Source organism: Trachypithecus francoisi, unplaced genomic scaffold (genome assembly GCF_009764315.1).
Source record: "Trachypithecus francoisi isolate TF-2019V2 unplaced genomic scaffold, Tfra_2.0 Lachesis_group7, whole genome shotgun sequence".
Lineage (NCBI taxonomy): Eukaryota > Metazoa > Chordata > Mammalia > Primates > Cercopithecidae > Trachypithecus > Trachypithecus francoisi.
The window spans coordinates 21707755-21779843 of record NW_022681472.1 but is presented as its reverse complement, the minus strand read 5'-3'; positions in this window follow the sequence as shown (position 1 = coordinate 21779843).

Genomic DNA, 72089 nt, shown 5'->3' with positions numbered 1-72089 from the left:
AAGGGTAATAGCCTCCAGCTCCATCTACTTTATAATGTTTTAAAAGATGAGATCATATAGTGAGTATTCTTTCTTTCAACACTACATTATGTATATCATATTTTATTCAACACTGTTAGTGAAATTCATATTGCTCCATGCAGTGGGAGTTTTAAAATCTCTTGTTGCTGTATAGTATTCCAATTATGTAAATATTCTACAATATATTTACCTATTCTCATGGATGTCTATTTAGTTTGTTTCCAGATTAGGACTATTACTATCATGAATAATCTATAAATAAACTTGTACATGACTTCAACCACTATGTGAAAAAATTTCTGTAGAGTTTACACCTAGGAAGGAAATATGCTGGGTCACAGAATATGCTCTCTTTCAAATTTACTACAATAATTATTCTAAATGCCAGTTTTTCAAAGTACAGTCTATCCTCATTATTTGTGAATTATGTATCTACAAATTCTCCTACTTGATAGAATAAATTTGCAACCCCCAAATTAACACTCACTGTGCTTTTGTGGTCATCTGGAGATTATGCATGCAGAGTGAAAAAAAAATTGAGTTGCATGATGTACACATTCCTGGCTGAGATAGAATGAGGCAAAACTTTGCCTTCTTGTTTTAATTTTCTTACTGTAAACAAGTGTTGTTACATGTCTATTAGTGCCCCTTTTTCTGCTTTGTGGTGCTTTTGTTGGCTGTTACACTGTTTACAATGGCCTTCGGAAACAACAGATGCTGAAGAGGATGTGGAGAAATAGGAACGCTTTTACACTGTTGGTGGGAGTGTAAATTAATTCAACCATTGTGGAAGACAGTGTGGCAATTCCTCAAGGATCTAGAATAAGAAATACCATTTGACTCAGCAATCCCATTACTGGGTATATGCCCAGGGGATTATACATCTTTATGCTATAAAGACACATGAACATGTATGTTTATTGCGGCACTATTCACAATAGCAAAGACTTGGAACCAACCCAAATGCCCGTCAGTGATAGACAATGTGGCACATAGACACCATGGAATACTATGCAGCCATAAAGAAGGATGAGTTCATGTCCTTTGCAGGGACATGGATGAAGCTGGAAACCATCATTCTCAGCAAACTAACACAAGAACAGAAAAAAAAATCACATATTCTCACTCATAAGTGGGAGCTGAACAATGAGAACACATGGACGTAGGGAGGGAAACATCACACACTGGGACCTGTCGTGGGGTGGGGAACAAGAGGAGGGATAGCATTAGGAGAAATAACTAATGTAGATGATGGGTTGATGAGTGCAGCAAACAACCACGGCACGTGTATACCTATGTAATGAAACTGCACATTCTGCACATGTACCCCAGAACTTAAAGTATAATAATAATTTAAAAAATGGCCCTCAAGTATAGTGCTGAAGTGCAGTCTAGAGTTTCTAAGTGCAAGAAACTGTGAGGTGTCTTAGAAGAAAATGTCTTATTAGTTAAGCTTCATTCATGAATGAGTTTTACTGCTCTTGGACATGAGTTCAAGGTTTAGAATCAAGAATATATATTAAATAAGGTGTCTTTAAACAGAAAATCACATAAAACAAAGGTATAAGTTGATTGATTGATGAAAATGTGATTAGAGCCTCTGAGAAATCTAACCCTGTGTTTCCCCTAACGGCAGTAGTTTAATATTGGTTAATTCAGTGTTTGTGGCAACTTCACAGAATATAACAATTGTAAATAAAAAGAATGAACTGTAGTTGGAGATTTATATGCCTAAGAACAATGTAGGAAATTTCCTAATGAAACATATTCCTGAAAAACCCATATAATGTCAGATTTTGATGGTGGATGTGCAGTAATATTCCATAATTGCTTTAATTTGCATTTTCTTATTACTAATCAAATTGAGTCATAAGAAAATAGAATATATTCATAGGTTTATTGACTATTTGAATATTCTTTTGAATTGCCCACTCGAAGTCTCTGGGACATTTTCAATGGATTGCCTTTTTAAGTGATTTTCAGAAGTTAAAAAAATTGCAATTTAGATAGTAGTCCTTTGTCAATTATATGTGTTCTAGATACCTTCTCTTTGTGATTTTTTTTTCCACTTTCTTTACGGTGGCTTTTGGTAAGTATAGACTTTCAACTTGTCATTTAATGTAATAGAATTTATTCATCATTCTCTTTATGTTCATGCTTATTGTATCTTGTTTAAGAAATTCTTTCCCATCAAAATACTATGAAGATATTTTTCTACACTTTACCTTTCCTATTTAGATCGACAATTCATCAGGGACTGATTTTTGTTTAAGATCAAGATTCTCCCCTCCTCTTGCCCCCATATGAGTAATCAGTTGACACAGAACCGTTTATTGAAAAGACTATTTCCCTTACTGTTGTACAGTGTTACCTTTGTCATAAATCAAATGCCCATATGTGTTTTGGCTTGTTTTGGGGCTCTATTGTACCCCACTGGTCTATTTGTCTATCCTTGCCCTGATATCACATCATCTTAATTACTGTAGCTTTATAATAAGTATTGTATGTAAGACTTCCAACTTTGTTCTTTTTCTGAAAAATTATTTTGGCTATTTTGGGTCCTTTGCACCTTTGCATTTCTACAAAAATTTTAGATCTCTTTATAGATTTTCACAAAAATAACCTCTTGGGATTGTGATTGTGATTTCACTTGTGGATTTCAGATTAAAACCGAGAGTAGTTGAAATCTTTATTTAGTTTTCAAATCCATGGTATATGCCTTATTTATATGGGTCTTCTTTAGTGTTCTTCAGTAAAATGTGTAATTTCCTTTATAAAGGTCTTGTATAACTTGTGACAGACTTAATTACCTCATACATTTGATGCTATTGTACATGATGTTTCTATGCTTACTTTTTGTAATTTTTTTGGTTGGAATGTAGAAATGTAATTGCTTATTTATTTTATATCCAGCAACCCTGCTATTAATTCTCTGATTATTATAAATCTAATTTAGGTTATTATGGATTTTCCACAAAACCAATTATATCATCCAATAATGACAGTTTTGTTCTTCTGGGACTCAAATGTTTGCTGGACTTTCCCACTATAGCTTCTATGTCTTTTAGTCTTTCTTATTTTTCTTGTCTCTCTCCTTATTCTGCATTCTGGGTAATTTCTTCTGCTCTGTCTTCCAGTTTACTAATCATTCTTCAGCTCTCTGTACTCTAATTTTAAACCCATCCCTTTTGTTTTGAAGTTCAATTGCTACAATTTTCTAGAAGTTTCATTCTGTTCTTTTTCACATTTGCTTGGTATCTTTTAACATATTTTCCTATTTCTTGTAAATATTTTCAAGTTTGACTTCCATTTCTTTAAACAAAACAAGTAAAGTTTTTTTTTTAATTCTTCAGATAATTCCTTTATCTGAAGTGTTTATAGATCTGTTTTTTAATGTCTACATTTTCTTATAAGTACCGCGCGCTAACCATTACGCCACTGGAGCCACTAATGTCTACATTTTCTGCTGAATTTCGATTATTTTTTCCCTCTGTGCTTTGTGTTTTTTGATTGTAATCTGTATATGTATGTATGTATGTATGTAAGTATGAATATATTTATTTTTTTAAATAATTTGAGGTATAAGATAAAGTTATATGTATGTTTGTATGTATGAATATATTTATTTTTTAAAATAATTCTTTGAGGTATAAGATAAAGCTATATTTCTCTGGAGAAGATTTATTTTTGCTTTTGCTAGGTGCCTGATTCATAAATCTAATAGAATAAAATTTCCTGACTTGTAGAATGTTAAGTACAGGAACTTGATTTAAATAAAGCCAATCTTACGTTTGAGCTGACTGCTTATTAAGTATACTATTCTGTAATTTGAGAGAATACGGTTCAGGACTTTCAAAAAGGTTGATAAATTATTTCTAGGCCTAAGTGCCAATTATCTGGCTAAAATGTATGGCTCTTAGTATGGGAATTCATTCTTATCCTGGGCCTTGTCCAATAATTATTACTGTGTCTCATTTTTGGAAAAATTTTAGTCAAAAATCATTATTTCCTGGTGGAATTAAGAATAATCACTGCCTCACTGTCTTCTGGCTATTGCCTGAACATTCCTGAAGCATTCTATTATAAATAAAAGCAATATAGACAAGTCATTGTTTTAAGGTGCTTGTCAGTGTCAGAAAAGTTTCCAGTAGATGAAAATAACTTTTTTGGTGGGGAGCTGGAAAAAATTAATTAATTACCACCAGATGTCTCTGATACCATGTCATTTTTATTATCCAATTTAACTAATGTTTATTGAGTATCAGCTAACCTCCCCCATACAAAATTGCATATAGCTGCATAAAGATGGAAGGAATTTTATAGCAAATACTAATATACCCACTACCTAGATTCCATATTTAATATTTTAAAATTTGCTTTACCACCTAACCATTTACCTGTCTGTATATTCATTGTAGTTTTTTATGCATTTCAGAGTAAATTGCAGACAGTAGTGCACTTCTTCCCTAAGTACTTCATTCAGTATGCCTATCATTAGAGTTCAATATTTATTCAGTTATTTCTCACTGTAGATTCCATATTTCTTAGTCATTCTTGAGGTAAATTTTATATTCTTTGACATTCACAAAATTTCAATGTAACATGCAATGACTTTTGATTAATGTATGCACCCCATCTGTATCAACAGAAGAGCATTAACCATCACCTTAGACATTTCCCTTGGGCTCCTTCTCAGCCATTTCCTGTGACCCCCTCAGAGACAGCCACTATTCTGTGTTTTTCCCATAGATTAGTTTTGCCCTTTCAAGAATCTTATACAAGTGAACTCATACTGTATGTATGCTTTTTGCAGACACTTTTTATTTTGGAATAATTGTAGATTCATAGTTGTAAGAAATAATAGAGAGATTCAGTACACCTTTCAGCCAGTTTTCCCCAATGTTTTCATCCCACATAACTATTGTACACTATCACAACCAGGAAATTGACGCTGATAGAATCCACCCACTTTATTCAGATTGTACTAGTTTTACATGCACTAATTTGCGTGTGTTTGTGTGTGTCTCTGTTTAGTTCTAGGCAATTTAATCACATATGTAGATTCATGTGATCAGCACCAGTCAAGATACAGTGTACTTCCACCACAAGGACTCTTTTTTAAGAATTATTATTATTTTTTGAGACGAAGTTTCTCTCTTGTCGCCCAGGCTGGAGTGCAATGGCGCAGTCTTGGCTCAATGCAGCCTCTGCCTCCTAGGTTCAAGTGATTCTCCCGCCTCAGCCTCCCAAATAGCTGGAATTATAGGCGCCTGCCACCACCATGCCTGGCTAACTTTAGAATTTTTAGTAGAGACGGGGTTTCACCATATTGGCCAGGCTGGTCGTAAACTCCTGACCTCAGGTGATCTGCCTGCCTCGGCCTCCCAAAGTGCTGGGATTACAGGCCTGAGTCACCGCACCCGGCCTGTACTACCCTTTTATAGACACAGCCACTTCCCTCCTTCCCCCACAACCCTTGGCAACCATGAATCTTTTCTCTATCTCTATCATTCTGCTGTTTGAGAATGTTATGTAAATGAGATCATACAGAATGTAACCTTCTGGTACTGGCTTTTCTCACTCAGCATAATTCTCTAGAGGTTATTCCAGGAAGTTGTGTGTATCAGTAGTTCTTTATTGCTGAGTAGTATTCCATGGTGTGTTTGTTCTACTTTGTTTAAACAACTCACCCTTTGAAGGACACTTTGGTTGTTTCCAGTTTGGGGCTATTGAGTAGAGCTGCAATGAATAGTCATATACACTTTTTTGTGTGAATGTAAGTCTTCATTTCTCTGGGATAAATACCCAAGTGTTAAATTGATAGGTCATATGGTAGGGAGATATTTAGTTTTGTGTGTTTGTTTGCTTTGTTTTACATTTTTGTATTATGATGAAATATTACATTTGCCATTTAAACCTTTTTTTTTTTTTTTTTTTTTTTGAGATGGAGTCTGGCGTTGTCTCCCAGGCTGGAGTGCAGTGGCTCTATCTCGGCTCACTGCAACCTCAGCCTCCCAGGTTCAGGCAATTCTGCTCGTATCAGCCTCCCAAGTAGCTGGGATTACAGGCACCTGTTACCATGCCCAGCTAAATTTTTTTGTATTTTTAGTAGGGATGGGGGTTTCACCATGTTGGCCAGGCTGGTCTTGAACTCCTGACCTTGTGATCTGCCTGCCTCAACCTCCCAAATTGCTAGGATTACAGGCGTGGGCCACCACGGCTAGCCCATTTAAACCATTTTAAATTGTACAATTTAATGGCGCTAATTATAATCTATGCAACCACCGCCACTATCTATTTCAAAACTTTTTCATCACCCCAATACAAACTCTGTAATTATGAAGCAATAACTCTCTACTTTTCCCTCCCCACTGTACCTGGTAACTTCTAATCTTGCTGTCTTTTTGAATTTGCCTATTCTAGATATGTCATATAAGTGAAATCATACAATGTTTGTTCTTTTGTGTCTAGCTTATTTCACTTAGCATATTTTCAAGATTCACCCATGTTGTAGCATTTATCAGAACTTTATTCCTTTTGATGACTAAAATTCCATTTATGTACATTCCACATTTTGTTTAGCTATTCATCTGTTGATGGAAATGTAGGTTTTCACCTTTTGGTTATTATGAATAATGTTCCAATGAACATTGTTGTACAAGTATCTGTTTAAATCCCTGTTTTCAATTATTTTGGGTGTATACCTCGAAGTGGAATTTCTAGGTCATACGGTAATTCCATATTTAGCTTTTTGAAGATGTGTACAGATTTTTATGTGAACGTTAGCTTTCATCTCTCTGGAATAACTGTCCAAGAGTGAAACTGCTGAGTCATATGGTAGGCACTTGTTTGGTTATGTAAGCAGCTACCAAACTGTTTTTCAGAGCAGCTGTACCATTTTACCTTCCTATCAGCAGTGTATCAGTGATCCCGCTTCTCTGCATTCTTGCTATCACTTAGGATTATCACTGTTAAAAATGAATTCTCGTAGATGTGTAGTGACATCTCATTGTAGTTTAACGTATTTGCCTAGGGCCTAATGATGTTGAACATTTTTCCTGTGCTTATTTGCCATCTGAATATTCTCTTCGGTGTAATATGTCCCTTAATGTCTTTTCAAACTGGCTTTTTAAAACGCTGTTGATTTTTGAGAGCTCTTATATACTCTAGGTACAAGTCCTTTGTTGGTTACGTGGTTTGCAAATATTTTCTCCCAGTCTGTGCGTTTACAGTCCTCTTTACAGGGTCTTTTACAGAGCAAACTTAAAAACAAATAGCTTTATTAAGATTCAGTTCACATACCACATGGTTCACTTATTTAAAATGTACAATTCAATGGTTTTTCTTTTTTTTAAATTTTTTTATTTTTTATTTTTATTTTTATTTATTTTATTATTATTATTATACTTTAAGTTCTAGGGTACAGGTGCATAACGTGCAGGTTTGTTACATATGTATACTTGTGCCATGTTGGTGTGCTGCACCCATCAACTCATCAGCACCCATCAACTAGTCATTTATATCAGGTATAACTCCCAATGCAATCCCTCCCCCCTCCCTCCTCCCCATGATAGGTCCCAGTGTGTGATGTTCCCCTTCCCGAGTCCAAGTGATCTCATTGTTCAGTTCCCACCTATGAGTGAGAACATGCGGTGTTTGATTTTCTGTTCTTGTGATAGTTTGCTAAGAATGATGGTTTCCAGCTGCATCCATGTCCCTACAAAGGACACAAACTCATCCTTTTTTATGGCTGCATAGTATTCCATGGTGTATATGTGCCACATTTTCTTAATCTAGTCTGTCACTGATGGACATTTGGGTTGATTCCAAGTCTTTGCTATTGTGAATAGTGCCGCAATAAACATACGTGTGCATGTGTCTTTATAGCAGCATGATTTATGATCCTTTGGGTATATACCCAGTAATGGGATGGCTGGGTCATATGGTACATCTAGTTCTAGATCCTTGAGGAATCGCCATACTGTTTTCCATAATGGTTGAACTAGTTTACAATCCCACCAACAGTGTAAAAGTGTTCCTATTTCTTCACATCCTCTCCAGCACCTGTTGTTTCCTGACTTTTGAATGATTGCCGTTCTAACTGGTGTGAGATGGTATCTCATTGTGGTTTTGATTTGCATTTCTCTGATGGCCAGTGATGATGAGCATTTTTTCATGTGTCTGTTGGCTGTATGCACGTCTTCTGTTGAGAAATGTCTGTTGATATCCTTTGCCCACTTTTTGATGGGGTTGTTTATTTTCTTGTAAATTTGTTTGAGTTCTTTGTAGGTTCTGGATATTAGCCCTTTGTCAGATGAGTAGACTGCAAAAATTTTCTCCCATTCTGTAGGTTGCCTGTTCACTCTGATGGTAGTTTCTTTTGCTGTGCAGAAGCTCTTTAGTTTAATTAGATCCCATTTGTCAATTTTGACTTTTGCTGCGGTTGCTTTTGGTGTTTTAGATATGAAGTTCTTGCCCATGCCTATGTCCTGAATGGTACTACCTAGGTTTTCTTCTAGGGTTTTTATGGTATTAGGTCTAACATTTAAGTCTCTAATCCATCTTGAATTAATTTCGTATAAGGAGTAAGGAAAGGATCCAGTTTCAGCTTTCTACTTATGGCTAGCCAATTTTCCCAGCACCGTTTATTAAATAGGGAATCCTTTCCCCATTTCTTGTTTCTCTCAGGTTTGTCAAAGATCAGATGGCTATAGATGTGTGGTATTATTTCTGAGGACTCTGTTCTGTTCCATTGGTCTATATCTCTGTTTTGGTACCAGTATCATGCTGTTTTGGTTACTGTAGCCTTGTAGTATAGTTTGAAGTCAGGTAGCGTGACGCCTCCAGCTTTGCCCTTTTGACTTAGGATTGTCTTGGCAATGCGGGGTCTTTTTTGGTTCCATATGAACTTTAAAGCAGTTTTTTCCAATTCTGTGAAGAAACTCATTGGTAGCTCGATGGGGATGGCATTGAATCTATAAATAACCTTGGGCAGTATGGCCATTTTCATGATATTGATTCTTCCTATCCATGAGCATGGTATGTTCTTCCATTTGTTTGTGTCCTCTTTTATTTCACTGAGCAGTGGTTTGTAGCTCTCCTTGAAGAGGTCCTTGACATCCCTTGTAAGTTGGATTCCTAGGTATTTTATTCTCTTTGAAGCAATTGTGAATGGAAGTTCATTCCTGATTTGGCTCTCTGTTTGTCTGTTACTGGTGTATAAGAATGCTTGTGATTTTTGCACATTAATTTTGTATCCTGAGACTTTGCTGAAGTTGCTTATCAGCTTGAGATTTTGGGCTGAGACAATGGGGTTTTCTAAATACACAATCATGTCATCTGCAAACAGGGACAATTTGACTTCTTCTTTTCCTAACTGGATACCCTTGATTTCTTTCTCTTGCCTGATTGCCCTAGCCAGAACTTCCAACACTATGTTGAATAGGAGTGGTGAGAGAGGGCATCCCTGTCTTGTGCCAGTTTTCAAAGGGAATTTTTCCAGTTTTTGCCCATTCAGTATGATATTGGCTGTGGGTTTGTCATAAATAGCTCTTATTATTTTGAGGTACATTCCATCAATACCGAATTTCTTGGGTGTTTTTAGCATGAAGGGCTGTTGAATTTTGTCAAAAGCCTTTTGTGCATCTATTGAGATAATCATGTGGTTCTTGTCTTTGGTTCTGTTTATATGCTGGATTACGTTTATTGATTTGCGAATGTTGAACCAGCCTTGCATCCCAGGGATGAAGCCCACTTGATCATGGTGGATAAGCTTTTTGATGTGCTGCTGAATCCGGTTTGCCAGTATTTTATTGAGGATTTTTGCATCAATGTTCATCAGGGATATTGGTCTAAAATTCTGTTTTTTTGTTGTGTCTCTGCCAGGCTTTGGTATCAGGATGATGTTGGCTTCATAAAAAGAGTTAGGGAGGATTCCCTCTTTTTCTATTGATTGGAATAGTTTCAGAAGGAATGGTACCAGCTCCTCCTTGTACCTCTGGTAGAATTCAGCTGTGAATCCATCTGGTCCTGGACTTTTTTTTGGTTGGTAGGCTATTAATTATTGCCTCAATTTCAGAGCCTGCTATTGGTCTATTCAGGGATTCAACTTCTTCCTGGTTTAGTCTTGGAAGAGTGTAAGTGTCCAGGAAATTATCCATTTCTTCTAGATTTTCTAGTTGATTTGCGTAGAGGTGTTTATAGTATTCTCTGATGGTAGTTTGTATTTCTGTGGGGTTGCTGGTGATATCCCCTTTATCATTTTTTATTGCATCTATTTGATTCTTCTCTCTTTTCTTCTTTATTGGTCTTGCTAGTGGTCTGTCAATTTTGTTGATCTTTTCAAAAAACCAACTCCTGGATTCATGGATTTTTTGGAGGGTTTTTTGTGTCTCTATCTCCTTCAGTTCTGCTCTGATCTTAGTTATTTCTTGCCTTCTGCTAGCTTTTGAATGTGTTTGCTCTTGCTTCTCTAGTTCTTTTAATTGTGATGTTAGAGTGTCAATTTTAGATCTTTCCAGCTTTCTCTTGTGGGCATTTAGTGCTATAAATTTCCCTCTACACACTGCTTTAAATGTGTCCCAGAGATTCTGGTATGTTGTATCTTTGTTCTCATTGGTTTCAAAGAACATCTTTATTTCTGCCTTCATTTCATTATGTACCCAGTAGTCATTCAGGAGCAGGTTGTTCAGTTTCCATGTAGTCGAGCGGTTTTGTTTGAGTTTCTTAGTCCTGAGTTCTAGTTTGATTGCACTGTGGTCTGAGAGACAGTTTGTTATAATTTCTGTTCTTTTACATTTGCTGAGGAGTGCTTTACTTCCAATTATGTGGTCAATTTTGGAATAAGTGCGATGTGGTTCTGAGAAGAATGTATATTCTGTTGATTTGGGGTGGAGAGTTCTATAGATGTCTATTAGGTCCGCTTGGTGCAGAGATGAGTTCAATTCCTGGATATCCTTGTTAACTTTCTGTCTCATTGATCTGTCTAATGTTGACAGTGGGGTTTTGAAGTCTCCCATTATTATTGTATGGGAGTCTAAGTCTCTTTGTAAGTGTCTAAGGACTTGCTTTATGAATCTGGGTGCTCCTGTATTGGGTGCATATATATTTAGGATAGTTAGCTCTTCCTGTTGAATTGATCCCTTTACCATTATGTAATGACCTTCTTTGTCTCTTTTGATCTTTGATGGTTTAAAGTCTGTTTTATCAGAGACTAGGATTGCAACCCCTGCTTTTTTTTTGTTATCCATTTGCTTGGTAGATCTTCCTTCATCCCTTTATTTTGAGCCTATGTGTGTCTCTGCACGTGAGATGGGTCTCCTGAATACAGCAGACTGATGGGTCTTGACTCTCTATCCAGTTTGCCAGTCTGTGTCTTTTAATTGGAGCATTTAGTCCATTTACATTTAAGGTTAATATTGTTATGTGTGAACTCGATCCTGCCATTATGATATTAACTGGTTATTTTGCTTGTTAGTTGATGTAGTTTCTTCCTAGCCTCGATGGTCTTTACATTTTGGCATGTTTTTGCAATGGCTGGTACCGGTTGTTCCTTTACATGTGTAGGGCTTCCTTCAGAGTCTCTTGTAAGGCAGGCCTGGTGGTGACCAAATCTCTAAGCATTTGCTTATCTGTAAAGGATTTTATTTCTCCTTCACTTATGAAAGTTAGTTTGGCTGGATATGAAATTCTGGGTTGAAAATTCTTTTCTTTTAGAATGTTGAATATTGGCCCCCACTCTCTTCTGGCTTGTTGAATTTCTGCCGAGAGATCTGCTGTTAGTCTGATGGGCTTTCCTTTGTGTGTAACCTGACCTTTCTCTCTGGCTGCCCTTAAGATTTTTTCCTTCATTTCAACTTTGGTGAATCTGGCAATTATGTGTCTTGGAGTTGCTCTTCTCGAGGAGTATCTTTATGGCATTCTCTGTATTTCCTGAATTTGAATGTTGGCCTGCCCTACTAGGTTGGGGAAGTTCTCCTGGATGATATCCTGAAGAGTGTTTTCCAACTTGGTTCCATTTTCCCCCTCACTTTCAGGGATCCCAATCAGACGTAGATTTGGTATTTTTACATAATCCCATACTTCTTGCAGGCTTTGTTCATTTCTTTTTCTTCTTTTTTCTTTTGGTTTCTCTTCTCGCTTCATTTCATTCATTTGATCCTCAATTGCTGATACTCTTTCTTCCAGTTGATCGAGTCGGTTACTGAAGCTTGTGCATTTGTCACGTATTTCTCATGTCATGGTTTTCATCTCTGTCATTTCATTTATGACCTTCTCTGCATTAATTATTCTAGCTATCACTTCTTCCACTCTTTTTTCAAGATTTTTAGTTTCTTTGTGCTGGGTACGTAATTCCTCCTTTAGCTCTGAGAAGTTTGATGGACTGAAGCCTTCTTCTCTCATCTCGTCAAAGTCATTCTCTGACCAGCTTTGATCCGTTGCTGGCGATGAGCTGCGCTCCTTTGCAGGGGGAGATGCGCTCTTATTTTTTGAATTTCCAGTTTTCTGCCCTGCTTTTTCCGCATCTTTGTGGTCTTATCTGCCTCTGGTCTTTTATGATGGTGACGTACTGATGGGGTTTTGGTGTAGGTATCCTTCCTGTTTGATAGCTTTCCTTCTGACAGTCAGGACCCTCAGCTGTAGGTCTGTTGGAGATTGCTTGAGGTCCACTCCAGACCCTGTTTTCCTGGGTATCAGCAGCAGAGGTTGTGGAAGATAGAATATTGCTGAACAGCGAGTGTACCTGTCTGATTCTTACTTTGGAAGCTTTCTCTCAGCGGTGTACTCCACCCTGTGAGGTGTGGGGTGTCAGTCTGCCCCTAGTGGGGGATGTCTCCCAGTTAGGCTACTCAGGGGTCAGGGACCCGCTTGAGCAGGCAGTCTGTCGCTTCTCAGATCTCAACCTCCATGTTGGGAGATCCACTGCTCTCTTCAAAACTGTCAGACAGAGTCGTTTGCATCTGTAGAGGTTTCTGCTGCTTTTGTTGTTGTTGTTGTTGTTGTTGTTTAGCTGTGCCCTGTCCCCAGAGGTGGAGTCTACAGAGACAGGCAGGCTTCCTTGAGCTGCTGTGAGCTCCTCCCAGTGGCTTTGTTTAACTACTTAAGCCTCAGCAATGGTGGGCGCCCCTCCCCCAGTCTCGCTGCTGCCTTGCAGTTAGATGGCAGACTGCTGTGCTAGCAATGAGGGAGGCTCCGTGGGCGTGGGACCCTCCCAGCCAGGTGTAGGATATAATCTCCTGGTGTGCCCGTTTGCTTAAAGCGCAGTATTGGGGTGGGAGTTACCTGATTTTCCAGGTGTTGTGTGTCTCAGTTCCTCTGGCTAGGAAAAGGGATTCCCTTCCCCCTTGCGCTTCCCAGGTGAGGCGATGCCTCGCCCTGCTTCAGCTCTCGCTGGTTGGGCTGCAGCAGCTGACCAGCACCAATTGTCCGGCACTTCCTAGTGAGATGACCCCAGTACCTCAGTTGAAAATGCAGAAATCACTGGTCTTCTGTGTCGCTCGCGCTGGGAGTTGGAGACTGGAGCTGTTCCTATTCGGCCATCTTGCTCCGCCCCTCCCAATGGTTTTTCTTACATCCACACATATGTGCAGCCATCACCACGGTCAACTATAGAACATCTTCATCAACCCAGAAAAACTTTGTACCCTTAGCTATTCCCTCTCTATATGTAGACTTTTGTGACTGGCTTCTTCCGGTATGCTAGTTGTGAATAATGCAGGAAATTGATGTTACTAAATGAGTAAGATTTGGGCTATCTTGTGCACTAACAAATCTCTTTTTAAAATTATTATTTTATTTTATTTTACCTTGTGTAGGGACAAAGTCTCACTATGTTGCCCTGGCTGATCTCAAACTCCTGGCCTCAAGTGATCCTCTCACCTTTGGCCTTCCCCGGTGTTGGGATTACATGATTGGACCACCATGCATGGCTAACAAAGTCTCTTAAAAAAGAAAAATTATTGTCCTAATCTTAACCTGTAATATTAATACAAAACATGTAGTAACATAATCTGTCTATTGTTATTTTAATAACTTGTATTTCTATATACCATATGACTATGTAAAACTGAAAGTTCTTATAAAATGCCATTTATAATTATTCCAGAGAAAACGAAATACTTACATATAAATCTAACAAAACATGGCCACATCTGTATACTGAAAATTATAAAATGCTGATGAAAAAAGAAAAATCAAAGATAACCTAAATAAATATTTTAAAAATACGTTTTCTAGTATTGTAAGGGATTTTATTAACACTTTGTTTTTAAAAATATACTTTTTCTAATGATAGCAATTATTATCTCCCTTATATTAGGCCATAATGAAACAGAAAGTGGAAGTTATAAAATCAGAGATTGTACATAATTCACTTTCTAGAGGTTTCCATAGTCTTTGAAAATTAAGATTCTTATTAAGTCACATGTGTACTTTAAAGACAATACATTCAAATTACATATAAGAATGATACTGCTGTATAGCCTCATAGGTTTTTATCTGAACCACTCAAGGGCCAGGCACAGATCTCTGTTAAATTTGATAGTCAGCATTTTCATTTTTGGATTCATCACTCTCTATGTGTGATCTTTTTATTCACAGATGATGCTTCTGACTGGTTGTCAGTAGCGCATGTACTCTAAGTTATTTTTATGACCCGTCAACCACATAGTAATTGAAATCCTGCTGTGTGACCTGTTCTGGGTGACATGGGAGCAGATCAAAGATGTGGAGGATATGCATTCTGCCCTCTGAAATCTCACAGTGTACTTCGGCAGACAGGTTATTGCAAGATACTACAGAATATCAAAGTGCATTGTGCAGACACTTAGAGGAGAGTTCAGATTTTAAAAGACAGCAACCATGATCCACCCACAGTAAACACACAATAAGTTAGGAAAGAGAGATTCTTATTCCTTCCTTAGAGATGGCATTACCCTCTTTTTTTTTCCCTCATAGCTCTAAGTGTGCATTTAAATATTTATTTGCTCTTACTTACTTACATTCTCGTCTGTCTCCCCACAACAATGTAAGTTCCATGAGATTTCAGGTTCAATATGAAAAGTGGACCTTCTAAACAAATGAAATACTTACTTTATAAATGACACCCAAAATCGAGGCTCTGTGTGCTTCAGAGAGCAGAGAGAACTTCCCTGGGGCGGTAACATTTGCTCTGTGCCAGGAGAAAATGCAAAGGATACATTTATAGAAGTGGAGCTGCTACTGGGTCTAAGGGAATGCATGTTTCACATTTTGTTAGATCCTTTCAAGTTGCTACATTGAAGAGCAATGTCTAACTTGTCTTCCTGCCTTTCCACATTTATTGAGCGCCTATTCTGTGCCAGAGACACTATTCTAGAATTTGAAGAATGAGCTGGGGTTTATTTGGCAGGGACAGGTGTGAAGAGGGATGATATTCCAGGCACAGGGAGCACCAGGAGCACAGGCATGGAGAGCTGGAATGACATGCAAGCAATTGTGTATTTTGGTGAGGAATGGCCAGACATAAAGAGGTAAAGGAATTTAGGGCCAGGTCCAGAATTAGGTGAGCTGAAGAGAGGGCAGATCTCTCAGTGGAAGTAATACACATCAGATTTTGGAATGGCAAGACAAGAGAATCTAAGTTAAAGATGAGTAGGGACATGAATCAATTTCCGTGGATTATCTCCTGCCTACCCTCTCTTACTTCTTTCCTGTGTGTCTAACTTGTCTTTCTTCCTTTCCACATTTATTGAGCACCTATTTTGTGCCAGACACTGTTCTAGGTGCTGAGGAGAACAAGGCAAAGTCCTGCTGTCATAGAGCTTGCATTCTAGTGGAGGAGACATACAACAAACAAAGAAAGTAGGAGAGGAATGAAGGAGGGAAGAAAGGAAAAAAGGAAGTCTAGAGGGTAATACAGGCATACCTTGAAGAGATGATGGGGTTCTGTTCCAGATCACCACAAAAAAATGAATATCACAATAAAGTGAGTCACATGAATTTTTTGGTTTGCCAGTGCATATAAAAGTTATGTGCATATAAAAGTTATACTGTATTGTAGTCTATTAAGTGTGCAATAGTGTTATGACTAAAAAAAATCCTTAATTTAAAAAATATATTCTTGCTAAAAAATACTAACAGATGAGCACACGTTGTTGGAGAAATGGTGCCTGTAGACTTGCTCAATACAGGGTTGGTACAAACCTTCAATTTGCAAAAAACACAGTAAACTGCAAAATGCATGAAAGCAAAGCACAATAAAATGAGGTGTGCCTGTAAGTGCTATAATAGAAATAACTAAGTCGAGGAGAGTTTGGTGTGAGAGTTATATAATTGATGGCTGTGGTGGAGGGAACAGGCAACCTGGAGAGCAGATGCTGTACCCTCACCTCCTGCTGAAGTCCTGCCCTGCCCCATTTGCAGCAGCTGTCACTGATCACACAGGCTGATGGGATTTGTCTCCTCTCTGAACTCAACTCACTCTGATTTTGTGGCACCTCTCTCCTTCTGGCTTCTGTTTTTGTTTTTAATCTTCCATGTTCAACTGCAAGTTCCTTGATATGGTTAGGCTTTGTGTCCCCACCCAAATCTCATCTTGATTTATAATCCCCATAATCCCCGTGTGTCAAGGGAGAGACCAGGTGGAGGTAATTGGATCATGGGGGTAGTTTCCCCCATGCTGTTCTCATGATAGTGAGTGAGATCTCACAAGATCCGGTGGTTGTATAAGTGTTTGGTAGTTCGTCCTGCATTCATTCTCCTTCCTGCTGCCTTGTGAAGAAAGTGCCTTGCTTCCCCTTCGCCTTCCACCATGATTGTAAGTTTTCTAAGGCCTCCCCAGTCATGCTGAACTGTGAGTCAATGAAACCTCTTTCCTTTATATATTATCCAATCTTGGGCAGTTCTTTATAGCACTGTGAAAATGGACTAATACCCTCCTTGAGGACAAGGGCTGAGTTTTTTCATGTTTAGATCCCACCCTGGAGCACAGTCCCTTGAAGCACATAACCCTTATTTTTAAAATGAATACTAGTGTTGGAAACTTAGCTAGTTACATTTTCTGTTTTTCTTTTCCCTTGTGTCTCAAAACATTTGCATGAAACATAGTCTCTGCTGCTGAGGAATCCTTTTGCTCCTGCTGAGTAGTTCCTGCCTGCATCTTTAATCCTATGGAGGTGACAGCCTTTGTTCCATTCAGGGTAAGATGAAGGGCCTCTAGTATTGTGCTCCTGACCTCATAATGAGAATTACCAGCAGGACTGGATGGATTCCTAAGGAATGTGAGCCTGCTCTCTTGTAAATGTTTTTAATAATAAATGATAAGAAAGGCAAAAGCACAATGTCTTTATTTCTTTATTATGGAAAGTCCTTGTAGATGTTCAGTGCCCAAATTTAAACTAAAAAAGAAAAGCATCATTTTGGGCCTTTGGTTTCATATCATGAAGTAATTTGTTTGGAGTGAGCTAATGCTTCCTTTGGGATCAGAGGAGTTTCTGGAAATTATGAATGCACCTTGTTTTTTGGCTTAATTGCAGAAAGTTTTGGTAAGGGTGATTGTATTAGCAAGAGCTTTCCAGAGACATAGAAATAACAGGCAGTATAACTCTGTCTCTATCTCTAATCTTGTCTCTATTATCTTCATCTCCATCTCTTGATCTGTCCCTCTATTATGAGGAATTGGCTCATGTGGTTATGGAGGTGGAGAAGTTCAAAGATCTACAGCTTGCAAGCTGGAAACCCAGGATAACCTGGGTTCCAGTTTGAGTCTGAAGGCCTGAGAACCAGTAGAGTCAATGGTGTAAGTTTTAGTCTGAGTCTGTGTCTGAAGTCAGGAGAAGACAAATATCCCTGCTGGGAGACAGGAATAGAGACAAAAATTCTCTCTTCCTTCAACTTTGTTCCATTCAGGCCTCCAACAAACTGGGTAAGGCCCATCCACACTGGGGAAGGCAATCTGCTTTACTCAGTCTACCAGTTTAAATGTCAATCTCATCTAGAAACAGCCTCACAGACACATCCAGAATAATGACAAACCAAATATCTGGGCACCCTCTGGCCTAGTCAAGTCGACACATTAAAATTAGCCATCACAATGATGTTAGGTTGTGACCGGTGGGTTTAAGTGGGAAATGGATTATGATTAGAAATGTGAGTTAGCTTTGTCCTGAAACCCTTCAGAAAATCATAACTTTAGGTCCTTGTAGGAGAAGTCACCTTTTGATAGGTGGCAGGAACGTGGCAGGAAAAGCTCTTTAGTATCAGATTCTAAAAATATGGACTGTTAGCACCAGAAGGAGAATTAGTGAGCCAGCCTCTTCGTCATATACTGACAGAAGTGAGAGCCAGAGCCGTGAAGGACTTACAGTCAGGCAGTGATTCCGACATGTTTACAACCTAGGTCTTTTGATTTGTTTACATTCCTCTATATTGTTGAAATGTGATAAGTGAAGGAGCTTGGTGACTGTAAAATATTACACATATATGAACTACTATCATCCCATCATCTCATTGTGCTGTCTCTTATCCTAACTTATTATTAGTGTGACATTGACCTAGTCATTTGATCTCCCTGAGCTTTAGCTTACTTACTCTTCCATAGCTCATTTTCAAGATAATAGAGATAGTGGTTGAAAGAACCTTAGAATTCACCAAAATCCTCTTGTCCTTTGCTTCCATTGACTCTCCTTTTGTCTCACCTCTTGCCTCTTTCTGCCCATCCTATTTCCTGACTTACTGGCTGAACTGAAAGCACAATTCCCCAAATACCCCAGGTTCTTTTTTTTTTTTTTTGGTCTCAGATCATCTGCACATGATGTGCCCTCTGCTGTCTTTACCCTGATAAATCCTATTATTTTTAAGGCTCAATTTGAGCATCAACTTCTGAAGATTTTCTTGGATGCCGTCTTATAAGCTTCCCCAGCACCCAATGCCTCCTGCTATCACAGTGTTTATTGCACTGTATTGTAACTGTCTTCTTAGATCTCTCTTTTTCCAGGCTGTGAGCTCCTCAACTCTGAATACCAGTGCCTGCACTGTACCTGAAACATAGAAGAGGCTCAGTAGATGTTTGTTTAATGATATGTAGATAGATTGCTGATTAGTTATTTCCAAGAGATGACACTGTCTTTTCTTTCACAACTCCTGGGAAGCCCCTCAGTGCTACTTTCCTAATGGAAAGAGCTCGAAGGGAATGGCTTCTGAGCCTTCAACACTGAGGACAGCATGAAACTAGCCACTTGCCACCTGGCTATACCTAATATGCTAAACCACGTATAAAGAAGGGAGCTCCAGAAAGATATATTGCAAGCCCCCAAGAAGGTATGACTGCTTGTGAGTTTGCAAGATCTAGCATACACAGGCAGGCTCTTTATTCTGGGGAGGTAGCTGTGAGGTTTTTCTCTGCTACTGGAGGATGGGAAGAGGTAAGCCATTCTCTAAATCTCAGACGTTTTTCTCTCTGAGTTTGTGGAGTGGTTTCTAATGTAAGTGCTAACTTACGCTGCTGCTAATTGCTGCTGATTGCTGGTAAATTTGCTGGCAATAGCAACTGGCTGTCCTGGCAGCAGCAATGGCATATCCCAAGATAGCAGAAGTAGGGATAGAAAGCTGTAAGTGGTGCTGGGATGCCTGGATGAGAAGCCCAGATTGCCAAGACAGCCTAACAAGCCACTTGGCAAGGGGATCCCAGAAGGAAAACCTCACTTGGAAACCCAAGGCCACTAAGAGGTAGGGAAACAGAGAGCATGATTCCAGCAGACACTGGGACTCTGCTGCATTAATCTTCTTGTTAAAAGTTGAACGGATGCCACCAAGCTTGAGGAAAGTTGCTTCTTAGTAGCTCAGTGTGTCAGAATTCTGAAGAAATATAAGATAAAATAAGGGGAGTAATATCAAATGGAAATAAGGAAATTCAAGATTTTGGTAAACTGATAAAAATTAGTGAAGGGCATGCACGCTGACATGTAACAGAATATTATTCTAGAATATTAGGACTACCTAATAATTATTGGCCCATCCTTCTTCTCTGCAGCACACTTTTAAGGGAGAACTTTCTTCTTCACTTCTGATTTTCCTCTTCTCCTGGGCTGGTGTGAAAATATGTACAGAAGTCCTTTCCATGTATGATTGATTGATTTATTGAACAAACGTTTATTGAGCCCAGTGACTGCACTGTCCTAGGCTTTAGGCCTATAACATGACATTAGATGGAATTTAACTTGTTTCAGGCTTTTTCTGCTTTTTTCTTACTCCTTTGACAGTTTAATGCAGCTATCAACCCTGCCTGGATGCTCCTTCCTTTTCTTTTTTAGGTTGGGATGGATGGGGGTGGGACAGGTGGTACTGCCTGTCCCTGAGGCAGACAGATGATGTTCCAGAGGGAGACTAGGGCACTTTCTTGGTAATTTATAGGTCATCAACAGACATAAAGGGAAAGGAAGTGCCACTTGAAGTTACTGTGTCAGCTGAGGACTCAAGCATATGAACATGTGATGTACCATTCCCTACTCATTGGAACACCTATAGGTATTTTTAAACCCATTTGACACATGAGGCATGTTAGGGAATTTGCCCAATATCATATATCCAGTAACTGGGGGAACTGAGATTTGAACTCAGATTCGTTTGAATCTGTATGTCATATTCTTTTGGCTGCAGCCTTTACATCCCTCATTCAAGGCAGTAAAAGATGGGAGTAGCACCATACTTATCTGTCCCTTTTATGAGAAAAGAAAAAACTACCTTGGACAACCCCAGAAGACTTACGCTTGTTTCCCACTGACCAGAATTGTATTACGAGGACCCCTTAGGCGACCCTCTTACATGGCTCCTTATATCCCCTCCACCAGCTGCAAGGAAGGCTGGGAGGGCAAGTGTTTGGCGTTTCTATCCCATATAGTGAAAAGTGACAAGGGGGTAGGGAGTTGAGACAATCAACAGAGGCTGACTTCTTTTTACTACAACTTTTGTGCCACATTCTTTCATTAGATAACTTTGTACATTCTATGTGATTTTAGTCAATTAATGCAAGACTCCTCACTTTCTGGGTTTTGAAGGTGACAGCATATCTCTGATTTATTATGTATTGATTTTACAGTTCAATTCTGAATATATTTTAATTTTTTCCTGTCTCTGAGTTTATGAGGGACACTTATTCAGAAAGCCCATAGGGGCTAACAATAATGCGTGTGGTGCCAGGATCAGAGATCAAGAGTGGAAAGTCCTGAACATATTCCCTGTCACATAGCAAGCATTCAGCAAATAGTTACTGCTATGGTTTAAATGTTCCCCCCAAAATTCATGTTGAAATTTAAAAAAAAATTTTTTTTTTATTTTATTATACTTTAAGTTCTAGGGTACATGTGCATAACATGCAGATTTGTTACATATGTATACTTGTGCCATGTTGGTGTGCTGCACCCATCAACTCGTCAGCACCCATCAATTCATTATTTATATCATGTATAACTCCCAGTGCAATCCTTTCCCCCTCTCCCCTCCCCATGATAGGCCCCAGTGTGTGATGTTCCCCTTCCCGAGTCCAAGTGATCTCATTGTTCAATTCCCACCTATGAGTGAGAACATGCGGTGTTTGGTTTTCAGTTCTTGTGACAGTTTGCTAAGAATGATGGTTTCCAGCTGCATCCATGTCCCTACAAAGGACACAAACTCATCCTTTTTTATGGCTGCATAGTATTCCATGGTGTATATGTGCCACATTTTCTTAATCCAGTCTGTCACAGATGGACATTTGGGTTGATTCCAAGTCTTTGCTATTGTGAATAGTGCCGCAATAAACATACGTGTGCATGTGTCTTTGTAGTAGAATAATTTATAATCCTTTGGGTATATACCCAGTAATGGGATGGCTGGGTCATATGGTACATCTAGTTCTAGATCCTTGAGGAATCGCCATACTGTTTTCCATAATGGTTGAACTAGTTTACAGTCCCACCAACAGTGTAAAAGTGTTCCTATTTCTCCACATCCTCTCCAACACCTGTTGTTTCCTGACTTTTGAATGATTGCCGTTCTAACTGGTGTGAGATGGTATCTCATTGTGGTTTTGATTTGCATTTCTCTGATGGCGAGTGGTGATGAGCATTTTTTCATGTGTCTGTTGGCTGTATGCACGTCTTCTGTTGAGAAATGTCTGTTGATATCCTTTGCCCACGTTTTGATGGGGTTGTTTGTTTTTTTCTTGTAAATTTGTTTGAGTTCTTTGTAGATTCTGGATATTAGCCCTTTGTCAGATGAGTAGATTGCAAAAATTTTCTCCCATTCTGTAGGTTGCCTGTTCACTCTGATGGTAGTTTCTTTTGCTGTGCAGAAGCTCTTTAGTTTAATGAGATCCCATTTGTCAATTTTGGCTTTTGCTGCCGTTGCTTTTGGTGTTTTAGACATGAAGTCCTTGCCCATGCCTATGTCCTGAATGGTACTATCTAGGTTTTCTTCTAGGGTTTTTATGGTATTAGGTCTAACATTTAAGTCTCTAATCCATCTTGAATTAATCTTCGTATAAGGAGTAAGGAAAGGATCCAGTTTCAGCTTTCTACTTATGGCTAGCCAATTTTCCCAGCACCATTTATTAAATAGGGAATCCTTTCCCCATTTCTTGTTTCTCTCAGGTTTGTCAAAGATCAGATGCCTGTAGATGTGTGGTATTATTTCTGAGGACTCTGTTCTGTTCCATTGGTCTATATCTCTGTTTTGGTACCAGTACGATGCTGTTTTGGTTACTGTAGCCTTGTAGTATAGTTTGAAGTCAGGTAGCGTGACACCTCCAGCTTTGTCCTTTTGACTTAGGATTGTCTTGGCAATGCGGGGTCTTTTTTGGTTCCATATGAACTTTAAAGCAGTTTTTTCCAATTCTGTGAAGAAACTCATTGGTAGCTCGATGGGGATGGCATTGAATCTATAAATAACCTTGGGCAGTATGGCCATTTTCATGATATTGATTCTTCCTATCCATGAGCATGGTATGTTCTTCCATTTGTTTGTGTCCTCTTTGATTCCACTGAGCAGTGGTTTGTAGCTCTCCTTGAAGAGGTCCTTGACATCCCTTGTAAGTTGGATTCCTAGGTATTTTATTCTCTTTGAAGCAATTGTGAATGGAAGTTCATTCCTGATTTGGCTTTCTGTTTGTCTGTTACTGGTGTATAAGAATGCTTGTGATTTTTGCACATTAATTTTGTATCCTGAGACTTTGCTGAAGTTGCTTATCAGCTTAAGGAGATTTTGGGCTGAGACAATGGGGTTTTCTAAATATACAATCATGTCATCTGCAAACAGGGGCAATTTGACTTCTTCTTTTCCTAACTGAATACCCTTGATTTCTTTCTCTTGCCTGATTGCCCTAGCCAGAACTTCCAACACTATGTTGAATAGGAGTGGTGAGAGAGGGCATCCCTGTCTTGTGCCAGTTTTCAAAGGGAATTTTTCCAGTTTTTGCCCATTCAGTATGATATTGGCTGTGGGTTTGTCATAAATAGCTCTTATTATTTTGAGGTACATTCCATCAATACCGAATTTCTTGAGCGTTTTTAGCATGAAGGGCTGTTGAATTTTGTCAAAAGCCTTTTGTGCATCTATTGAGATAATCATGTGGTTCTTGTCTTTGGTTCTGTTTATATGCTGGATTACGTTTATTGATTTGCGAATGTTGAACTAGCCTTGCATCCCAGGGATGAAGCCCACTTGATCATGGTGGATAAGCTTTTTGATGTGCTGCTGAATCCGTTTGCCAGTATTTTATTGAGGATTTTTGCATCGATGTTCATCAGGGATATTGGTCTAAAATTCTGTTTTTTTGTTGTGTCTCTGCCAGGCTTTGGTATCAGGATGATGTTGACCTCATAAAAAGAGTTAGGGAGGTTTCCCTCTTTTTCTGTTGGTTGGAATAGTTTCAGAAGGAATGGTACCAGCTCCTCCTTGTACCTCTGGTAGAATTCAGCTGTGAATCCATCTGGTCCTGGACTCTTTTTGGTTGGTAGGCTATTAATTATTGCCTCAATTTCAGAGCCTGCTATTGGTCTATTCAGGGATTCAACTTCTTCCTGGTTTAGTCTTGGAAGAGTGTAAGTGTCCAGGAAATTATCCATTTCTTCTAGATTTTCTAGTTGATTTGCATAGAGGTGTTTATAGTATTCTCTGATGGTAGTTTGTATTTCTGTGGGGTCGGTGGTGATATCCCCTTTATCATTTTTTATTGCGTCTATTTGATTCCTCTCTCTTTTCTTCTTTATTAGTCTTGCTAGCGGTCTGTCAATTTTGTTGATCTTTTCAAAAAACCAACTCCTGGATTCATGGATTTTTTGGAGGTTTTTTGTGTCTCTATCTCCTTCAGTTCTGCTCTGATCTTAGTTATTTCTTGCCTTCTGCTAGCTTTTGAATGTGTTTGCTCTTGCTTCTCTAGTTCTTTTAATTGTGATGTTAGAGTGTCAATTTTAGATCTTTCCAGCTTTCTCTTGTGGGCATTTAGTGCTATAAATTTCCCTCTACACACTGCTTTAAATGTGTCCCAGAGATTCTGGTATGTTGTATCTTTGTTCTCATTGGTTTCAAAGAACATCTTTATTTCTGCTTTCATTTCGTTATGTACCCAGTAGTCATTCAGGAGCAGGTTGTTCAGTTTCCATGTAGTTGAGCGGTTTTGATTGAGTGTCTTAGTCCTGAGTTCTAGTTTGATTGCACTGTGGTCTGAGACACAGTTTGTTATAATTTCTGTTCTTTTACATTTGCTGAGGAGTGCTTTACTTCCAATTATGTGGTCAATTTTGGAATAAGTGTGATGTGGTTCTGAGAAGAATGTATATTCTGTTGATTTGGGGTGGAGAGTTCTATAGATGTCTATTAGGTCTGCTTGCTGCAGAGATGAGTTCAATTCCTGGATATCCTTGTTAACTTTCTGTCTCGTTGATCTGTCTAATGTTGACAGTGGAGTGTTGAAGTCTCCCATTATTATTGTATGGGAGTCTAAGTCTCTTTGTAAGTGTCTAAGGACTTGCTTTATGAATCTGGGTGCTCCTGTATTGGGTGCATATATATTTAGGATAGTTAGCTCTTCCTGTTGAATTGATCCCTTTATCATTATGTAATGACCTTCTTTGTCTCTTTTGATCTTTGATGGTTTAAAGTCTGTTTTATCAGAGACTAGGATTACAACCCCTGCTTTTTTTTTGTTCTCCGTTTGCTTGGTAGATCTTCCTCCATCCCTTTATTTTGAGCCTATGTATGTCTCTGCATGTGGGATGGGTCTCCTGAATACAGCAGACTGATGGGTCTTGACTCTTTATCCAGTTTGCCAGTCTGTGTCTTTTAATTGGAGCATTTAGTCCATTTACATTTAAGGTTAATATTGTTATGTGTGAACTTGATCCTGCCATTATAGTATCAACTGGTTATTTTGCTTGTTAGTTGATGTAGTTTCTTCCTAGCCTCGATGGTCTTTACATTTTGGCATGTTTTTGCAATGGTTGGTACTGGTTGTTCCTTTCCATGTTTAGTGCTTCCTTCAGGGTCTCTTGTAAGGCAGGCCTGGTGGGACAAAATCTCTAAGCATTTGCTTATCTGTAAAGGATTTTATTTCTCCTTCACTTATGAAAGTTAGTTTGGCTGGATATGAAATTCTGGGTTGAAAATTCTTTTCTTTAAGAACGTTGAATATTGGCCCCCACTCTCTTCTGGCTTGTAGAGTTTCTGCCGAGAGATCTGCTGTTAGTCTGATGGGCTTCCCTTTGTGGGTAACCTGACCTTTCTCTCTGGCTGCTCTTAAGATTTTTTCCTTCATTTCAACTTTGGTGAATCTGGCAATTATGTGTCTTGGAGTTGCTCTTCTCGAGGAGTATCTTTGTGGCGTTCTCTGTATTTCCTGAATTTGAATGTTGGCCTCCCCTACTAGGTTGGGGAAGTTCTCCTGGATGATATCCTGAAGAGTGTTTTCCAACTTGGTTCCATTTTCCCCCTCACTTTCAGGCACCCCAATCAGACGTAGATTTGGTCTTTTTACATAATCCTATACTTCTTGCAGGCTTTGTTCATTTCTTTTTCTTCTTTTTTCTTTTGGTTTCTCTTCTTGCTTCATTTCATTCATTTGATCCTCAATTGCTGATACTCTTTCTTCCAGTTGATCGAGTCGGTTACTGAAGCTTGTGCATTTGTCACGTATTTCTCATGTCATGGTTTTCATCTCTGTCATTTCGTTTATGACCTTCTCTGCATTAATTAGTCTAGCTATCAATTCTTCCACTCTTTTTTCAAGATTTTTAGTTTCTTTGTGCTGGGTACGTAATTCCTCCTTTAGCTCTGAGAAGTTTGATGGACTGAAGCCTTCTTCTCTCATCTCGTCGAAGTCATTCTCTGACCAGCTTTGATCCATTGCTGGCGATGAGCTGCGCTCCTTTGCAGGGGGAGATGCGCTCTTATTTTTTGAATTTCCAGCTTTTCTGCCCCACTTTTCCCCATCTTTGTGGTTTTATCTGCCTCTGGTCTTTATGATGGTGACGTACTGATGGGGTTTTGGTATAGGTGTCCTTCCTGTTTGATAGTTTTCCTTCTAACAGTCAGGACCCTCAGCTGTAGGTCTGTTGGAGATTGCTTGAGGTCCACTCCAGTCCCTGTTTTCCTGGGTATCAGCAGTAGAGGTTGCAGAAGATAGAATATTGCTGAACAGCGAGTGTACTTGTCTGATTCTTACTTTGGAAGCTTCCTCTCCGGGGTGTACTCCACCCTGTGAGGTGTGGGGTGTCAGACTGCCCCTGGTGGGGGATGTCTCCCAGTTAGGCTACTCAGGGGTCAGGGACCCACTTGAGCAGGCAGTCTGTCCCTTCTCAGATCTCAACCTCCATGTTGGGAGATCCACTGCTCTCTTCAAAGCTGTCAGACAGAGTCGTTTGCGTCTGCAGAGGTTCTGCTGCTTTTTTGTTGTTGTTTTTTATCTGTGCCCTGTCCCCAGAGGTGGAGTCTATAGAGACAGGCAGGTTTCCTTGAGCTGCTGTGAGCTCCACCCAGTTCGAGCTTCCCAGCAGCTTTGTTTACCTACTTAAGCCTCAGCAATGGCGGGCGCCCCTCCCCCAGCCTCGCTGCTGCCATTTCGGTTAGATTGCAGACTGCTGTGTTAGCAATGAGGGAGGCTCCGTGGGCGTGGGACCCTCCCAGCCAGGTGTGGGATATATTCTCCTTGTGTGCCCGTTTGCTTAAAGCACAGTATTGGGGTGGGAGTTACCCGATTTTCCAGGTGTTGTGTGTCTCAGTTCCCCTGGCTAGGAAAAGGGATTCCCTTCCCCCTTGTGCTTCCCAGGTGAGGCGATGCCTCGCCCTGCTTCAGCTCTCGCTGGTTGGGCTGCAGCAGCTGACCAGTACCGATTGTCCGGCACTTCCTAGTGAGATGATCCCAGTACCTCAGTTGAAAATGCAGGAATCACCGGTTTTCTGTGTCGCTCGCGCTGGGAGTTGGAGACTGGAGCTGTTCCTATTCGGCCATCTTGCTCCCCCTATTCCCTCATGTTGAAATTTAATTGTCATTGTAAGACTATTAAGAGGTGAGACCATTAAGAGGTCTCATGATGGCTCCATCCTGATTAGTGGATTAATAGCAATTATAAAGGGGCATGAGGCTGCAAATTGTATCTCTTGCTCCCTCTTGCCCTCTTTCCTCTTCCACTGTGTGATGCCTCCTGCCATGTTATGATGCAGCAAGAAGACATCGCCAGATGTCAGCACCATGTTACTGGACTTCCCAGCCTCTAGAATAATAAGAAATACATTTCTATTGCTTGTAAATTACCCAGTCTGTGGTATTCTGTTATAGCAGCACAAAATGGACTAAGATAGTGACTATTGTAATTAGTCATCCTTTTTACCTTTGGAAGAGACTTGGATGATAGAGGAAGATCCCAGAGGGAAGTGACTGGCTATGCAGGTAGTGTTGACAAGTGGGGTTTGGATGTGTGAACCCTAGTTTAAGACACCAGGATGATGCATTTTGGCTGAGAGTAGAGAGTGGATGGAGGGGTGAATTTCATTTGCTCAGAAGCTAGCTAATAGCTTTAAACTGGATAGGGAAAGGAAAAGAACAGAAAACTACAGTGAAATCAGTTCTATCGAAAATGGAAATTGTGAGTTCTATAGAGAAGGGTATAGTTGTGGAAATTTGTAGTGTGTCACAGGAGAAACAATAGGGGAGGAATCTGGAAATTATAACACTGCATTGTCCTTTCATTGGCTGACCTCATTGTACTACAATTGTGTCGTATTTACATTTATCTTGCCTTATAAACACAACCCGAGATAAGACAAGCACCATCCTAACTTTCTTAAAGGGGATGGAAGTAGATTCCAGACCTAGAGATGACATCAAGTCGAGATGATGACTTAGGTGAAGGGATATTCTCAGGTGACTATGTGAGGGCTCTATGGAAAACAATAACAGTATCCCTCAAATGACATTTACTATGTTGTGGGCACTATTTTAAGTACTTCACTGAGATTATTTCATTTAATTTTCACAACAGCCCTAGGTGGTAGATAGCATTCTCATCTTCATTTTATGACTGAGAAAACTGAAACATAGGGAGGTTAAGTGACTTAACTTATGTCACACAGCTCATAGAGGTTTAAACCCAGCTGACTTGCTCTGGATGCCAGGCCAGTTCACTGTGTCTATGCAGATAAATTCTGTTGGCTTAAACTCATTTCTTTCTTTGATCAGAATTACTAGGTGGCAATTAGGGGCAATGTGGTTATAATGTGTGTTTGCTTTTGAGAATATTCAATTCTATTGTAAAAGATGAATATGTTTATAAACCATAGGTGACACGTTTTAGGGGATGCTAGATATAGATTAGCAGTCAGTCAGTAGAGCATGTGTGGGCTAAACAGAGATAAGAAGGGCTAAAAAGACCAAAAGATCCCTAATATTCATGAGGCTACAGACTCTAAATATTCATTATACACTACATATGTGTGACATATGAGATTCTAAATATAAAAAAGCACATGTATTCAGGTTACATTTGATGAACACATAATATTCATGAGGTCCTAATTCTTAGCACCCATTCTGCCCATGTGCCATTTGCCCAAGAAACACAAATAAACCTAGGTTGGTTCATCAGCTAAATGGTGAGCGGCAGCTGAATCTCTTTAATGCAGCCAATTGTGTGTCATTGGCCCAGGGAAACTTCCATCCATGAGTCCTCCTGCTCAAATCTCCATTCTAGTCCTTGTAACCATGCCATCAGTAGGAAAGGCTAATGACGTATATATGGGGGTTGTGTGTGTGTGTGAGAGAGAGAGAGAGAGAGAGAAGACAAATGAACACTGCTAACCTCCAGGATTCAAGCAGTAAGGTCATCCTATCCTCTCTAATACCCATCCCTGAATGTGTTAACTTATTATGGTCTCTTTCCCCTTCTTTCTCACTGTGGGTTATAAATTAATTTTTATAAACAATCCCATGATATCCTGGTAGTATATTTGGAGCCTATAATACATCCAGATAATTTCCCAGATGACAGTGGTAGACATAGGCTGTTGGGACCTCAGCAAGACTCTGCCCAATCATGCCTAAGATTCTGGTGGGCACATATAAGCTGGGAGGTACTACAAAGAGTGGAACTCCTGGCCTGCTGCTGGTGGCAATATTAGGAGGCCAGTGCCACAAGAAGGGGGTTTCTGGTAATGCTCCATCTTGTTGGTCTGTTCTGGTGATAGGTGAAGACACACAAGGTAAGTTAAATGTAAAGATGAGGAAACTATTGAAAGGTTTTCATGTTGGAGAGGAGTTTCATCTTTTCTCATTCCATGAGTTGAGCTGGGAAAATAAATTTCATTTGGGGGCAGATTATGGGATGTGAGGGGGTGGCAAAGTGTTGGGCCTGGGCCAGAGAATGTAATGGGGTTGGGGACTTGGAGGCACAGAGTAGAAACAATGGGTAAGCTGGAGGCAGAGCAGCGAAGTCCACAGACCTGAGTGAGCTCAGGCAGGGAAGAATGAGAACAAGGCCCAACACCAGGTGTGTTATGGCAGGAGGGAGGTAAGAAATCAGGTCCCAGGTGAAGAGTGCCACAGAGCAAGAGGTGAACAAAATGTGGGGTACCCCAGTTGAGGGGGCTAGTGGTTTTCCTGGAAAATATGAAGGAAGCCGCTATCACCCAGATTCCTGGAAATCAAATCTCTTCAATCTGAGGGTTTGTTTTGCCAGTGATAAGCCAACCTGGCTCACTACACATTATCAACAGGTCCAGCGGAGTGTGGACACACTCAAGGCTGGCCCAGCAATCACTTGGGATCCTGTCCTTACTATTTCTAATTAGTTCTTATTCTATTCCCTTCAAACTCTGAATCATTGTGATGTGAGCCTTTGGATGGGGAATTTGAAATCTAGTTTTCTCTAAAGAAGTAGTTTTCATAGTTTTTTGACCTTGACTCAGGAAGAAACACATTTTACTTCACAATCCAGTATACATGTACCAATGTATGCCTATGTATAACATTGAAACAAGAATTTCATGAAATTTACCTTTACTGCATTTGATGAACTCTAATTAGTCCATTACTTTTCACTTTTAAAATGCTAATCACAGCACACTAAATTGATATGCATCCCACTAATCAGTTGTCTTGATCCATTTTATGCTGTTGTAACAGAATATCACAGACTGGTATGCTGTGGTATTCCACAGGAAAAAAAAAGTACATGGTTTATGGTTCTGAGGCTGGGAAGTCCAAGATCGAGGGGCTACATCTGGCCTTTGTACTGTATTGTAGCATGGCAGAAGACATTACATGGTGAGAAAGTGTGTGAGAGGACAAAAGGGGGCCAAACTCACTTTTTAAACAAACCCACTCCTGCAATAATAACATTAATCCATAATCATCCTATTTATTTGGACATTTCAATTCTCCTTCCACAAATGAAGAAAATAAGGATCAAAGAAGTTGCATGGTTCATCAATAGTTACAGAGGTAACTAGTGTGATAATTGGAACTTAAACCAGGACTATTTGACTATAGCTTCAGGACAAGGTGCTTTTGGTCCTGATGAGATTCCCACCCACAAACATCTCCTATACAGCAATTCTGGAACCTGAATTACTTTTTCATTTCCCTTCACGAAGTCTAAGCCCTCTCTTTGCTATATATTTGTGGAGGCTAAAACAATTCCATCTTGGTTGCTAACCCACCATGTTGACTCCTGATTAACGCTGTTCTAGGAAGCCCTCTAAGACTTCTGGTTTATCTATTGTCCCTTTTGTAAGAGCACGTACTTGCCACGAATCCTGTCCTTAAGTCTAAACAACCTTGAGATTATCATACTTCAGTTGTCCGACACATCCCTTCTGAATCATATACACCCTTTCCCTGTGGTATATAAGCTCTGTGTCTGAGAGGTAATGGCACTGGAATCCATCCTCTTGCCAGGCACAGTGGCTCATGCCTGTAATCCTAGCACTTTGGGAGGCTGAGGCAGGGGGATCACCTGAGGTCAGGAGTTCGAGATCAGACTGACCAACATGGTGAAACCCCATCTCTACTAAAAATACAAAATTAGCTGGGTATAGTGGCACATGCCTGTAATCCCAGCTACTTGGGAGGCTGAGGCAGCGGAATCGCTTGAACCTGGGAGGTGGAGGTTGCAGTGAGCTGAGATCATGCCATTGCACTCCAGCCTGGGCAACAAGTGTGAAACTCAGTCTCAAAAAACAAAAAACAAAAAAAACAAAAAACAAACCACCCTCTTCTCTTGTCTTGCGACTGCTGAAAACACAGACAGGGCTTCTGTTTGTAAGTCCTTATTAAAAGTTTCTTTTGGAGAAACTGGACTTGTCAGCTTCTTTCTTTAGCCTCTCAGCTTTCTTGGACTCTGGGGGTAGGTTTGCATATGTCTATCCTCCGTGGACAGTGTGCCATTGAAATAAAGATTTAATGTTGCAAACTTCCTTGTGTTGTACAGGTATGTCTGGTGGCTGTCCTCAGCCCCAGGGACTGAGGTATATATAACAGTATATATAACTTCATCTTAATCCTCACAAGCGTTTCTAAGCAACATTTTGACTGATGCAAGAGCTGACATTGCAGAAGCAGCTGTTCATTCTGTTGTCTCCGATGACATGTGACAGTCTTCCTCCTTAATTAGGAAGAGGATGTATGTATGATTTATATCCCCAAGTAATGCCTCTCTAACAGGTGAAATCTCAATAGTCAATATTTGAAATATTCCTTTATAAAGCCTAAAGTTAATACAACAGAATGTGAATGACAACATGGCAGACACACCAGTCTGTGGTAAAACTCCGTATTTTTCTGTATCTTCACTATGTATGAAGTAAATGTGGAAATACATATAGAGGCCAAGGATTATAGAATTTTAAAGCTTCAATTTGTTTAATTTTGGGGTTAATGTCCTTGTGCTTGGAGGAAATTTTGAAATGGGTTGGGGGTACTTTTATTGCCGCATGGGACATGAATCATGCATAAATAAGTGGAAAAGATACTAGAATTATTTCAAAGAATGGAAGCTTGGTCATTTAAAACACATTACATTTTTTCTAATTATACAATGAATATCCATTTATTATAGATAATTTTGAAACAAAAAAATGTGTAAAGAAAAAACCCTACTCTTAATACCCCAAATTAAGTCCTGTTAACAGTTTTGGTATATTTCCTACCAGTCTTTTTTCAACATGTTGGTACATAAACATGGGCTCATTTTTACAAAATTGGGATCAAATGAATGATGCTGAAATTGAAAATATAGTTTTATATTCTTTACTTTTTTGTTACTTATGCTTGTGTCAAGAAATTTCCTCATTCCACTAAATATTCTTTGAAAATGTATGTTTTTAAATTTATTCCTTTCCTGGACATTCTGGTTTATTTTTAGAATTAAGTGTATGATTAAATATTCCTATGTTTTTATATGCCAAATTGTGAAATCCCTGCATACAAGCAAAGTGATGCAAAAAGGAGGAAAACTTATTGAAGACATGGCTAGTTTATGTAAAATCGACTTAATGTTGACAATACTTTAGCATTAACTTCCCTGTATGGTGCTTTACTCATCTGTAAAATGGAGGTGACACACTGCTTTTTTTTTTTTATTTTTATTTTTTAGATGGAGTCTCACTGTGTCTCCAGGTTGGAGTGCAGTGGCGCCATCTCGGCTCACTGCAACCTCTGCCTCCTGAGTTCAAGCCATTCTCCTGCCTCAGCCTCCCGAGTAGCTGAGATTACAGTGTGCACCACCACACCCAGCTAATTTTTGTATTTTTAGTAAGGACAGGGTTTCAGCATCTTAGCCAGGATGGTCTCTATCTCCTGACTTCATGATCTGCCCACCTCGGCCTCCCAAAGTGCAGGGATTACAGGTGCGAGAACATAGGTAATTGTTTACTTGTATTTGGTTCACACAGTACACTCCTCCAAACACCCTCCTTTCTGTGCTCTGATTGGAATGCTATCCATGTCCCGGCAGTGATCAATGTTAGCTGATGGTGCTGATCCATTGAATAATTGTTGTCAACTTCAGAAGGAATGCTTTTTATTAATGCCATTGCTTGACTAATAGATTTCTCTTTAAATGCCAAGTATCCATAATAAAATATTTCAATAAGACTTTGTTAGTTAATATTTTTTTAAAAAAGATTATTTCATAAAGAAAGGAGTTTGAAAGGACAAATACTCCTACCATTTCCTGTATTACTATTCACTTCTTAACTCAGCGAAGCAAGTGTCAGGAAGGCACCTGGGGCTGGGCTTGGGGCTGCTCTGGGCTCCAAGGATGCTGTCTGTGGTGGCTCCCCTTTAATTATTCACTGTGACTGGAGCTTTTGGTTGTTCTGCTTCTATTTAATATTTCCCATAAAGATCTGTCTTTTTTTTCTCTGTGTTGTATTAATTATTAAACTAACTTTGTAACAGTGATTTTCAAACCATGATCCACAGACCCGAAGGCGGAGTTCTCTCAAGTGACCTGGAAAGTTGACAAATATGCTGGCTCTAGATCTTAAATCTAGAGATTTTGACTTGGTAAATGTGCGGCAGCACCCACATTTTAAGGACCACTTTCCTGGTGTCTTAGTGCATTTGGGCTCCTATAACAGAATACCATAAACTGAGTGGCTTATAAATAGCAGAAATTTATTTTTCACAGTTCTGAAGGCTGGGATATCTATGATCAAGGTACATTTTCAGTGTCTGGGGAGGGCCTGCTCTGGTTCATAGATGGCTGTCATCTCACTTTAACTTCACGTGGTGGAAGAGGTGAGAGAGCTCTCTGGGATCTCTTTATCATAAGGACACTAATCCCATTGACGAGGGCTCTACCCTCATGACCTACTCAACCCCCGAAAGCCCCACCTCCAAATAGCGTCACATTGCGTGATTAGGTTTCAACTTTTGAATTTGGGGGAAATACAACTGTTTAGCCTATAGCACATGGGGAGGGGCCTGGGTAGTGGTAGGCTTATCGGTGGGCTTTAACAACCCCTTTCCCTATTCTATTAGAATAGAATTTTTTTTAAGTCTGAAAATAGCCATTCTAAAGAATGCTCTGTGTATTCCACCCTAACATAAGCTTCAGAAAAGCACTGACTTTCAGAAGCTTACAGAGAACCAGGGGCTTATAAGAGGTGACTCTATAACACAAGGTGGCTACCAGCTACTGCGTTTCTGGAAAGGGTAAAATGCTTTGTCCACTACTACCTTCCTCTTGTCCTTTCCCACCTCTGAGATTGACTCTGCAGTCTATGATGCTTAGAGTGACGCTAGTGGATGTTTTCATGAAAAAATGAGAAAAGGGACTGGGTGCAGGGTGCAGTGGCTCATGCCTGTAATCCCAGTGCTTTGGGAGACTGAGACAGGAGGATTGCTGGAGACCAGGAGTTCGAGACCAGCCTGGGCAACATGGTGAAACCCCATCACTGCAAAATATGCAAAAATTAGCCACATGTGATGGCATGCACCTGTAGTCCTCACTACTTGTAGTCCCAGCTACTGAGGCAGGCTCAACACTTGAGACCAGGAGTTTGAAATTACCTTGAGCTATGATTGTGCCACTTGGGCAACTATGATTGTTACCAGCCTGGGCAACAGAGCGAGACTATGTCTTAAAACAAAACAAAACAAAAACGGGGGGGGGGGGTGGGGGGGAGACAGAGAGAGAGAGAGAAAGGGCAGAAAGATTTTCAACAGCATACAAATATGATAGTAATGTGCTTCACAGTTTTTAGTGTGGAGGAGTCGTATGGATCATTCCTCATGTGAATGCGTTGCTTCTTCCAAGTGGGTTGTTGAAAACAAGAATAATAAGTTATTTAAAACAATGTTGAATTAGGGGGTCAATAATTATGTTTTAAATACCTCAACATATACATGTTATATATGTACACGCATTCGAATTGTTTGGACTCCACTCAAATTTGGGCAGTCATTTGCTCCAAGTAAAATGTGTGTTTCCAGGGATGGTTAGTTTATATTTAACCAGACAACATACTCTACAGACATTTTTATTTTATCTTATTTTTAATTTTTTTCATTGAAAAGAAAAATGGTATATGTTTATGATGTATAACATGATATTTTGACATATGTAGATATTGTAGAATGGCTAAATTATGCTAATTAACATATGCATTACCTTACATAACACTTTATGTAGTCAGAACACTTGAAATCTACTTTTAGAAATTGCCACATAAACAATATTCATGTTGTTAACTGTAGTCATCATCGTTTACAACAGATCTCTTGAACTTACTTCTGGGACCAGACATTTTGTTAACATTGTAAATGGGGTAATAATTAGTGGTTTGCTATTTTGTACAATGGCTTTTAGAAATTGTTTATCTTTCCCTAAAATTATTGGTGTTTAAGATATATGGACTGACCAAAATATTTTAAAGATGCTTTACCACTCTGCACAAAAGAGAGTAAGAAGCTAGGAAGCGCATCTCCCTTTACATATGGGGTTGGTGCTTGAGATTTGAATATGACATGCTCTTAAATTCCCACAATTTAGAAGATTCTGGTCACTTGATACTGACTGAGAGGTTAACCAAATTTTGCTTCTGGAATTCACTTTTTTATTGATATTTTAAAAATTGCAAGATATAGTCGGAACACTTAAAAAGACGGAGCCTAGGACTTCTTCCAGCTAAAAAACAATTGCTTTGTGCTAGCTGCTAATAAATGCTTATATTTGTGGCAAAATTTAATCTGAGACTTGTTTTATCTGTAACTTGCCACAAATATAAGCATTTACTAGCAAGCTAGTACAAATGTACTTTCATATAACAATATTTATGATGTCAGGATTAGAATTCAACAAGTTTTTAAATATTGAAACAAACTATTCAACAAGAAAGCTTGTCTTTGCCTTAAAAAGAAACCAATTTCCTGATGCTACATATCAGAATAAATACAGATTAAACTTGAATTTTATGATAATTAGTATATTATTCACCTGGCAATATAATGACTAAGTGGTGCTTTGTCTTTTTAAAACACCTGTGCCAATCGTCTTTCTATTTCTTTAAATATTCTTCATGAAGTAGCTAAAGGAGAAGCATTTCTTCTTCTGGGAAGATGGAGTTGACATACTTTTCCCTATTCTTTCTGCTAAATACAACTGAAAAACCCTAGACAGTGTTCATAAAATTAACATAAGAAGATTCTGAAGTATGGAAGAAGGCAGATCAGTTAGAGACTTCAGAACCCAAGGAACAACATAGTGGTGGGTTCTTTGGATTTTTTTTTTTGGTCTAAGTCTCAGACTTTAATAAGCTGGCAACCTGGAAACACCATGTGCACATGCGTGCACTCTCTCTCTCTCTCTCTCTGGCTCTCTCGCTCTCTCACCTCCCCTCCCCCCGCCACACACATGCCCCAACACACAAAACTGCTTTCTTTAGCCAAAGGACCAGGAACAGGGCATCTTAGCAAGACAAAAACTTTTAGGAAACTACTCTATTCCAGTTAAACACCACAGAAAAACTATGACAAAGACTCTCATCCTCACCAGATTGTAACAAGGAGAACCTCACCTGGGCAGGTGTCAGAAGAAAGCTAGAAGAGAGTCAGGACTTTCATCACCCTCAGTGGTAATGAGACCACATCTCTGAACCCCATAGTGTCAGTAGAGGTATATATTATGAATATATAATGTAAAACCTAATCAACCACCAAAAAAACTATACAAAAAGATGCATTTAACTATACACACACACACACATACACACACACACACACACATACAGAGAGAGAGAGAGAGATAATATATATATATATAGATAAATCTAAATGGAATTCTAAAAAATGTTCAAGTAACCCACAGGAAAATGGGAAAAAGAAAGAGAAATGAAAAACTGAAATGAAAACAAAAAATAAAATGACAGACTTAAACCATAACATATCAATAATTGCATTAAATGTAAATCATTTAAATATACCAACTAAAAGACAGAGATTGGCAGAGTATATTAAGAAACAATCCAACTATATGCTGTCTATAAGAAATATACCTCACATATAATATAGAAAGGTTAAAAGTGAAAAGATGGAAAAAGATACGTCATGCAAATGTTAACCAAAATAAATCAGGAGTGGCTATATTAAGAGCATATAAAGTAGATTTCAGAGCAAAGAAAATTACAGAGAAGGAACATTATATAATAACAAAAGGTCAATCTACCAAGAAAAGATAGTAATCCTGAAGGTGTAGACACCAAGCAACAGAACTGCAAAATATGTGAAGTGAAAACTGATAGAACTGAAAAGAGAAATAGACAAATTCATAGTTATAGTTGAAGATTTCAATATTTCTCTATTAACATTGATAGAACAACTAGACAAAAAATTAGCAAGGACATAGAAGAACTCAACAGTATCATTGGCCAACAAAATCTAATTGATATTTATAGAAAGCTCCACCCAATCACAAGCGTATACACATTTTTTTAAATGCATCTGAAACATATACCAAGATAGACCATATGCTAGACCGTAAAACGAACTTACAAATTTAAAAGAATAGAACTCCTATAATATGTGTTCTCTGACCACAATAAAATTAAACCAGAAATCACCAAAAGAAAGACAACAGCAAAATCTCTAAACACTTGGAAAGTAAATAACACACTTCTAAATAATCCATGGGTCAAAGATTATATTGAAGTAAAACAATTGAACTGCATGAAAATTAATGTACAATGTATAAAAATTTGTGGGACACAGCTAAATTAGTGTTGAGAGGGAAATTTGTAGCACTAAATGCTTTCATTAGAAAAGAGAAAAAGTCTGAAATCAGTAATCTAAGCTATCACCTCAAGGATCTAGAAAATGAAGAGCAAAATAAATCCAAAACAAATAAAATATAATAAATAATAAAGAGCAGAAATCAATGAAATTAAAAATAAAAATAGAGAAAACCAATTGAACAAAAAGAAAGTTCTTTGAAAAGATCAACAAAATTGACAAATTTCTAGCAACTGTGATGAAGAAAAAAACAGATAATATGCAAATTACCAACATAAGGAATGAAACAGGGGCTATCACTAAAGACCCTGCAGGTATCAAATAGATAATAAGGGAATATTATGAGCAACTGCATGATTTGACAATTTAGATTAAATGGATCGATTCCTTGAAAACCACAAACTACCATAACTCACCCAAATTAATAGACAATTTGAGTATCCCTGTAATTATTCAGGAATTCAAATTCATTTAAAAAGTCCTAAGTAAATCTCCAGACTTAGAAATTTTCATCAGAGACTACTAACAAGTGTTTAAAGAAGAACTAACACCATTCTACACAGTCTTTTCAAGAAAATAGAAGAGAAGGGAACACTTCTAACATTTTATGAAAAACCAATATTGCTTTGATACCAAAACCAGATAAAGACAGTACAAAAAAGAAAAAGAAAACTGCAGATGAATACAACATCCCTTGTGAATATAGACACAAAAATCTTAACAAAGTATTGGCAAATATAATTTGGAATTCTATAAGAAGAATTATCATACTCTATGACCAAATAAGGTCTATTTCAGGAATGCATACCTGGTTCAACATTTGAAAGTCAAACAATGTAATCCACCATAGAATCAGGCTAAAGAAGAAAAATCACATAATCATATCAATCAATGCAAAAGGTTTTTTGAAAATATTCAGCACCCATTTATTGTTCAAAAAATCTCTCAGAAAAATAAGAATAAAGAACTTCAACTTGATAAAGTAAATCGACCAAAATCCTAAAGTTAATATCATGCTTAATGGTGAAAGACTACATGCCTCCCTTTAAAAATGGGAACAAGGCAAAGATGTTTGCTCTAACCACTTATTTAGCATAGTGTTGGAAGTTCTAGCTGGTGCAACAAAGCAAGAAAAGGAAATAATAGACACACATACTGGAAATGAGGAAATATGTCTGTCCCTATTTGCAGATGACATGAAAGTTCATGTGGAAAATCCCAATGAACCTACATAAGAAGCAGGAGGAAGAGGAGAAGGAGAAGAAGAAGGAGGAGGAGGAGGAGGAAGAGGAGGAGGAGGGGGAGGCCTCAACTCATAGAACAGAACAATTAATTGAATTCAGCAAGGATACAAGATCAACATAGAAAAGTTAATTATTTTTCTATATATTAGTAATGAACACTAAAAGTATGCTGAAATTAAAAGAAAAATGTCATTTACAACTGCTCAAATAAAAAATAGCATAAATATAACAAAACATAAACAGGACTTTATTCCACAAACTACAAACAAAACTGATAAGAAAATCAAAGCTCAAAATAAATGGACATATCATGTTCATGAATTAGAAAATTCAGCATGGAAAGCATGTCAATCTTCTCCAATTTGCTGTGCATGTTTAATGCAGTTCCTATCAAAATCCTTACAAGACTTTTCATAAAATATATAGCCAAGATTATTCTAAACTTTATATGGAAAGGCAAAGGAACTAGAATAGCTGAAACAATTTTGAAAAAGAAGAATAAGGTGAAAGAAATCACTATCCAATTTCAAGGCTAATTATGTAACAACAGTAATCAAGATTGCTTGGTATTCATGGAGGAACAGAAGGGGAGGAGTAGACCCATAGGTCAATGGAACAGAATAGAAGACCCAGAAAAAGACCCATTCAAATATTCCCAACTGATTTTGACCAAGGTACCACAGCAATTCAATGCAAGGAGAATAAACTTGATGACAAAAGGTCAAATTAACCCCATCTAAACCTCATATCTTATACAAAATTTAACCCAAAATGGATTGTGAACTTAAATGTAAAATGCAAAACTATAAAACTTATAGAAAACTTATAGAAAAAACACAGGATAATATTTTTATAGAAAAAACACAGGATAAGATTTTCAGAATCTAGGAGTAGGCCAAGTATTCTTAGGCTGGACACCAAAGCATGGTCCATAAAATGAAAATTGATATATTGCACTTGATTAAAATGTGAAACTTTTGCTCTGTGAGAGACCCTGTTAAGCCAATAACAGAAAAGCTACAGACTGAGAAAATATATTTGCAAGCCATATATCCAACAAAACACTAGTATTAGAATAAATAAACAACTATCAAAACTCAATAGCATAATAAAAGAACAAATAATCTTACTAGAAAGTAGTCAAAAGACATGAAAAGACATTTCTCTGAAGTGATATACAGATGGAAAATAAACGCATAAAAATGTGTTCAACATCATTAGGTATTAGGGAAACGCAAATTAAAGCCATAATGAGATACTGCTACACACCTATCACAATGGCTAAAATAAAAAATAGTGACAATACCAGATGCTGGAGAAGATGAAAAGAACTGGATTATATTACTGGTGAAAATGTAAGCTGGTACAGAACCTATGGAAAAGTTCGGCAGTTTCTTAAACATGCAATTACCTATGACCCAGCAATTGTACACTTGGGCATTTACCCCAGAGAAATGAAAACTTCTTAATGTTTGTGCATAGCAGCTTTACTCATAATATCCCCAAATTGGAAATAATAAAAAATGTCTTTCAATGGGTGAGCAGTTAAACAAACTGTGGTATATCCATACTATTACACAGTAAAAAAGAACAAATTACTGGTACAGGCAGCAACTTGGATAAATGTCCAGTGAATTATTGTGAGTGAAAAAAAATCCAAAGGATTACATACTGTGTGATTCTATTTATATAACATTTTTGAAATGAGAGAATTATAGAACTGGAGAACTGATTTGTGGTTGCCAGGGGTAAATGAGGCAGAGGTGGGAGGGGCTAAGGGAGCGGTCAAGGGAGAAGGAAGTGGATATGATTGTAAGAGGGCAACATGAGAGATCCTTGTAGTGAAGATGTTATCTTGACCCTGTCAGTGTCAATATTCTGGTTATGATATTGCACCATGGTTTTGCATGATGTTACTATTGGGGGACACTGGGTAGAGGGTACGTGGGATTATTCTCTATTGTTTCTTACTGCTTCATGTGAATCTATAGTTATCTCAAAATTAAGAAAAAAATAGCTAAGGAAGAATCATTGCCTCTGGTTTCAGTTACCTTTTCTAGCCAACGGTCATTTAGAAAACATGGGTTTACAGTATTCCGTTTCCAGCTATCTGTGATGTCTATCTGTGCAATGATTAAATTATCTTTTATAAATATCAATACTTTCCATGACTGACCAATCTTTGTGATTGACATGGCTTTTTAAGACAATAATTACTTTCAATCAAGCTATAATTAAACCCGCAGGCCTGGGAGTCATCTTGTCTCAGACTTTTTCACATATCATTTAGTCTTGTACATTGATTTTAGGCCATGCCGTTGCCATGATGTCTAAGCTCTTGGATGAACATCATTATAACTCCCAAATGTTGAGAACATATTTTATAGTTGTAATAGTCACTATTTCCTCCAGGGCACTCACTTTGAACTCATTTGGGACTACTAGTGATGTTTCCCATGGCTGGCCCTGAAAATTGGGAAAAAGCAAAGTTGGTTCTTAGTTTCCCACCTGCCATCCACCACCTGCCACCTGTGCATACCACACTTCAGCTGCCAAGCCAAAGAAAATGCATTGTAAAGGCACATGTGCATTCATAACATGATGTTTTTTTGGCAACCCCACTGGGTCCTCAGTCCCAGCCCAGTACAGGGTACCTGAGTGATGGTCATTGCTCCATGTTGTCAGACAAGTGGAGTGTGGGGCAGAGAGAATGGAAGTTCCTCTGGGGTGTATTAGAGTGTTTGGGTACAGAGGATCCTTCCGGTTCTGCCCGGTCTGCTGACTTCCAAACCCAATAATGGTTCCAGTGTATTTTGCCTGCTGAAGTGACTACCCTGAGTAATTCACTCTCCATGGAACACAGTGGCAGCTTAATGGGCAGACCTCTTTGGATTTAACCAGACTTTGGTCTAAATTAGGCCTGTAGCATTCATAGCCCAGAAGGATGCTGCCCTGCCCATTAAAGTATATTTTGAACAGGAGAAGGATGGTGGTTTTGAGGAGTGGGTGGTATTTATCATGTACTCTGTCTGATTGCTTTTCAACCCTACGGGTCTGGGCTCCTCCTAATTTGTGTGGCTGTCCTAGTGCCTTAAGATCCTGGAGTGAGAAGTATTATGCACTAGGTTGGAAAGGTCAACTGTGACAGAAAGAGATTCTATCCTTGTTAACATCTTGGCTTGATTAATCTCTGCTGTTTCTGTCTTTTTCTGCAAGTTTGGCTCACCAGATCTTAGGTTCACCAATTCTTTTATTTACTGAAATTTAGAAGATAGAGGCAGAAGAAGAAAATATTGTAAACTCTTTTTTAAATTTTTTTTAAGTAGAGACAAGGTCGATGTTGCCCATGCTGGTCTCAAACTCCTGAGCTCAGGTGATCCTCCTGGTTTGGTCTAAGATTTTAAACTTTGAATTTTCACTGTTTGGGGTCCAGCACATAATTTTTTTCTATTGAAGGTATTCGGATAAGACTAAATTTATATTAGGTCTTTGTTAGATTATTTTTGATAGTTTGTTCATTCTATCATCATTCAAATATGCTGTTAATTTGTATATATGGAGATTGTTTTGTACCACAGGACTCTCCAGGCATGAATGGAGCTTATTTAGCCAATGGTATTTAGCATTCATCCTATAATCTACACATAGATATTTAGTCATTTTATGATAACAAAATCTTCTTAGGATGTGGGGTGAAAATAAGCTTCATTTTTGAGGCAAATACAACTTCAAAAACAGTTACTATCTACAGTGCTTTTTTATAAACTATGATCCCTTGAGGATCCTATACTTAAATAACACCAAAAATAAGGAGGGAGGCAAATGAAAAGGAAAACAGAAATGAAGACCTGCTCCCTGCCTCAGAGTTTACTTTTTTCATTCTCCATTTCCAGGCCGGAAGCCTCAATTTTTTAATCCTGAGTTTTTAGCACCGTTTTAGTCTTCAGCACCGTTTTGCATTTCCTGGACATATATCACGCGGTGACTCACAGAGCTGGGGTGCACAGGGAAGGCACATCAAGTTGCTCTAACAGAACAAGATGACATGATGTCACAAAGTCAGCCCCGTGTAATGCGTCATCCACACAATATTACCAAGCAGTTCTTGCCTTGATTCTTAATCTGAGAAGATGCTACAAAATGCTGGAGGGGAAAAAAAGTCTGTCTTGTTGGATTGCCTCCCTCAGGCATAAAATGAAAACTAATTGGATCTTTTGGAGGTACCCTTGCTCCCAAAGGATCCCAATGTACTCAGCCTCTGCCCCAGGAGTATTAGTCATGCATCTCGGAAATGTTGCCTCCCCTGTGCTGGAAAAGGCAGGTGCCTCTGAGGCAGCTCCCTCTGCAACAGGTTTTATTTTGAGTGGGATATTAAATAGAATTTCTAATTAGAAAGATAGGGGAAATTGTAGGGAGACAAAATAATTTCCCATGTTAGAAGTTGACCAAGACATAGTGGTTAATAATCTTCCTTTTTAAGGGGACTGTATAATTTAATGAGAATAGACCCTCCTTTATTGCAGAGGAAACAGTGTGAGTGCACAGGGACCTGAATAGGATGAAAGGGCCAGAGCCCCAGTTGGAGGAAAAGTGGACAGTAATCAATAAGGAAGAGAAGAAATCAATCAGTAGTTGAAATGGATGAGAATGCTGCCAGGCCATCATCTGTACGAGAAGATGTGCCTAGTGTTTTAGAAATGTTTGTTAGAATTGAAGTGACCATCAAAGGACAGGATACAGTTTCCTCGTGAAGCTCTTTAATTGTCCATCATATTAAAGATGAAAGTCCTTAAAGGCCATCTGCTCCATCTTCTGCATTCAGACTGAATTGTTTAAAAACTTCTCATAAAGATGAGAATCCTAGGGAAAGAAGGTCATAGAACCAAAGGCTAGTGAAATCTACATGAAATCCCTCAAGTTTCAACTGAAACTCTTCTTGTTTCAGTTGTTTAAACCTCAGGGCTGGTGGCTGGACCAGGAGAACTGGTGCCAGCCAGTGTCTCCCACGATGCCCTGCTCTTGAACAAGGCTCTTCTTGTTCTTGGTTTAGAGGAGATAAGAATTAGTTCTTCACAGCGTAGAAGCCATTCCCACACTTGACTTTGTTAACGTGGCTCTTCTTGCTAAACTCAACAATCCATTTCCTTAGAAGTTTTTCTGTTTCATTTCTCAATTCTGACCCTGTGAAGGTTAACGTGAAGGTCTGATACTGAATGAGGAAGCCCTTGAACCCTGCCAGGACCTTACTTACTTAAAGCATTTTTACTATTATAGTCATTCGGAGGAGCTGCAGAGCCCTTCACTGTGGAGATGGTAGACAGTTGGATAGCTGACAGGACAGGAAAAAGCCAGTGAAATCTTTGAATTTGTGTAGCACAAAACCAGTGACGTGTTGTAAACTGGTGATAGGAAAAGCAATTTAACACAAAAGCAATTTTGACTGAATTGGTCTTCCAGTGGTGCCTATGGGAAGAGTCCCAGAGCAGGGCATCATGGGAGACGCTGTCTGGCACCAGTTCTCCTGGTCCACCTACCGGCTCTGAGGTTTAAACATGGCGGCTCCTGTTTTCTTCCCGGCCCTAGTGCCAAACAGCAGTCCCACAGGCATCCTTCCCGGAAATGGTTAGGGTTAATGGAACGATTGTTACCACGAGGTGGGCTGGGGTTTACAAGTGTAGTATCCCAGAAGCTGTTGATGTCCTTCTTTGCAGCCTGTCTATAATCCAAATAAATTGCACGAGGTGGATGGCGCTGACGGGCTTCAACTTCTTTCTCCTACGGGTGAATAACTATGTTGAAGGTAACACCACATGTTAATTGGAGCAATTTTTAAACGAATTAAAATAGTAAAATTATCTGTCTAAATAACATGTTGCCATAGCATATTAAAAAAAAAAACAAAAAAAACAAATACCTAAGTAGGATAAAATACAATTTTCGACTAACCTTGAACTTTAGTCTCTGCTTAGGCAAATCTTGATTCTGAGAAAATATTGGAAAAAAAAAAAACATTCATTCAACAAACGTGCTTTGAGACATCCTTTGGAATCAAGCATCATGCTAGGCATTGGGTTTGCTATAGTGAATAAGACAAAGTTGACCTCAGAGAGCTCACATCTGCAGTAACACACTCTCCCAATGAACTGCAAACCTCTTTTGAAATTGCAGTTGTTTCAGGATATATGTGGTGCCTGAGTTCCGACTCTAGTTCCTGGGAGTTTCAGAACAGGAAGGGTATGAAAACCTTTGTAAGTCCAGGGGAATCAAAATAAAAAACGCACCAGGCGAAGGACAGTCTTTTCACCTGATTCTAGTTCTCAGAAGAAAAGCATTGTTTGCTCCTTCTTTTCCTTATGGTAAAGCAGAAGAGGAGTACTGTCTGAAGCATCAGTCTCATGTTTTTCTTTTCTTCCAGAGAACAATTGCCCTGCTAACTTGTAAGTCTTTTCTGCTTTCCTTCACCTACCAACAGGTGAATAGTTTAGTTTCATAGAGTGGTTTCCTTACCTTCATATTTTGATTCCCTGTGATTTTTATAGTGTGGCCATTGAGATAGTTTACTAATATTTTCAAGTAATTATTTTTTATAGAATATATCCATTAAAAACTGTGCATGCTCATTAAATTTGAAACATGCAGATATGCAGAAGGAAGAAAAAAGTCTATAATCCTACCGTCTAAACATATCTACCATTTGGTACTTTGGTGAACTGCCAGGCCATGAACTGTCCCAGGCCATATCTTTTTGGCTTAAATTTTATTTAAAAATGTGAAATCATAATAAACATTATGCACACTTTGATTCCCTCCATGTTTTGACTTAGCATTGCATCTTAAGCATTTTCCATTGTATAATGTTCCTTTTCCAATCCTTGGCTTGATTACATCATAATATTCCATTGAGTGGAGTTACCTTATTTTATTTAATTATGTTCTCTCATATGTAGAATACCAACTTTTCACTGTTATAAACAGGATAAGATAAGATGAATATCCCTGTGCAGATTATTTTAATCTAAAACTAAGAAGATACCGTTTCTATCAAAACAAGTTCAAGTACTCTTCAACAAGGCCTAGGGCTTTAAAACACCATCCTTGCATCCTAAGAATAAATTCCACTTGATCGTGGTGGGTGATTCTTTTAATGGCTGTTGAATTTGGTTTGCTAGTATTTTGTCGAGGATTTTTGCATCTATATCCATGGGGAGATGGTCAAAGAGTACAAAGTTTTAGGTAGACAGGAGGAATAAGTTTTTGAGATCTATTGCACAGCATGGTGCTAAAGTTAATAATAATGTATTGCATATTTCAAAATTGCTAAGACAGTAAATTTCAAATGTTCTCACCATTAAAAATAAGGATGTGATGTGATGGAGATACTAATTAGCTTGATTTAGTCATTCCACATTGTACACATATATCAAAACATCGCCTTGTACCCCATAAATATATTGCAATTATAATTTGCATTTAAAAATTAAAAGAACAAACCCATGACTCTAAAGGCATTGACATTCCTGAAAGTTTCCAGTCACTCTTGGGATGCCTCTTTCTGATCCATCACTCTCCTCCATGAGGAGAGTCTTGCTGCTCCTTTAAGTTTCTCCTTTTTCGTGTCAATGATGTCACTTCTCCCATCCGGCCCTCATCAGTCAGATTTCCCAATGACCAGACTGTCTTTCTGGAAATGGTTCAATCAGCCCATATGTTCCTGCCTGTAAGTAAAGCATAGACTTTGGCAATAGTCTGATAAATTTACCTCAAGCTTCCTAGAAATAGCTTAGGTCTGAATTATCTAGTTGGTTGGAATCAGGGATGTTGTGATTTGGTGATAGCCAGGTGTCTTTTGTTGGGAGAGGGTGCGGCTGACCTGCTCTCTGATTCTACAAGAAGAAGCTCTCTGGCACTTACACTGCTAAGTCCTCCTTAGCAATGTTAGTTAGCAATTGCTAACATTGCTCTCTGTGCTAAGTTCTCCATATGCACAGCTGTCAGTTATACAGAAACCAAAAAACGCAAGGGGTTCAAAGAGAGGCAAAGGTAGCTCTACTGTGTTTAATTGTAGTTTTCTTTGTAGGACTTCTCCCTCTGGATGTAACTGCACTAACTGAGCCACACAGAACTAATCAGAGCCTTATAAAAGGAGATTAGATCAATGAACCAACACACCTATCATCATTCCAGAGGCATCTCCCTTATCTTTGTTTTGTACAGTGTGAAAACGGAGATAAATAGATGCTGTTGTTCTGTCTCGGTACTTGATGGAATATAAAAATTCAGGGTATTTAGCTACTCCAGTGGCTGAGGCATGAGAATCTCTTGAACTCGGGACGGAGAGGTTGCAGTGAGCCAAGATCATGCCACTACACTCCAATCTGGCAACAGAGCAAGACTCTGTCTAAAAAAAAAAAAAAAAAAAAAAAAATCCAGAGTATTATCCACAGTCCACAGTATTATCCATGGTCCACGGTGCTAAACGAGTACTTGTCTTAGAGAAGTGCTAGCAGCTGTAATGTTTACCCAGTTCAATTTTAATAGAGAACTAAGAACTCTATTTATTATTAAAAGAAAGAGCCTTTTTTTTCAAAGCTGATTTTCCACTTTAGTTGCTTGCATGAGCCACACTCACACAATGGACTCACCTCTCCTCTTCTTTGGCATACCTAGTCCCAGTCGCAGAGTAACCCTGAGACTTGGCACATCGTTTCTCACCAGGCCATTCCCAAGTGTTGTTCTGAAATGGGTTCTGTGAAACCTTGAGGAGGAATTGTTGGGGAAGGAATCAAACCACAGGCTGTGAGGTGCCTGGCAGGATGGGGAGAACTTGATTTGGGGAATAAAGTTGAGATGGGTGGATGACTGTGATGTCAGAAACTTCAGAGAGGAGTAGTTGTTGGTTTTTGTTGATACTTTTTTTTTTACTAAGAGAGGAGGAGTGATGTCTAGAAGCAGGAAGAATGTCCATCTGTCTTCATGGTGTGTGGGAGGGGAGTGAATGAACAACCTCCACTCCAGAGGCCTTTAAGGAAAGTTATTTTGATACTCACTCAATAAATATTTATTGAGCACATCTGCTGCACTAAATCCTGGGCTGGGTGCTGGGAAAGCAATGTTTCTGTGCAGTTATGATCTGGGAGATAAACATGGTGCAGTACCAAGGTCAGTGACTTTATGAGCCGCTGTCAATCACGTCAAGGGATGTCAGTCAGGAGGAGGCAGAAGTCTATGGAGTTTGAGGGTGTGGAGTGATTGGTTTGCCATGGACAGGGCTCCAGGGGTTAGAGGGGAAAGCGTTGTCAGGGAGGGAGCAGTGAGGGAACCCAGGAAGTCCCCCTCTCTCTCCTTCCTTGTTGCTTCCTTCACAGCTGCCTCCTGCTCCATTTCTCCACATGGACTTTCTCTGCTGCTTGGTCCACTCAGTAGAAGCTGGCTGTCCTCAGAGCCCCTGTTGTTTTTGTTGTTGTTGTTGTTGTTGTTGTTGTTGTTGTTCTTCTTCTTCTTCTTCTTCTTGTGTGTGTATTTATTTTTAAATCTCTTGTGTTCACAGGACCAGCCCAGATTGAGACTGGATGCTCATAGACCTGATTCCAAATTTCCAGCTCTAGCCCAATCTAGTTGCCCAGTACCAGGAGGGGTGGTCACAGAGTGTGAACATGTCTGGGACATTTAGCTTTCCAGAGAAGAGAGATTGTTGAGAAATGGGTGGACAGCCTAAAAGGTGTCTTCCCTAGGCCTGTCTTCTGGAGGATGTCGAGGGTGTGAGTCCTCCCGTGTAGTTATAATGAGGGCGGACGCTGCAGTTAGGACTCACAGGCATGTTGCTGCTATTCCCCCAAAGTCCTAATCAGAAAACTCCAAAGGCAGGAAAATGCTGAAATAGCCTCTGGCCTAATTGCGTTAACCATAATAATAAAGAGACCGATTTGCCACCTTACTCAGATGTTAAAAAGAATCAGAGTTGGTTTTCCTTCTTCTCAGCAGGTCAATGTTAATTGGCAGCGTGTTTTTATTCATAAAGAAAATTTAGTATATCTTTAAACCAGATGAAAAATTCATATATGTCTAAATGACAAAGTAACATTTTGTTACGATCTCTCCACCCACTATATACAGAAGTCGGCTTTGTTTCTTTTCTTTCCTTTTTTTTTTTTGAGAGAAGGTCTTGCTCTGTTGCCCAGTCTGGAGTGCAGTGGCAGAATCATAGTTTACTGCAGCTTCGACCTCCCAGGCTCAAGCGATCCTCTTCCCTTAGCCTCTGAGTAGCTGGGACTACAGGTGCACACCACCACCCCCAGCTATTTTACTTTTAATTTTGTAAAGATGAGGTCTCCCTGTGTTGCACAGGCTGGTCTCAAACTCCCGGGCTCAACTAATCCTCTGGCCTCGGACTCCTAAAGTGCTGTGATTACAGGCATGAGCCACCACACCCAGCCCTCTTTGTTTCTTAGACACTCTATTTGAGTATCCAAAGGCAAGCTGCCAAAGCTTGTGTCCCTGAGTTGCTGGGCCTGCATCCCTGTCCTCACTGCCTGGTGCTGATGGCAGGATTAGCCCCTTGATTGATGATGGCAGGTGTGGCCTTTGGTGTCTGATGGATGGAGCCTGGGCCCAGATTTATGGATTGTATTTTCTTTTTCCTTTTTTTTAATTTGCTAACAATGTTTTGTTTTTAAAGTAAATGTTATTGTGTATATTTGAGGTTTACAACTTGATGTTATGGGATACATATAGACATATGGGTTTCTGTAGTGAAACAAATGACGGGATCTGTCATCTCACATAGTTACTCTTTTGTGACAAGAGTAGCTTAGATCTATTTATTTAACAAACATCCCTAATGCACTACAATTTTATTAACATGAGGATGTTGTACATTAGATCTCTAGACTTGTTCATCCTACACGTCTGCTATTTTGTACACTTTGACCTATAGCTCCACCATTTCTTCTCCACCGACTGTGGTAACCACTGTTTCATTCTCTATCTCTGTGTTTTTGAGCTCTTTTAAGTGAGATCATATTTTTCTTTCTGTGTTTGACTTGTTTCGCTTAGGATAATGTCCACCAGGTCCATCTATGTTGTGGCAAATGACAAAATCTCTTTTTGTTTTAAGGCTGAATGATAGTCTATCATTGAATGCTGTGCTGTGAAGTTGCTCAGTAAAAAAAAAAAAATATATATATATACACACACACACACATATATATGTGTATATATGTCACTTTTTTTCTTTTCTTTTTTGAGACATGGTCTTGCTCTGTTGCCCAGCTGGAGTGCAGTGGTGCAATCACTGCAGCCTCTCCTGAGTTGCTGGGACTACTGGCAGGCACCATCACACTCAGCCGATGTTTTGGTATTTTTAGTAGAGATGAGGTCTCACTATGTTGCCCAGGCTGATCTTGAATTCCTGGGCTCAGGCAATCTTCCTGCCTTGGCCTTCCAAAGTGCTGGAATTACAGGCATGAGTCACCAGCCCCAGCCCCACATTTTCTTTATCCATTCATCCATTGACAGACAGGTTGACTCCATGTCTTGGCTACTGTAAATAAAGTTAAAATGAACACGGTAGTGCAGATATCTTTACAAGGTAGATTTCATCTCCATTGGGTATATACTTAGAAGAGGAATTGCTAGGCCATATGGTAGTTCTATTTTTAATTTCTTTAGAAACCTCCATGCTATTTTCCATAATTGCTGTACCAATCTACATTCCCACCAACAATGTACCCTTTTCTCCACACCTTCACTAAAAATTGTTATCTTTTGTCTTTTTTATAGTAGCCAGATTGTATTTTTTGATATGATGCAGTCAAAACCCAGAGAACCTGGGTGGATCCTTGGCGTTCCCTTCTTAGATGGACCCTGTCAACAAGAAAACAGTGAGTGGAAGAGGCCTATCAGGGACAGAAGGAAAAAAATCAAGCTTTACTCCTGTGCTCATTTACTCCATCCATTTTTCAGTTAATGTTTTCTCCATGCTATTGTCCACTCTGTGTACAGTAACGGTACAGTGATCTGGACCCTGCCTCCAGGGAGCTTTCTGTTGAGGAACAAGCAGTTTCCAGCATCCTGTTGAGTGCTTCAATAGGGGAGCGGAGGGGCTAGGAGGGAACCTAGGAAATGTACTGACCTGGATTTCTGGGGAGCTCAGACAACCTCAGCAGCAGAAATGCAAAGGATAAGCAGGTGTCAGCAGGCAAGGAGGGTGCTTGGTATAGGGAATGGCTACTTTGGAGAGAGGAAAGACGTATTAGAGAATCTACAGAAGCCCAAGAGCACAGGTGTGGCAGTGACCTGGACTGGTGCAGAAGCCACACTGTGCAGACCTCATGACTGGTCAAAGAGCTTGAACTTCCTCCCAAAGGCAATGGGAACCACTGGAAGGCTTTAGGCAGTGGAGGGGGTTCACCCTTCCTTAGCACTTCCAGCTCCTCCGGCAGGGTCACTGAGGCTTTAAGTCCACGTCAGAAGTGGGGTTTTATAAACATTCCTGGGTCCATGTGTGTGAATTAGAAGTCGATTAAAATGAAGAACATTCACATGTCTGGTCTCTGGAGTCAGTTGAGGCCATTTCTCACTTCTTCTCTCCATATATAGAGTTCCTACAAAGCCTGGTCTTCTATCTAGCCTGTCCTCTGGCCTTGGCACAGGAATGACTTCTATAGAAGCCTATGACATATTTTTGTCTCTGCTCGCCTGGTAGGAGCTGAGTTACTTTCCCTGTGAGGCATACAGGAACCAGTGTCATTTGTGCACAGTCTATAGATAGTGCAGAAACAAGAACCCAGGGCACAGCTGTTACAATGAGGCTGTGCAAGGATCCCCACAGGGCCCAATCTGCTGGAGGCTTACTTGGGTACAAGGAGGTTATTTTCTTCTCTTTGGTGCTACTTCAGTCTGTGCTTCTACTCAGGTGGCTTTCTTGCCTCATCCCACCATCTGCGTCAATGATTGGAGGACAGGAATGGGGAAAACAATTGAGAAATATTCAGTCCAGTTATGTCAGTAAGATCAGCTCATGTGCTTTGTGCCGGATATGCAGAGGACAGGGTTACATCTCATTCAATTACAAGTTTGGTTTCTGACTGATTTCTCAAGACCTGTAGGAACTGATGGTGACTCAGCCAACAATATAGGCCCTCAATTGAACCACCCGGGGCCAGACTCCTAAATCTGTCACTTACTGACCATGTCGGTGTTTGGCAAATAACCCCTTGGCTTCTTCTCTAATAGAGTGTGGACAAGGGGGCCTAGTTCGGAGGGTGCTGTGAAGTTGCTCAGTAAATGATTGCTATTATTGTTAATTATTAGTGTAACAACCAGCGATGGAAAGCAAAGTCTGTACTCTAAGGATGGGGAACTCATATCCCTGAGAACATGAAGGAACCCATGGAGAAAGGAAGTGGCTGGATCCTTCCCACTTGTGCTGGCACTTCCAGCCACACCCTGCTCACATATTTTGTATTCCCTGGGAAGGATCTTAGCACAGCAAAAAGACATAGATAAGACAACTTGGAGTTATGCCACCACAAACCCACCAGAGCACGCTGGGAACAAAAATGCGACGCTCATTGATGTTCTACCGCTGAGTGAGCAGCCCAGCTTGGAGAAAACAGCTTTATCTTATAGCTCATTAAACTGGAGTTTGCTGTGGTTTGAATGTTTGTGTCTTCCCCAAATTCATATGTTGAAGCCTAATCTCCAATATAATAGTGTTAAGAGCCAGGGCCTTTAGGATGTGATTAAGTCATGAGGGTAAAGGCCCAGTAGATAGCATTAGCGTCCGCATGAGAGAGGCTTGAGAAAGCTTGCATGCTCCTTCCACCATGTGAGGACACAGCTAGAAGGCACTATCGTGAGAAATGGGCCATCACCGGACACCAAACCTGCCAGCTCCTTGATCTTGAACTTCCCAATGCCCAGATCTGTGAGCAATAAATTTCTGTGATTTATACATTACCCAGTCTAAGGTATGTTGTTAGAGCAGTAGGAAAGAACTAAGACAGAAATGAGAGGGTCCACACAGACGTGCCAGTTATTGAAGAACAGCTGTGACTTACGCTTCCAAATTAATCTTCAGCATTTTTACCACAGCTGGATAGAAAGATAGTGGTTTTAATTTCAAAACTTGCTTTGAACAGGCAGATGCTACAGTCAGAAACCTAGCACTGAGCAGTGTCCTGACTGGTCCAGCCACAACAGGGACCTGAGCCAGCCCCGAGTGGGCCTTAGACTTGCAGCCATGTGAATATGAGAAAGTAATGGGTGCATAGCGGCCCTACAACTGCTCTGCGTGTTGGGACAGAAGCAAGCTGCACATTTTAGCAACAGCTTTGAGTTTCTGCTATTGTTCCCCTTCAAGGGCTCTCATCTAGAAGAATGGGTCCATGGGGTGCTGAGAAAGATCAAGGAGAAAAACAACTAGGAAAAAAAAATTCTCTTCATCTTGGCAACCATTCATGACCACAGCTTAAAGATGACATTCAGGACAATGGTTTGGAGCTCCTGAAATGCCATCCTGTGGGTCTTTGCTGAAGTCTCCAGCTTTCGGGACCAGGCTGGCATGAGACAAATGGACTAAATTTGCCAGCTCACCTAGTTGTCCTTGAGGCCGGAGTCAGGACAGAGGTCATTCAAGCCTGCTGACCACGTGTCCACCTGTATTCCTGTGGTGATGGCGGGTATTGGAGCCAGCACCACCATTGGCAAGATGCATCACCATCTTTGTTCATTCACTGGAACATGTTTAATGCCCACAATGTACCCAGCTGAGTAGGATCTGAGAGAAGCCTCCATTTCTTCTCTCAGAGTCACAGGCAAGTGGGGAGCACAGACAAGTGGGCTTTATAGTATGGTGTGATGAGGACCAGGCAGGGCACCAGAGAGGTGCAGGGGAAGGGCACTCAGCCCAGCCCGGCCTAGGGATGATGCTCAAATTATGGCTTTTAGGACCATTATGAGTGGAACAGTGTTCCCTCCAAGAAAGATATGTGAGAATCCTGAGCCCCAGTACCTCAGAATGTGCCATTATTTGGAGTTAGGTTCTTTACAGGGATGATCAAGTTAAAATGAAGTCATTAAAATGGGCTCCAACCCAATATGACTGGTGTCCTTATAAAAAAGGGAAGGTTTGGGCACAGGAACAACCCCGCGCACAGGGGGAGTGCCAGGTGATGATTGGAGTTATGCCACCACAAACCAGGGACCCACCAGATTTGGCTAGGAGAGAGGCCCTCACACCTTCGGAGGGAGCATAGCCCTGGCGAGCATCTTGATTTCAGACTTCTGGTCTCCAGAACTGAGACCATACATTTCTGTTGCTTTAATACACCCAATTTGAGGTATGTTGTTAGGAAGTAGCTAGGAAATGAATACAAGGACTCAGGGGCTATCCAGATGGAGAAAGAGGGCCAGACACTCCCAACCCCGATGTGGAGATGGGGACCCTGGCGCGCTTGTTGGTATAACTGAAAAACTGGAACAGACGGGGGGCCCACGGTAGTAGTTGAGGCTGAAGGGGCTGGAGAGGAGGGAGCCCCTTTCCTTCTGCTATGGTTTAAATGTTTGTGTCCTCTCCAAAATTCCTGTTGAAACTTAATTCCCAATGCAATTGGGTTCCGAGGTGAGGTCTTTAGGAGATGAGTAGGCCATGGGGGTTTGGCCCTTATGAATGAATTAATGCCTTATAAAAGGGCTTGAAGGGGCAACTTCATCCTTCCTGTCCCATCTGCTATGTGAGGACACAAGCACTCCTCCCCTCTGGAGGACGCAGCAACAAGACACCAACTTGGAAGCAGAAAGCAGCCCTCCCCAGACACACATGGAATCTGCCAGTGCCCAGGTCCTGGACTTTCCAGCCTCCAGAACTGTGAGAAATAAAAGTTTATGTTCTTTATAAGTTTCCGAATCTCAGGTATTTTGTATTGCTGCAGGAAATGACTAGGACACTCTTTCTCTACCCCTGGATGACCCCTGAGTCAGGTATTAGTTTCCTAGTTGCTGCTATAACAAAGGTTGGAGAGGAGGGTGTTACTTAATCATGAAGACCTCGGCCTGATGCCATACTAAGGAATGTGGGTTTTATTCTAAGAGCGATGCCAGTACAAAGGAACATCAGTACAGCCCACTTGCCCCCTTGGCAGCCTAGCAGAGACTGCTGCAAGGGGAGGAGCTCAGGGAGGGAGGCATCGATGTTCTGCACAGGCTACCACGCTACTCAGTCTGGGCTCAAGAAGCCCCAGAATCAGGGCTGTGGCTGAGGAATAGGGAGACGGGCCAGGAGGGGGCGCTGTTGAGGAGAGGGTGATGAGGGTGGGCAGGGGAGCTGAATGGCCTGGGGAACTGTAATAGCTGAATCCTGGCAGTGTTCACTGCAAAAGGGAGGGCAGGAAGGGGAGTTAGAGAAGGACATGTGGTGTTTGGAACCTGCTGCCTTTGAGGAACTGGTGAAACCTCTCCATAGAGATATCCTGCAGGGACCTGGATCCATGAGAGGGACTTAGGGGACTGACTCAGACTCCTCGCTGATGTGGACAGAGTCACCTGTGCAAAGTGTGGAGCAAAGACAGGGCTGAGAGAGACCTGGCTGTGTCGCCACCTTCCCATGGCTGAGGCCCTGATAGGGATCCAGGGGTCACACCAGGTGGACCACCCCTGGCTGCCCAGTCCCACTGACCCAGGGCTGAGCTGAGAGATGGACATGTTTGTTCATGGGGCGGCATTTGGGAGTCCACCCTGGAGATCTGAGCTGCTTTGCCAGTCTGAGTGGCTCCTAATCCAAGTTTTCTATTTTTCTGATTTTACTGATCTTCACGTGTCATCACTGTGGTTATGAGATGTCAGCATGTGTTGGTGGAAAGACTCCTGGGCTTTGAATGCAGATCCGTCACATGGGTCTCATCTGCTGTGAATGGTGCAGGCAGCTTAATTTCACCCTGTCTCCCCATGCCTCAGTTTCCTTCCTTTCTTCCCAGCCACAGTAACCATCGAATCAGATTGCAGAGGGATTTGGCCACACCGGAAAATGCTTTGACCTCTCTGAAGGAGAAGTGCCTCACAACTGTACATTTCATTATATTATTAGTGTTATTAATAAACTCTTCCCTGCTGGAGAGCCTGCTGTATTGTTTTCAACTCTCTGCTGGGAGGTCATGCACAGTATTTGATTTCTCTCCATTCATACCTCACCTTTTCCCAAACTGGCTCTCTTTTAAGACTCGATTTCAGGCCCACATTACCTTAGGACCAGTTTTCCCTTGGTGTTTTTCTGTCACCTCCTTTTCAAGTGACTCTTGCAGAACTTGATATGGTTTGATTGAAGAACACACTCACTTTCCTGTGAGCCTGAGCTGGTCTCCTGGAGTCTCTCCCAGCAGCTGCTGGCTGCATTGAGGAAGGATGCCTCACTTTCCTGTCATCACCAGGCTAATTCCTTTATGCTCTTTTCAAGACCTGTAAGCCCACCATGCACAGTGAGAGGGAAGAACTGGATTTCCCCTTAGAAGAAGCTTGGAAGGATAAAGGGAAAAGCTTTATGACTATTAATATACATTCACAATTTACCAAGTGCCCAAAAGGGCACTGGCTCCGTACAGCACAGAAAGTGACACAGCCTCATCACGATGCAGAAATTCAGAGCCAATTAAGGGGGATAATAAGTATATCATTTTTTTCTCTCTCTCTCTCTCTCTCTCTTTCTCTTTCTTCTCCTTCTCCTCCTCCTCCTCCTCCTCCTCCTCCTTCTCTTCTTCCTCCTCCTCCTCTTCCTCTTTCTCCTCCTTCTTCTTCTGTCTCTCTCTTTCTTTCTTTTCTTTCTCTCCTTCCTTCTTATGAGGTCTCACCATATTGCCCAGGCTGGTCTCAAACTCCTGGACACAAGTTATCCTCCTGCCTGCACTGGGCCAAGCATATAGTGTCCAATCATCTTTCAGCCCCTAATACTGGATGCCATGATTTCCAAACCTGGCTGTGCCTCAGCTCCACAATCTGCAGGGTGAGGAATGTGCTTTTTTTTTTTTTTTTTTTTTTTTTTTTTTGAGATGGAGTCTCACTCTGTCGCCCAGGCTGGAGTGCAGTGGCCGAATCTCAGCTCACTGCAAGCTCCACCTCCCGGGTTCATGCCATTCTCCTGCCTCAGCCTCCCGTGTAGCTGGGACTACAGGCTCCTGCCTGCCACTGCGCCTGGCTAATTTTTTTTTTTTTGTATTTTTAGTAGAGACGGGGTTTCACCGTGTTAGCCAGGATGGTCTCCATCTCCTGACCTCGTGATCCGCCCATCTCGGCCTCCCAAAATGCTGGGATTACAGGCTTGAGCCACTGCGCCAGGCCCGGAATGTGCATTTTTAAGAAGCTCCCTGGGGAGACTTGGGGGCATGTTTAAGTTTGGGGACTGCTGAAGTGGTCCTGAGTGGGGCCGTGATGTACTGTCCTATCAGGGATCAGAGGCATTTGATCATGCGTACCCATCTTCCTCCAGGCTCACTCGTATTCATTCATTCAACAAGAATTTTACTGAGGGCTGGCTGCAGGCCAGATGCCATGCCATGTGCTCGATGCACCCTGGTCGATGTGCAGATGAGCAGGAAGAACATGGTCCAAGCTCCAAGAGACCCAGCATCCTCTGTGGGCACCTTGCCAAGGCTCCTCAGCCGAATCAGGGAAGGCCGGGAGGCCTGCAGGTGGGGGACAGAGTCTGTGTGGCTAGAAATGTGGACAGCTGTAGAAATAGGAGGAGACAGACTGGGTGTAATAGCTCATGCCTGTAATTCCAGCACTTTGGGAGGCCGAGGCGGCCAGATCACCTGAGGTCAGGAGTTGGAGACCCACCTGGCCAACATGGCAAAACCCTGTCTCCACTGAAAATACAAAAATTAGCTGGGCATGGTGGTGTGCACCTGTAGTCCCAGCTACTCGGGAGGCTGAGGCAGGATAATTGCTTGACCCCTGGAGGTGGAGGTTGCAGTTAGCAGAGATTGCACCACTGCACTCCAGCCTGGGTGAGAGTGAGACCCTGTCTCAAAAGCAAAAACAAAAAGCAACAACAAAAAATAAACCCTGACACTTCCGGATTTCTTGCTTTTTTTTTTTTTTCCTTTCTGAGACAAATATTTGCAGAGGCAGCACTTTATGGAGACCAAGCACCTGCTGTGGGGCCAGGTTGCTCAGTTTGAGTGCCCCATGTGGGCAGTGTGGTGCTGGGCGAGTTCCTCTGCTGGATGAGGCTTCTCCAAGGGGAGAGGGTGGCAGGAGCAGGACCTATGAAGTGCGAGTGGACTCTGGGCTGGACACCGTGACAGCTTGAAGAAGTGAAGGGGCAAGGCCCGGCTCTCATCGAGCTCATATTCTGGAGGGAAGAACCCAGTGAAGACAGAATAAGTTCAGATGCTGACACTGCCATGAAAAAATAACCCAGGAGATGACAGGACAGTGACTCCTGGGGCTCAGGGCAGGTGTTAGGGGAAGCAAAGACTTCCCCTCTCCCCTCCTGCGTTCCATAGCTGGGCCTATCAAACAAACGAATAACAGGCAGATTAACAGGAGAAAAAAATCAATACATTTATTAATTTTAAATATTACATGCACAGGAGCATCCCAGGATAATAACTGAATACCCCAAAAAGCAGTGAGATGTGAGAGCTTGTTTCCCTAGGGGAAGGGGAAGGGGAAGTAAGCCACTTAGGGCAGATTAAACAGTTTTTAGGAAAGACAGATGAGACCTTGGAAGAGTAGGTGGGAGAAATGACAGTTTGGGCCAGTTTGTCTGGGTGTAGTGTGGACTTCTAGCATCCGCTCCTGGTATAAAGTAACCAATATACCAAAGCAGCATATTTTGGAGTGGCGTGTCCTGAACTCCTTCAGGGTGACCCCATGGAGGAGATTCTGGCTCAGCTGAGTCCTGGCAGCCATCCTGGAAAAGATCAGCGTGGTGGGGGATGACCCAGAATGAGAGGCAAACAGGGTGCTCACTTGAGTGCAGTGAGAAAGGGGTGAGGCTGACAGGGTGGCTCCCAGAGGCAGGCATGGCCAGACCAAGCTGTGGGTCTTGGGGTTTTGTTTTAAGTGATATAGCAAGCTGTTGGAGACTTTTAGGCAAGGGAGATACATGATTCAATTTACATATTAAAAATACACCCCCTTCCACCTTGTGCAATAAAATATCACCAGCATCCACCCAAACCTGAAGCTTACGTTGGTTTCAGACAAAATTTCAAATTTGGCCATGCACTGATGACACTGGCCCTTGAACAGTTAGCAAGATTTGAGGTAGACACTTCCTCCGCCTCATTCTGTAAACAATGCCTAAGTCCTGTTCCCTGGGACAGGGCACTAGGTACAAGCCTCCTGTGTTCTCATCCCTCTGCCATCTGGAGAGTGTCGGTGGCTGTCAGGCAGGGGAGGGCTTTGTGGACAAGCCCCCAGTACCTTCTTCCTAGCTCCTCCTTGCCCTGCCTCCTGGATTCCATCTTTTACCTGAATTGTTCTGTTTTACAAGGTTAGGTGGCCAAGCCTTGGTTCCCCTGTCTTCTGTTTGCCTGGAGGCCCCACATCCAGGACAGCTGGCAGCTCGTTCAGTTTCTCCAGGCTCTGTGAGGCAGGTGGGATGCGAGGCTCTCCTGGGTGACTCACCTGGCACTAGCAGGGCTGCACTGGGGTCTGTCAGAAGGGAGGGCAGCTTCTACCCTGGTCTGTTTTGGTTTTCCTGGCGCATTCAAGTGGACCTTGTGCAGAGCTTGTTTGCCAGCTTGTTTATGTCACTCCTAACTTATTCCTAATATAATTTAAAGTATGTAACAAACATGCATAAAATATGGATTGGAAAAAGTTGAGATAGAGGAGAAGTAAAAGTGGAAACAAAAGAGTGTAGAAATGAGGACAATCTAAAATGCAGATGGTCTGATCTTCATGCTTGCTTATGGGTGGATGACACATACGCCTCTCTCACAGGCAACCTCAGGGGTGCTCCTCCCCCTGCCTGCTGTGGCATTCATGTCAGTCTCCATGCTGAGGTATTCATGAAGGGCACAGGTGCTCTGGGTCCCAACCTCAGCGTGCTGGGCAAGGCTCCTGTTCACACACACATCCCTCCTGGGGGCAGTACAGATGGGGCTGGGCAGGTGTAGGTGGGGCCGGGCTTCCAGGAGTGCTAGGATTGAAGTAGGGAAGAGGTTGTGCGTACCTGGGCTGAGGTGCCGTTCAGTGTTGATCCCGTTACTCTGCTTAGTAGCTGCTGATGTCAAGCAAGTTTCTTAACCTTTCTGAGCCTTAGCATCTTCATCAAAAAATTAGGCCAATTATACTTAGCTGGTGAAAATGGAAAGATCTATGTTGACTCAGAATAGATTTCAAGAGTGCAGCCTTCAGCATTGTCACCATTGAGATAAGTTTATTGATTGACAATTGGCTAATCATTCTTGAAAGCCAACTATATTAATATCTGTGTATTTTTCAGAGTTCCCTAGAGAAACAGAACCAATAGGATATACATAGATATATAGATATAGATAAAGATGTGAATATGGATACAGATCTAGATATAGATGAGGAGATCTATTATGGGAATTGACTCATGTGATTATAGAAGCTGAGAATTCCCACCATATGCTGTCTGCAAGTTGAAGAACCAGGAAAGCCAGTGGTATAATTGGGTTTGAGTCTGAAGGCCTGAGAATGAGGGGTGAGGGTAAGGATAGGGTGCTGGTATAGTCCTGGAGTCTGAAGGCTTAAGAAGCAGGAGCTCCAATGTCCAAGGGCAGAGGAAGACAGATGTCCCAGTTCAAGCAGAGAGAGAATGTGTCCTTCCTCTGCCTTTTTGTTCTATTCAGGCCTTCAACAGTTTGGATGATGTCCACCCACCATGGTGAGGGATCATCTTTACTGAGTCCACTGATTCAGATGCTAATCTCTTCTGAAACACCTGGTAGACACACCAAGAAATAGTTTCTCCAACTATCTCAGTGTCTCCTACCCCAGTCAGGTTGACACATAAAATTAACCATTGCACTATGCTAACTTGTTTATTCCCACAACAACCTTGAAAGGAAGGCATTTTTCCCCTTTTTGCTTGTTTGTTTTTAACCTTTATTTTAGGTTTGGGGGGTACACGTGCAGGTTCATTATGTAGATAAACTCACATCACAGTGGTTTGTTTTACAGATTATTTCATCACTCAGGCACTAAACCTAGTACCCAATGTTACTTTTTCTGGTCCTCTCCCTTCTCTCAGCCTCCAGCCTCAAGTAGGCCTTAGCATCTGTTATTCCTTTCTATATGTTCAAGGGTTCTCATCATTTAACTCCTTAAAAGTGAGAACATGCAGTATTTGGTTTTCTGTTCCTGCATTAATTTGCTAAGGATCATAGCCTCCAGCTCCCTTCATGTTCCCACAAAAGACATGATCTTGTTCTTTTTTATGGCTGCACAACATTCCATAAAATGTGTGTATATGTACCATGTTCTCTTTATTCAGTCTATAATTGATGGGCATTTAGGTTGATTCCATGTCTTTGCTTTTGTGAATAGTGCTGCAATGAACATTTGCGTGCATGTATCTTCATGGCAGAATGATTTATGTTCCTTTGGCTATATACTCAGTAATGGGATTGTTTGGTTTAACTATAGTTCTCTTTTTAGCTCTTTGAGGAATTGCCACACTGTTTTCTACAATGGTTGAACTAATTTACACTCCCACCAACAGTGCATAAGTGTTCCCTTTTCTCCACAACCTCACCAGCATCTGTTATTTTTTGACTTTTTAATGATAGCCACTCTGGTATGAGATGGCATCCCATTGTGGTTTTGATGTGCATTTCTCTAATGATCAGTGATGTTCAGCTTTTAATCATATGCTTGTTGGCTGCATGTATATCTTCATTTGAAAAGTGTCTGTTCATGTTCTTTGTCCACTTTTTAATGGAGTTGTTTGATTTTTTTCCTGTAAATTTGTTTAAGTTCCTTATAGATGCTGGATATTAAACCTTTCAGATGCATAGTTTGCAAAAATTTTCTCCCATTCTGTAGTTTGTCTGTTTACTCTGTTAATAGTTTATTTTGTTGTGAAGAAGTTCTTAAGTTTAATTAGATCCGATTTGTCAATGTTTGCTTTTGTTGCAGTTGCTTTTATGTCATTCTCATGAAATCTTTGCCCATTCCTACATCCAGGATGGTATTGTCTTGGTTGTCTTCCAGGGTTTTTATAGTTTTTGGTTTTATATTTAAGTCTTAAATATAAAACCCAAAATCCATCTTGAGTCTATTTTTGTATACAGTGTAAAGAAGGTGTCCAGTTTTAGTCTTCTGCATATGGCTATCCAGTTATCCCAGCATCATTTATTGAATAGGGACTCCTTTTCTCATTGCTTGTTTTTGTTAGCTTTGTTGAAGATCAGATGGTTGTAGGTGTGTGTATTTGTTCCTGGGCTCTCTATTCTGTTCCATTGGTCTAAGTGTCTGTTTTTGTGCCAGTACCATGCTGTTTAAGGTAAGGAACGATAGGCTCAGAGAAGTTCAGGAATTTGCTTAGGATTCCCAGCCTCCATCTGCCTTGCTTTTAAGAGGTTAAAAAGAAAGTGCTTTAAGGAGGAACTTCAGTCCTGCTTAGGAGGTACTAATAGTAATATTCATTGTAAAAATAATGTAAACCAAAAATAAAATTCTAAGTCCCTAGATCATCTGAATGGACACCTCTTCTTGACAAGGGCGTTTCAAAGCTAACCTGAAAAACGAATTCAGGCCATGATGGGAAGCGGGAGTTGGACATGTCTCATTATACCCTCTTCCTTTTTAGAATTACTGATAGAACAGACTATTTAAGAGTCTCATAAGAAAGATTTACAGTCGATTCTCTCCAAAGCCTGCTACCTGGAGGCTTCACCTGCATGATAAAACCTTGGTATCCACGACCCCTTATCTTACCCCAGCCATTCCTAAGTCTTTAGGCAATAATGTAACTCAATGTAACAGAAAATCTTTGAATCTACCTATGACCTGGAATTCTCTGCTTGCATTGTCCTGCCTTTCCAGACCAAACAAATGTACCTCTTACATGTATTTGATTGATGTCTCATGTCTCCCTAAAATGTATAAGACTAAGCTGTATGCCGACCGCCCTGGCCACAAATTCTTAGGATCTCCTTAGGGTTATGTCATGGGCCATTGGTCACTCACATTTGGCTCAGAATAAATCTCTTCAAATATTTTACAGAGTTTTATTCTTTTTGTCAACAATAATAAACAATTTTATGTTAGCATTGGGCTTGTACATTTTATATGAATTATCTTAATCCTTAAAACAACTCTCTGGCATAAGTATTATTATTGTAGCTGTTTTCTCAGTGAAGATACTAAAGCTTAGAAAGGTTACTACAGCAAGTTGAGAATCTAGAATTTCAGAAACAAGCATAGGAAACTTGGTTATTTGAGCTAGTTCTCAACAGCTCAACAGCTAGCTATTGAGTAGCTAACATCTCCCACGTACTGCAGTAGGACCTGAGGGTCCCATGAGGTCCAAAACAGGCTTGCTGCCCTCATGGAGCCTGGAACTCTTGCAGGGAAAATGTTCACATCTAGTGAGTGAATCACATCTAGGGCTCAGGTCCTGGTCTCTTGTCTCTAATTTTGGGGCTCCTTCTCTTATACGATGCAGAGGGTGAGCTACAGGTTACCTCCCAGCCTGCTGGACTGCAGTCTGAGGCCCTTTTAACTATATAGAACCCAGATGGAATCTCATCAGAGCAAACGACCTCCTTGTCTGGACTGGTGTTTTTGTTTTTGTTTGTTTTAGCTACAGAACTCTCCCTTCACACAGAAACTTCCATATAAGCCCAACTTTGAAACGGAAAAAAAGCTGGCACTTTCTGGTTGAAGGTGAGGGGTGGAAAGCCTTTGTCACCCCCAGTGCTACTGGGAATCACCTCACAGACTTGAGAGAACCCACTTTGAAACAACTGGTCTGGACCCGCATCATGGTCCCTGTGGCTTAGGAGCAGAAATCAGACATTGAGGCATTTTCATGGGAGGAAATGACCCAGCTATGGAAAGCTCTGTTTCTTTTGATTCTCTTTCTCCCTTTTGTTGCATTTATTATTGCTCGTTAGCATCTTTACATGAAGGTTGACAGGGAAGGTCGGTGCTATTAGCTAGGAAAAAGCCTTTTTGGTAGGAGGCTGGAAACGGAAATAAGATATGGGGATTTTCCACTGATTTAGTTTACCCAAGTTCTGCCAATCCAATAACCACAGAGAATCAGGAACTGTGTTAAGGTCGAGGGCTTTTTTTTCCCATTTGGTCATTTTTTTTTTGTTCTGTTATTTTCCATATTTGTTTTGGTGTTTTTAGCTTTCAATCCCCTTATCCTGAGATCCAGCCACCAGGAAGCCAAACAGCTAATAGGAGAGATAACTTATTCCTCTTTGTGCTCTGTATATTATATATAGTCACATACATACATAGACACACAAGCACACAAGTACAAATATATACATACACACACATACACACACACACACACACACACACACACACACACACATATATATATGTAAATTCTTCCATGATCCTTGCCCACATCCCATGAGGCACAGACATAACAACTAGTGAGAGGGGATCTGCAAATAATGGTGTCATTTCCAAACTTCATTTCTTCGTCAGGGATTTAGGTCCTCTCTAAGCAGAGGTCATCCATCTCCATAAATGTGGAATTCACCTGCCTCCTTCACATGCATGGGAGTGCTGAGAAATTTATACCTCTTACATTTATATCACCTTCTTCTGTTTATTCCATAAAGATTTCTTGATTATTTGCCAGATGCCAGGCATGGTACAAGTGGCTGGGGATACAGGGATAAAAGCCGATCTCACTTTTAATGGGCCCACAGCCTAGTGGGAGACAGCCATGTAAATACATAATCAAGTATGATATGATACATGTTAGGATAGAGAAGGTCCCACAGTGCTACGGGAACCGGAGGAGAAAATGCTCAACTTTAGTAGGACCGGGGAGTGCAATCAGTGAAGAATTCACAGAGGAGAGGGCTTTTGAACTGAGTTTGAAAGGCTGGGTGGGAGATGGCCAGGGGCACAAGGACATTGCTGGCAGAAGGAACATGTGTAAAAGGCAGGGAGGCACCAACACCGTGGTGAGTTTGGGAACCGTTTGTGATACCGTGAGTAGAGCACAAGTGGGTTACTGGGGTTATGAGCTTAGGTATGTGGGGAGAGTGCAGATGAGGAGCCTGGAGAGGCTGTCTGGGTCAGCACATGAAGGGCCATAAAGCACCCTAGCAAGAGAGGAGAGGGTGGATTGGAGGGCAAGGGTTCAGTAGCATGAGTGGAAATATAATTGGACAAACAGATTAAGATTAACCCTGGGCTGGGTGCAGTGGCTCACGCCTGTAATCCCAGCACTTTGGGAGGCCAAGGTCAGCAGATCACCTGAAGTCAGGAGTTCGAGACCAGCCTGCCAACATGGTGAAACCCCATCTCTACTGAAAATACAAAATTAGTTGGGCATGGTGGTGCATGCCTGTAATCCCAGCTACTTGGGAGGCTGAGGCAGGAGAATCATTTGAACTCGGGAGGTGGAGGTTGCAGTGAGCCGAGATTACGCCATTGCACTCCAGCCTGGGCAACAAGTGTGAAACCCCATCTAAAAATAATAATAATAATAATAATAATAATAATCCTGTAGACAGCCTGCATTTGGATTTGGACAGAGGCACTTTCACTATCTTCCTGGCTGGGCCAAGTGGAAAGCTGGAAGTTCAATGGCCTCTGACAGTAAGTTGGAAAAAGTTGAGTATGTTCTGGAATATCTTCTCTGGCCTGGTAGCTTTGATTATTGTTACAGCCCATGCATGGCCAGGAAGGAATTATACAAATGTATTTCCCAGTGGCTACTGCTAAGCCAAAGAAAAAACAGCATTTGCATTTCTTAAAGAAATGATTGAGATTCTAAAGTCACAGTGGAAATTTAATAGTAAAAATGCACAGCTTGAAAGGTTTTGCTTTTTGGCATGAGAGTACAGGCCAGATTGACTGTAACTGTGACGCAGTTTTAAATTAAGTGTTTATAATGAGACATTTATAGCCACTCAAGAGGCCTTTTTGGTCCTTTGGGGAGGAGAAATGAAAGTGGATATGTCTGTAATTCTAGCAGAAATTAATACGTAAATAGACCTCCATGTGCACTTAGAAATAGTTAAACCGGAGGAAGCACCTTGTGAGGTGAAACTTGTCACACAAATTAAAACTGAATATAGTTAAATTAAAACTGAATACAGGAAACTTGGGGTGATATATATAGGTTAAGTGTTTTCACTCCAAAGCATTTGTTATGGGATATCAGCATTAACACCAATAAGGAAATTAGACAGTACTTTCAAGTTGATTAATTCACATTTGATTTAGATTTAGATATAATAAGCATCATGTTAAGTCAATACCAAATGTTTCCTTAAAGCAATAGAACTGCAGCTCAGCTGCCGTGAAATAGTTGGATCTATATTTCTTACCAAGTCATTAAACTCCATCAGTAGCTTGATATTAAATTTGCGATGACAGGCCAGGCCAGTTTGACAGGAATTGGCTAAAACTAGACTCAAGTGTGTTATGAATAACAGGGCTGAACTATAAAATAGTAGCCAAATTTCCCTCTCACTTCCTACCTCCACACACAGGCGCCACTACTGCTGTGATTTCTGGACATGTCTTTCTTAGGTGGGGCTCTGTCTCTGAGAATAGGAGTTGGTGTCTAATATTTGTGCTTGCTTTTGTTTTTGGCATTGATGTTGAACTATTTAGGGATCTGTGGGATACTTCCTAGTGTCAGTTCAGTTATTTCCAACTACTCTTTGTCTGCCTTTAGGAAGGTGGAAGGCCCAAGCTAAAAAAAAAAAAAAAAGGAAAGGCATTGCTTAGGGAAACTGTTAAAAAATGTTTCTCATTGACAAATAAACATTGTATATATTTATGGTGTGTAGTGTGATGCTTTGATGTATGTATACATTTTAGAATGGCTGAATCAAGCTATTTAACCTATGCATTACCTGGTATATCATTCTGGTGTGTGTGGTGAGGACATTTAAAAATCTGCTCTGAGCAATTTTCAAGTATACAATGTATTGTTATTAACTGTAGTCACTATAATGTACAATAGCTCTCTTGAGCTTATTCGTTCCATCCAGCTGAAATTTTGTATCCTTTGACTAACATCTCCCTATCTCCCTCCTCCCGGCCCCAGCCTATTACCAGTGTTTTACTCTGCTTCTATGAATTTAACTTTTTTTACATTCCACATATAAGCGACCTCATGTGGTATTTGTCTTTCTGTGCCTGGCTTATTTCATTTAACATAATGTCCTATAGGGTTATCCATGTTGTATCAAATGACAGCATTTCCTTCTTTTTAAGGCTGAATAATATTCTGTTGTGTATATATACCACATTTTCTCTATCCATTCATCTGTTGTTGGACACATGGATTGATTCCATGTTTTAGCTATTGTGAATAATGCTGTAATGAACATAGCGTGTGGATATCTCTTCAACATACTGATTTCTTATACATGGGATCTATACCCAGTAGTGATATTGCTCGATCATATGGCAGTTCCGTTTTTAATATTTTGAGGAAAGGCCATACTGTTTCATAATGGTTGTACTAATTTACATTCCCACCAACAGTGTATGAGGATTTCCTTTTCTCCACATCCTTGCTAACACTTATACCTTTCATCTTTTTAATAATAGCTTTTCTAGTAGGTGTAAGGTGATACCTTGTGGTTTTAATTTGCATTTCCCTGAGGATGATATTGAGCATTTTTTTCATATACCTATTTGCCATCTGTATGTCTTCTTTTGAGAAAAGTCTCTTCAGATCTTTTGCCCATTTTTTAATCAGATTTTTTTTGCTATTGAGTATATGAATTCTGTATACATTTTGGATATTAACCCCTTACTTAATTTCTTTTTCAGTGAAGTCATATTTCAGCTAGCTCATATAGTTGTAGGTTTGCAAATTTATTTTTCCATTCCTCGGTGGCCTTTTCACTCTGTTGATTGTTTCCCTTCGCTGTTTAGAAGCTTTTTAGTTTGATGTAATCTATTTGTCAATTTTTGCTTTTGTTGCCTGTGCTTTTGGGTCATAATAAAAAAAAAATCTTTGCCCAGACAAGTGTCAAGAAGCTTTTCCCCACATTTGCTTCTGTTAGTTTTATAGTTTCAGGTCTTGTGTTTCTGTCTTAAATCTATTTTGAGTTACTTTTTGTATATGAGGTGAGATATGGGTCCAATTTCATTCTTCTGCATGTGGATATCCAGTTTTCATAGCACTATTTATTGAAAAGACTGTTCTTTGCTCATTGTATATTCTTGGCATCTTGGTAAAAAATCAGTTGACCATCAATCCATGGATTTATTTTTGGGCTTTTTATTCTGTTCCATTGGTCTATGTGCCTGTTTTTATGCCAGTACCATACTGTATTGATTACTATAGCTTTGTAGTATATTTTGATGTCAGGTAGTGTAATGCCCTCAGCCTTGCTCTTTTTGCTCAAGATTGCTTTGGTTATTTAAGGTCATTTGTAGTTCCATACGAATTTAAGGACTATCTTTTCTATTTCTGTGAAAAATGTCATGGAATTTTGATAGAGATTGCATTGAATCTGTAGTTTTGGGGAGTAAGGACATTATAACAATATTGATTCTTCTGATGGATGAACAAAATAATATTTTCATTAATTTGTTTCTTCAATTTCTTTCATCAATGTTTTATAGTTTTCAGTGTACAGGTTTTTTACTTCCTTGGTTAAATTTATTCTGAAGTTTTTTTTTTTTTGGTAGCTATCATAAGTGCGATTGTTTTGATTTCCTTTTCAGCTAGCTCATTATTGATGTACAGAAATGCTACTGATTTTTTTATGTGGATTTTATATCCTACAACTTTACTCAATTCATTTATTAGTCTTAACAAATTTTTGGTGAGATTTTTAGGATTTTTCTGTATATAAGACCATGTTATCTGCAAAGAGACAATTTAACTTCTTCCCTTTTGATCTGGATGACATTTATTTCTTTCTCCTGCCTAATTGCTCTGGTTAGGAACTTCCAGTACTGTGTGAATAGTGTTGAGAATGGGCATCCTTATTTTGTTCTTTTTGTTTTTCTTTCAGAGTCGGGATGTCACTATGTTGCCCAGGTTGGTCTTGTACTCCTGGGCTCAAGCAATGCTCCTGCTTCAGCATCCTGAGTAGCTGGGATTACTGGCACATGCCACTGTGCCTAGCTCCCTTGTCTTAATCTTAGAGGAAAAGCTTTCGATCTTCCACCATTCAGTATAATGTTAGCTATGAATTTGTCTTATATGACTTTTTATTGTGTTGAGGTACATTTTTTCTATAATAATTTCTTGAGAGTTTTTATCATGAAAGAATGTTGAATTTTTAGAATGCCGTTTCTGCATTTGTTGGGATGATCACATGGTTTTCATCCTTTTTTTAATGTGATGTGTTACATTTTATTGATTTGCATCCATTGAAGTATCTTTGTACCCCAGGATTTAATCCCTTACAGGGATGTCCAAAGGTGTCCCTGTCATGGGTTCTTAGCTTCTGCTTCTGTCGGGGCTGGTAAAGTCCCTTTCTCATTTCTCTTTTCTGCTTATCACTAGAGACAGAAACTGAAAACCATGGCTTCAGGCTGCTAAAAACCTAACATGAAACGAAGCAGAAGAACAACAACAACAAAATAAGGTGAGTTGGACAGGTTTGCATGGTGAATGATTCTTTAATGCAATGTTGAATTTGGTTTTATAGTATTTTGTTGAGGATTTTTGCATCTATGTTTATGTGGGATGTTGGCCTGTAATTTTATTTTCTTGTACTGTCCTTGTCTGGGTACTATCAGGGTAATACCAGCCTCAAAAAATAAGTTTGGAAGTAGTCCCTCCTCCTCAATATTTTTGGAAGAATTTGAGAAGAATTAGCATTAGTTCTTTAAATGTTTGGTAGAATTCAATGGCGAAGCCTGATGGTCCTGGGCTTTTCTTCAATGGGAGATTTTAAATTATTGATTCAATTTCCTTACTTGTTATTGGTCTGTTCAGATTTTCTATTTCTAGAAACTTATTCATTTCTCTAGGTTATCCAATTTGTTGGTGTATAATTTTTCTTAGTAGTTTCTTATGATCCTTTGTATTTCTGTGACATCAGTTATATCTCTTATTTCGTTTCTGATTTTATTTGTTTCCTCTCTTTTTCTTAATCTATCTGAATTTATTATTTCAAAAAACCAACTCTTAATTATGTTTATATTTTCTATTGCTTGTCTACTCTCTATTTCATTTATTTCTGTTCTGATTTTTTTTTTCTTTTCTTTTTTTTTTTTGAGATAGGGTCTCACTCTGTCACCTGGGCTGGAGTGCAGTAGTATCATCATGGCTCACTGCAGCCTCGAATTCCTGGGCTCAACTGATCTTTCAACTTCAACCTCCCAAGTAGTGGGACCATAAATGCATGCTACAAAGCCTGGCTGATTTATTTTATTTTGTAGAGACAGGGTGTCCTTATGTTGCCCAGGCTGGTCTCATACTTCTGGGCTCAAGCAATCCTGCCTCAGCATCCCAAAGGGTTGGGATACAGGCATGGCCCCTATGCTGGCCTGCTCTAATCTTTATTATGTCCTTCCTTTTACTAACATTGGGCTTAGTTTGTTTTTCTCTTTCTAGTTCTTTGAGGTGTAACATTAGTTGGTTATTTTGGATCTTTCTTTTTGATGTAGGCTTGATGTGATTTCAGTCTTCTCAAATGTATTAAGACTGATCTGTCTAACATATGATCTATCCTAGAGACTATCCTGGATGTGCTTGAGAAGAATGTGTATTCTGCTGCTGTTGGATGGAATGTCCTATACATGTCTATTAGGTACATTTAGTCTAATATGTAGTTTAAGTCCAATGTTTCCTCATTGATTTCCTGTCTGGATGGTCTGTCCATTGCTGAAAGTGGGGTATTGAATTCCCCTACTATTATTGTATTACAGTATCTCTCTCTTCAGATCTATTAATAATGTTTTATGCATTTAGGTGCTCTGATGTTGGATGCATATATATTTATAACTGTTATAGCCTCTTGATAAATCGATCCCTTTGTCATTATATAATGACCTTCTTTGTCTTGTTTTACGTATTTTGACTTGCATCTATTTGATCTGATACAAGCATAGATACCCCTGCTCTTTTTGTTTTCTGTTCCCGTGGAACATCTTTTCCCATCCTTTCACTATCAATCTATATGTGTCCTTAAAGGTGATGTGATTCTCTTGTAGGTAACAAATATATGTCTTTTTTTTCTTTATCCATTCGTTTACTTCTTGTCTTTAATTGGAGAATTTAATCCATTTATAGACAAGATAATTATTCATAGGTAAGGATTTACTACTGCCATTTTGTTCATTGTTTTCTGGTTGTTTGGTAGATCCTTTGTTTCTTTTTTTCCTCTCTTTTTGTTTCTTTCTTCCTGTCTTCCTCCTCTGTTATTAGATGATTTTTCTCTACTGGTGTGTTTTGATTCCCTACTTTTTACATTTTGTGCACTTACTAT